We start from the raw sequence: 72,089 nt of genomic DNA on the forward strand, positions 1-72,089 counted from the left end.
AAATGCATTTTCATATTTTAAACTAGTTATTCTTATTTGAATAGTTAATTGGTTGATGAAAATGTATTTTTTAAGTTTTAAATTGTTTTTTTAAAATGTTATCATCATGATCTTGCAAAGCGAAAAACGAACCTATATAGAATTTCAATATTTACAACCTCGGAATGAGGGTTCATTATCCTTAAAAATACAGACAACGATTGCTTGAAAATAAAAAATTATTAACACTATATATTTTAATTTATACCGAGACCTGGAATTAGGTATATATTTGACTTGAGATTGTCAACTATTGATTGAATGGATTAAGGTATAAACAATTTCATTTATTTAGGGGTGTTTGGATAAATAATTTTTAGCTTATTAGCTTATTGTTTATTTGTTTATTGTGGTGGGAATAAATATTTTTTTTAAATGTGTTTGGATTAACTTATTGCAGTGGGAATAAGCAATAAGCAATAAGTATTTGAAGTGTTTGGCAAATAAAACGGTTTATATAAGTAAAATGATCAATAAGCAATAAACAATAAGCATCCCCCCCCCCCTCTCCCCCGTGCTTATTAAAATCAGTTTATTTACCTTATTCTTACCGCAATAAACTGATTTTTAAAAATTCTTATCAAAACACTTAAATTTGCTTATTGCGATGGGATTAAGCAATAAACAATAAACAAACTATTATTTATCAATAATCATAATTCATGTTTAATATTCACTAAAAGATCGCATTTAAAACTCATATTTCACGAAGACAAATGTAACAGCCCGGAATCTCCAGGTATTTATTTTGGACTTATTCATGGAATTGTGAGTGGACTCGCAGAGTTGGAGCCCAGACTCGCCGAGTAGGACCGCGGATTTGGGCACGGGTTCGCGTCCGGACTCGGCGAGTCCACGCTGTGTGATGAAACCCTAATTTCCAGGGTTTGAGGCCTATTTAAAGGGCCTTATGGCCGTCATTTGTTCTCACCCAACCCTTAGAGAGAAACCCTTGAGTGCTTGAACGTTTTGAGAGAGTAAGGAAGCATTCTTGACCTTGTGTGTGTCATTTAGCAAAGAAGGAGAAGATTCTAGGCAAGAGGAAGCAAAGGAGGTTGCTATTTCGTGGATTTGAAGCTTAGATCATCAATCTAGAGGTATGATTTCGGTTTATATTCTGTTTTGGTGAAGTATTATGGGATCTAGGGTTTCTTATGGACATTTATGGGATGATTTGATGCCCAATGGTTCCCTCCTTGTGTTGAGGTTTTGGATCTGGATCCATAGAGGTCCAGAGAGCCTCACTCATCAAGCTTTATGTATAGCAATGGAGTTTATGACCTTGTGTTGTAGTATTTAAGTCAAAAACATCATATATGGTCATATAGAGATTGTATGTGCATCAAGATTGTAACTTTACGTGCTAAATAAGCTTGGAAGGACTGGATCTGACCTTATGAGCAAGTTTAAGTCATTGCATGGCACGGACTCGCCGAGTCCGAAGAATAGACTCGGCGAGTCGTATGAATGTTGTCCGACCACACAGCGAGTGGTCTTGTCGAGTTGGGGAGGGTTGACTCAGTGATTCATGGGGAAATCAGAGTGGACAGGTGGACTGAGTCAAGCTGGACTCGCCGAGTTGTTCTTGAGACTCGGCGAGTTGAGTCGTGGTGGTCCCACAACTCATGCCAGGTGGAACTCGTCGAGTTAGAGAGAATGCTCGACGTGTCAAGGGAGGGTTTCGGGGAAATCAGTGTATACGCTCAGACTCGCCGAGTCGCCCTAATGCACTCGCCGAGTTCGGTTAAAGTTGACCGTTGACCAACGTTGACCTAAGTTGACTTGTTAAAGTGTAGTCAACCTTAGTAGGGAAAGTGTTAATTAGAGATGTATTGTGATTTAGGAGGACTTTAGCTCGGGGGATTGAGCACTAGTGATTTCAGGAATTCACGACTTACCGAGACGCAAGGTGAGTCTTCTCACTATACTTTACCTTGAGTAGGTAACCAGAGTTATGTGATAGAGTATTTGTATGCTATGTATGTGTTGTGTTGTACTGCATTATTTCTATGTGATTTATGTTGTGCATGTTTACAGAGTTAGAACCTGAGGGTTCACAGAGTTTGGGTGCACGGACCCACAGAGTTATAGCCTCGAGTGGCTAATATGTGTTTTATGTGGTATTTTGGGGAACTCACTAAGCTTTGTGCTTACAGTGTTTGATGTTATTGTTTCAGGTACTAGTGACGACCGCGGGAAGGCGCCGGTTTGATCCGTACACACACTTGGAGTTTATACATTTGGGATCTTGGGATTTTGTATTTACTTGAATTGGATAATTAACTATGGATGTTTTATGAATATTAAATGAATTGTGTTTTATGAAAATTTGAAAATTTTGTTTTGAAATTTACGGTGTTACAATTCGGTATCAGAGCCTTGGTTTGAGGGATTCGGGTACACCTTCGGGAGTATTTGAACTCAAACTGAGGATTTGGAAAATATTTTCAAAAGAAAATTTAACTTTTCTAAGAGTAAAAGATTTTTAAAGAAATTCAAGGAGAAACGTGTGTACGATCAGTCAGCACCCGAACGGTGATTTCCCAAAATACCCTTATATTATATGTTTATGATGTATTCTCTTGCTAGAGTAGGCTAGGTATTCTTATTAGGACTAGAGTGCCCTGATTTGTGATGCCTTAGCCTAGGGAGTTGTGAGTTGCTATGAGATGCTTGAGAGAGGATAGGTAGCAGCGAGGAGCTTATGAGAGATCTGTTAGAGAGTGATAGAGTACTTGGGATTTGGGATCCGAAGAAGAGGATTTGGGGTGTGTACTGAGACGGTGTGGACAGTAGTATTGGGCCCGTACTACTGAAAGCACCGGGGCGGTGCACGGTCTAAATAAGAATCTTCAGAATACCAAGAATCAAGGAGGGATGGGTTGTCGAGTGTGAGTATGCTCGAGCGGATTCTAATTTCTCGTATGTTGTATTTCAGAGGTTGATCATGGTGAGGACACGTCATATGCCGGAGGGTGTCGGGGCTAGTGATGAGGAGATCCGACAGATCATTCATGAGGAAGTGGCTGCGGTCATCAGGGCAGAGATACCAGAGATGTTCGGGTCTATTAAGACCGCACTGATCGAGACCTTCGACGAGCGTTATGCCGCTCTTTCTGAGGCTGCGGTTGCGGCGGCCACTGCAGCTGTTGTTGCTGCTAGGCCGCAGGGTGGTGACACGTTGCTATTCCGGGAGTTCAGCAACACGAAACCACCGGAGTTTGATGGGACCCAGGACCCGGTGGCGGCCATGAGATGGATTTATGATATAGAGGGGTGTTTCTTCACTTGCTCATCTCCTGAGCATTTGAGAGTACGGTTCGCGCTGAACCAGCTTCGCTTGGGAGCGAAGGACTGGTGGAAGTTTGTCACAACACACTTTTCACCTGCTGAGCTTGCGACAGTGACCTGGGAGAGGTTCACTGCCATGTTCCGAGATGAGTACGTTCCCCAGGTGGAGAGGGAACGTTTGGCTCAGGAGTTTCTAACCCTCAAGCAAGGCACTGAGTCTGTTACAATGATCACCAGGATGTTTCACGAGAGGGCGGTGTTCTACCCTGAGCACGTGTCCACTGAGCAGGCACGTATGAGTCGATATTTGAGTATTTTGAGATGGGACATTCGGGAGTTCGTGGCGAACTCCTCATACCGGACATTTTCCGAGCTTCAGGAAAATGCCCGGAAGAGGGAGATTGAGCTGGAGACCCAGGCTAGGGAGGAGGCTGAGTCTCATGTGAGGGATCGGCAACCGGTACATTTCCAGCCGGCAGCCAAGCGGGCCAAGCCCGCTGATCCCAAATCGGGGAGCCAGAAGGGCCGCACTTGTGGAAAGTGCGGAAAGGGTCATGATGGAGTGTGTAGAGTGGGATCTTGCTACAAATGTGGCAAGGAGGGGCGTATGGCCAAGGACTGCCCCAAGGGGTTTGCAGTATGTTTTCACTACAACCAAACCGGACACCGGAAGGCGGAGTGTCCGTAGTTACGGGGATCGGATCAGGGAGCACCTTAGGGATCTGCCCCTGCCGCCATCAGAGCTACCGGGAGTGGGCCAATGAAGGCCGAGGTGCCGAGGGCACGTGGAAGAGCATTTCAGTTGACCGCGGAGGAGGTCCGCGCAGCGCCCGACGTTGTGGCTGGTATGTATTCTTTCGTGTATTTATTTTAATGTTGAAATATTATGCTTATATCATGTTATGCGTAGGTACTTTTCTTGTGAATTATGTACCTGCCTTGGTATTATTTGACTCAGGTGCGAGTCGGTCCTTTGTATCTTTGGCCTTTAGTCAGCACATCAGTGTTAGTCGCGAGGCGCTGAGTCGGCCTCTGAGAGTTTCTATAGCTGACGAGAAGGCGATATATGCCACGGAGGTGATCCGTGGGTGCGTACTCGAGACTTTCGGTGTTGAGTTCCCGATTGATTTGGTTCCTATTGCCATGGGGGATGTTTGTGTCATCATGGACATGGACTGGTTGAGCAAGTTCGGTGCTATTATCGACTGCGAGCGGCAGCAAATGACCATACGAGACCCTAGTGGGGGAGTTCTTACAGTGTACGGCGAGGGTACCCGTTCAGGATCAGCATTTTGTTCGGCCGCTAGGGTGAGGCAGTGTTTACAACAGGGTTGTAAGGGTTTTGTGGCGTACGTGTCAGATATGCGGGTTGATTCCAGGAGGCCGAGGTCGGTGGAGGAGGTTCCTATAGTGCGTGAGTTTTCGGATGTCTTTCCAGAGGAGTTGCCGGGGTGCCTCCCGTGAGGCAAGTAGAGTTCGGTATTGATTTGGTCCCGGGGGCCGCGCCTATCGCTAAGGTGCCTTATCGTCTTGCGCCTCTAGAAATGCAAGAGCTATCCTCGCAACTTCAGGAGCTGCTGGGGAAGGGGTTTATTCGGCCGAGTAGCTCGCCGTGGGGAGCGCCCATTCTGTTTGTAAAGAAGAAGGATGGTTCACACCGGATGTGTATTGATTACCCGGAGTTGAACAAGCTGACGGTCAACAACCGTTACCCGTTGCCGAGGATCGACGATTTGTTCGACCAGTTGCAGGGAGCATCTTGGTTCTCCAAGATCGATTTGAGGTCCGGATACCATCAGGTGAGGGTACGAGATGAGGACGTCCAGAAGACAACGTTTAGGACGCGTTATGGGCATTATGAGTTGGCATTATGAGTTTGTGGTGATGCCTTTTGGGCTCACCAACGCTCCGATAGTATTCATGGATCTGATGAATCGGGTATGCAGGCCGATGTTGGATCGGTCGGTGATCGTATTTATTGATGACATTTTGGTATATTCGAGATCTAGGGAGCAGCATGAGGAGCATTTGAGGGAGATCCTCGGAGTTCTGAGATCGGAGAGACTTTATGCCAAATTCTCCAAGTGTGACTTTTGGTTGCGAGAGGTCCAGTTCCTTGGACATCTTGTTAACCAGGATGGGATATTGGTCGATCCGACCAAAGTGGAGGCAGTTATGAGTTGGGAAGTGCCGAGGTCACCCTCCGAGATCAGGAGTTTTCTAGGGTTGGCCGGTTATTATCGGAGATTTATCAGGGATTTCTCTAAGATCGCAGCGCCACTCACTAGGTTGACCCGGAAGGGTGTTGCTTTTTCATGGGGCCCCGAGCAACAGACCTCCTTTGAGACGCTTCGCCAAAGGTTATGCGAGGCCCCAGTGTTAGCCCTCCCGGAGGGAATGGAGGATTTTGTTGTATACTGCGATGCATCGATTTTGGGATTGGGAGCGGTACTGATGCAGAGAGGGCATGTGATAGCGTATGCATCGAGGCAGTTGAAGCCTCATGAGTCGAGGTATCCCAACCATGACCAGGAATTGGTGGCTGTGGTGTTCGCCCTCAAGATTTGGCGCCATTATTTGTATGGGGTTCGGTGTACGATATACACGGACCATAAGACTTTGAAGTATTTGATGGATCAGCCCAACCTAAATATGCGGCAGAGGAGGTGGTTGGATGTGGTTAAGGATTATGACTGTGAGATCCTGTACCATCCGGGCAAGGCTAATGTGGTAGCCGACGCCCTGAGTCACTGGGCGGAGAATGCCCCGTTGTGAGATGTATGTTTGCGTTTGACCGTGATGACTCCGGTGTTGGGTACCATTCGAAGAGCACAAGCTGAGGCAGCGAGGTCAGAAAATCAGAAGAGAGAGCGAGTTGTTGGGCTAGTATCGGAGTTTGTTACCGATGGTCGGGGGCTTATGACTTTTCAGGGGCGTATTTGGGTACCGTTCGTGGGAGGTGCGCGTGCCATTTTGATGGAAGAGGCTCATCAGTCGAAATTCTCGATCCATCGCAGGGCCACTAAGATGTATTTGGATTTGAGGAGGGAGTATTGGTGGCCCTGTATGAAGAGAGATGTTGCGTGGTTCATTGATAGGTGCTTAACCTGCCGTAAGGTTAAGGCCGAACATCAGAGGCCGCATGGTAAGTTGCAGCCATTGGAGGTTCCCGAATGGAAATGGGAACAGATCACCATGGATTTCATCACCAAATTGCCAAGGACTGCTCGGGGAGTTGATGCAATTTGGGTGATTGTGGATAGGTTGACGAAGAGCGCTCACTTCCTTGCCATCAGCGAGAGTTCTTCCGCAGAGAAGTTCGTAGAGATATATGTGAAGGAAGTGGTATCGCGGCATGGAGTGCCGATCTCGATAGTCTCCGACTGGGACGTGCGTTTCACTTCCAGGTTCTGGAAGATGTTCCATGAGGAGTTGGGTACTAGGCTACATTTTAGTACTGCATATCACCCCCAGACAGACGGACAGAGTGAGCGGACGATTCAGACCCTCGAGGACATGCTCTGAGCATGTGTATTGGATTTCGGGGGAAGTTGGGATACGTATCTGCCGTTGGCCGAGTTTTCTTACAACAACAGCCATCATTCGAGCATCGGTATGCCACCCTTTGAGCTGTTGTAAGGGAGGAAGTGTCGAACCCCCATTTGTTGGGGAGAAGTCGGACAACGTGTTATGGGCAACACGGAGATAATGCTTCAGACGACAGAGCAGATCCAGCAGGTCAGACAGAGGTTACTGACTGCTCAGAGTCGACAGAAGAGTTATGCAGATAGACGCCGGTCCGAACTTGAGATCCAGGTTGGTGATTTTGTACTCCTGAAGGTCTCTCCTTGGAAAGGAGTGATTCGATTCAGGAAGAGGGGCAAGTTGGGGCCCCGATACATCAGACCATTTCGGGTAGTCGCAAGGGTAGGCAGGGTAGCCTATCGCTTGGATTTGCCAGCAGAGTTGGGGCAGATTCACGACACTTTCCATGTGTCGCAATTGCAGAAGTGTATAGCCGATGAGTCGACAGTGGTTCCATTAGATGATATTCACGTAGATGCGAGCCTGAATTATGCTGAGAGACCAGTGGCCATCAGAGATCGGAAAATCAAAGTTCTGAGGAACAAGGAGGTACCTTTGGTCTTGGTCCAGTGGCAGCATCGGAAGGGGTCCAAGATGACGTGGGAACCGGAGCGTGAGATGCGAGAGCAGCATTTGGAATTATTTGCAGAGTGAGACTTCGAGGGCAAAGTCTAGTTCTAGTGGGGGAGAATTGTAACAGCCCGGAATCTCCAGGTATTTATTTTGGACTTATTTATGGAATGTGAGTGGACTCGGCGAGTTGGAGCCCAAACTCGCCGAGTAGGACCGCGGATTTGGGCACGGTTTCGCGTCCGGACTCGGCGAGTCCACGTTGTGTGATGAAATCCTAATTTCCGGGGTTTGAGGCCTATTTAAAGGGCCTTATGGCCGTCATTTGTGCTCACCCAACCCTTAGAGAGAAACCCTTGAGTGCTTGAACGTTTTGAGAGAGTAAGGAAGCATTCTTGACCTTGTGTGTGTCATTTAGCAAAGAAGGAGAAGATTCTAGGCAAGAGGAAGCAAAGGAGGTTGTTATTTCGTGGATTTGAAGCTTAGATCATCAATCTAGAGGTATGATTTCGGTTTATATTCTGTTTTGGTGAAGTATTATGGGATCTAGGGTTTCTTATGGACATTTATGGGATGATTTGATGCCCAATGGTTCCCTCCTTGTGTTGAGGTTTTGGATCTGGATCCATAGAGGTCCAGAGAGCCTCACTCATCAAGCTTTATGTATAGCAATGGAGTTTATGACCTTGTGTTGTAGTATTTGAGTAAAAAACATCATATATGGTCATATAGAGATTGTATGTGCATCAAGATTGTAACTTTACGTGCTAAATAAGCTAGGAAGGACTGGATCTATGGGTTAATGGACTGGATCTGACCTTATGAGCAAGTTTGAGTCATTGCATGGCATGGACTCGCCGAGTCCGAAGAATAGACTCGGCGAGTCGTATGAATGTTGTCCGACCACACAGCGAGTGGTCTTGCCGAGTTGGGGAGGGTTGACTCAGTGAGTCATGGGGAAATCAGAGTGGACAGGTGGACTGAGTCAAGCTGGACTCGCCGAGTTGTTCTTGAGACTCGGCGAGTTGAGTCGTGGTGGTCCCACAACTCATGCCAGGTGGAACTCGTCGAGTTAGAAAGAATGCTCGACGTGTCAAGGGAGGATTTTGGGGAAATCAGTGTATACGCTCAGACTCGCTGAGTCGCCTAATGCACTCGCCGAGTTCGGTCAAAGTTGACCGTTGACCGTTGACCAACGTTGACCTAAGTTGACTTGTTAAAGTGTAGTCAACCTTAGTAGTGAAAGTGTTAATTAGAGATGTACTGTGATTTAGGAGGACTTTAGCTCGGGGGATTGAGCACTAGTGATTTCAGGAATTCACGACTTACCGAGACGCGAGGTGAGTCTTCTCACTATACTTTACCTTGAGTAGGTAACCAGAGTTATGTGATAGAGTATTTGTATGCTATGTATGTGATGTGTTGTACTGCATTATTTCTATGTGATTTATGCTGTGAATGTTTACAGAGTTAGAACCTGAGGGTTCACAGAGTTTGGGTGCACGGACCCACAGAGTTATAGCCTCGAGTGGCTAATATGTGTTTTATGTGGTATTTTGGGGAACTCAATAAGCTTTGTGCTTACAGTGTTTGATGTTATTGTTTCAGGTACTAGTGACGACCGCGGGAAGGCGCTGGCTTGATCCGTACACACACTTGGAGTTTATACATTTGGGATCTTGGGATTTTGTATTTATTTGAATTGGATAATTAACTATGGATGTTTTATGAATATTAAATGAATTATGTTTTATGAAAATTTGAAAATTTTGTTTTGAAATTTACGGTGTTACAACAAATAAATGTTTTTCAAATAAAAAAAGAGATAACTTATATATATAATTTAACTGGGCTGAATAAATTGTGAAAAGATGTGACCACAGTTAACTTTTTTTTCCTTTTTCTTTTTACTTTTTTCTATACAATTTATCGCAAATTTATTAATATTCGTGAAAGCTATATTTTGTTTGAACTAAGGATACGTAAAAACCGCACCGCAACTAAAATTAATCGTAAAAATCGATAAACCGCAACCGCAATAAAAACCGACGGTGAGGTATTCTGTTTTTCAAAAACGGAGAAATTGCGGTGTGGTGCGGTTATTAGTTTTCAAAAACAGCAAAAAAACCGCACCGCACCACATATATTATATACAATTTTTTTAATTAATTATTAATATATTAAATATTAAAAATAAAACAGGTTTCATGGATAAAAAAAGGATAAAATTCTAGAAAAAAAACAATAATATTGGTTTTTTGTTATGTTTAACTTTCGAAAATGGTGAAATTTGACAATTTTAAGATATTTATTGTTAATTTCTAGTGATTTGAAATTTTAAAGATATTAGTTGCTTATAATTTAAGTTAATTGCCTTATATCTTATGATTTTTACTATTATTATAAGTAATATGTTTGAACTCTTAAAATCGTTTGAACTCTAAACTGTGGTTAAAAATCATATAAAATAACCACACAAAATACATGCGGTTAATAACCGAAACATAAAAAAAAGAGTAACCACACCGCAAAATAACCACACCAAGTGGTTTTTAAAATTGATTAACCACATTTGCGGTTAGTGGTGAGGTTTTGGTCAATAACCGCACCGAACCTCACCGTGCTCACCCCTAGTTTGAACATATCAATTGGGTAAGTTAGAACAACTAGGTAAGATGCTTGCACTTTATAATGAAAAGTATGGGTTCGCACCCCGCTAAACCTCGTTTTTATTAAGGAAAATGATTTACTAGGGTAATCATCTTTGTCGTTTTGTTCATATTTAGATAACTTCTTTAATTTTGTACACATTTGATCATTTAACTTATTATATGTGTTCACATATTGGCATTCGATAGCAGGTGATAATGATAATATGTGAACAAATTAACAAGTTAAATTGTTAAATATGTATAAAAAAAGAAAGTTTCCTAAATGTGAACAAAACAAAAAGTTAATTACTTTGATAAGTCATTTTCCCTACTTTTAATAGTGATTTTATTTTTTATATTTGTTTATATTATCTTTTTCCAAACATTATTTTTAAAATATCTATAACTTTCTAAATATTAATTAAATATTGATCAATTTAAAATTATACTTTTTAATTAATAAATATGTTTTTATTTTGTGAAATATTTTATATTGTCATTTATAATTTTTTTTTCTTTTGTTTTTAAGTATATACAATATTTTTAAAGTAAATAGTATCTAACAATAAAATTAAATAAATTAAATATGTAACAAAAGTGTGGAGGATCTTATAAAAAAATAAAAATAATATATTACTTAGCAAATAAAAAACAAATATATATATATATATATATATATATATATATATATATATATATATATATATATATATATATATATATATATATATATAATGTAAATTATTCTAACTTTTGAATTAGAAGTTTATAAACTTTTAATTTTTTTAATATAACGTTTTAAATTAGTATTTAACGAAATTTCTTAAAATTTTATGAAAAAAAATATTAAATTGTCATACAAAATTTGTGAAACACTTTAGAAATGTTGTAAAAAAGGTTTAGATATAAATGTACGAAAGTTATTAAAAAAAATGTATGAAAAGGTATTAAAAAAAAAAGGTTAAAAACTTTTAAGAAAAAATTAAAACATTTATAAAATATTTGATTGAAACCACTTCTATTAAAATTATATGAAAATATAAAAAAAGTTATAAACAAAGTTTAAAACATTATATTAGAAAAACTTATAAGAAAAAAATATCATAAAAATGTTGTATACAGGTGATAATGATAATATGTGAACACATTTAACAAATTAATGGTCAAATGTATTAAAAAAAAGTTATCTAAATGTAAACAAGACAAAAAAGGTAATTACCCTCTTACGTAATTTTCCCTTTTTATTATTAGAAAATTGAAAAGGAAACTTTGCAAAAAAAAATGATATAGAATTGTTAGCGAATACATCCTGATTAGCGAATCATTAGCGAGCAATATGTATTTTTCATCAGTAAAAACGAAAAACATAAATTTGAAAAAAAAAAAAACATGAGTATATTAAAAAACTCAAATCTTTTAGTTATAAATTTAAAATTAAGATAAATTTGCTAAAATGAAGGCTGAAATTATTAAGTCATATGCTTTATAATTTATAAGTGATAAGTTCATAACCCAACAAAGAAAATAATATGTCATTTCTTACTTTTCAAATTCTTAATTTCTTAAATTAGGTCTTTTTACCAAAAACGGTAACATATCATGTTTTAGATCGTCCGTGATTAGGGTTTGTGGGCTGCAACCCGAGCATGAGGAAGTCTCGGGGTTGCGACGAGTTTCTAGAAGCGTAGGGCATCTTGTCACCTTTCCGTGGATATGAGGTTCATGGAAACGGAGTTATATCGAGGAAGCAATGGAAGTTTGAAGTTTTGGCAGGATAAGTCCCTTATTTGTGAAAGGTGGCAGCTGAGTACGCTCGGCGTACGTGTGTGTACGCTTAGCGTCCTCATGTGCATGACTTTTAAACGGAGCCACATAGTACGCTGGGCGTACTAGGCACTAAATGAAAAACCCTAGTTGAGGGGTGTCTCTATATAAAGAATGAGATGGCCTTATTCCTAGCCACCATCCTCAGACAATAAACCCTCTCAACCCCTAATCCTCTTTATTGAGCTTGTGTGTGTCCATTTGAGAGCCTTAAGTGATTTTGTATGTTCTTGGAGTGAAGAAGAAGCTTTGGAGAAGAATGAGTGAGAGTCCAGGCCCTTAGATCTAAGCATATCTGTGTTGGGAGCTTCATATAGAGGTATAAAGCTTCAAGCTTTCTCACTCTTTTGTTTTGTGAATCATAGTAGAGTATTTTAGGGTTTTGTCCCAAAAGTTGGAGACTTTATGCGTTATTGAGCTCCAGAGACTATGATTAACCCCCTTTGAGTGTATTTAATGGTGTTGTGTCATAAAAACCAAGACTTGGATGTTGGGATCAAGCCATGCATGAGATATGAGCATTTTGATAGCTTATTTTATTTTCTTATTTTTATTAATTTATTTTAGATTGTTAGATCTTTTTATCAATATTGCATTGTATTTTATTTATTTTCTTTATCATGGATCATACTGGGGACTTTTTATTTTGCATGAGGTATTTTTTGGAGCTTGTTGCGGTTGTGGATTAGATTTGAATGGGCTTTGTGGGCTTCCGAGGCAATATTGGGCTTTGTGGATCCATTAAAGGAGATTTAGGCTTAAAAAGCTAAAGATTTGGATGAAGTGGGCTTGTGAAGATGGGTCATGGATTATTATTTTGGGCTTGGAGCATCCATATTTGAAGCTAAAAGATAATTGGTTAATTTGAATTATGTGGGATATGGAGGGGACCAAGGGAATCTTGGGTAGTGGAATGGTGTAGTGGAGGAAAAATGAGCCAATAACATTCCAACAATATTTGCGCAGGTGGATTCTCAATTACGTGGTACACGCACAACTGCCCAGTTTTGGGCATTTTGGTCATTTGGCTTACCATTTACCTTGGGGGTTGGATCTTTCAGCTATCACTTCGATTTTCCACCATTAGAGACCAGATGAGGCGATTTTGGGAGCTTGGATACACATTCTTCTTATCTTCCAAAGTAATTGTTAGTTTCTTGATGCAATTAGACTTTTGTGATTGTTATTCTATTGCCATGAGTGGCTAATTTCTCTATTTTGGTCAACCTTGGCTAAAACCTTTGAATGTTTGTGGGTTTTTGAAGGATTTATTCTTATTTATCATTTATCTTATGTCTACGATTCTAGTTCCTATTTCCTATGCTTGTTTAATGCTTTGATCATGAGCTTGGTACTTGAATAAGCAATTGTTGGTTTATTTCTTTGGTTTAGCATTGAATCATTAAATTTACTTAAAACAAGGGCTTTATGACGATAGAAGTCATCTGTAGCTTATGAATCATAAGTCCTTTATGGATGTGTAAACATTGACATCCTCTAGGAATTAAGGATTCCTTCATTCTTAAGGCTAATCAACTTCTTGGGTTCAATTGATTCAATTGGATCCTTGATTTTGATTAAGAAGGTGTGTTGTGGGCTTCCCTAACCTCCATACAACTTATGAGGAATCTTGGCATATCATGCTTCATGATTGCTATAACCAATTTGGGATGAATGATAAGCTTCATATTGAATCCTAATGATAAACACACAAATGTTCATTGTGTTGAATTGCCTTGGTTAACCAATTCTCTCCAATATTTGAGCCTCTATCACCTTGCTTAATTGTAAGTTTTCTAGTTATTCAAGTCTTTTAGTTTTCATTGTGTTGAATTGCCTTGGTTAACAAATGTTCTGGATGTTCTTATACTTTGGTAAAATATGGTTATATTTTAAAGTATATTTCTTGGTCAGAGTGTTTTATCCCAATGTATTTATAGGTTGTATATCTTTTATGAATTGATATACTGAGCTCACTATAAACAATACTCTGATACCAATCTGTCACACCCCAAAACCGGAACGGCGAAAACGTTCTAGGGTGGATGACGTCATGTCAAGTGTCACAACATATGCAATATAGTAATCAAAGTACAATAACCATTGCATTAATAGTAATAATTTTGACATAGGTTACATTTCTTGGCAACATCAAAGTAATACAGAGAATAATATAGATGCAACTTGGTACTAGGTTGACTTCACAAAAGCTCCCGGGATGTACCTGTCTATCGATGACCTAAGAATACAAGTTATTTTGAAAGCAAGTATCAACATTTTTATAATGTTGGTGAGTTCATAAGTATTTAATGACATTAGTATAAATACACAGTTTTATTCAAAATAACCTCATGAAAGATGTTGGTTTAGAATCTACAGAGTGTTAGAATCCTTTCCAGAAAATCCTATATTTTCTAAATAAAAGCAGTCTTCTACCAAGACCCAGTTGTTTTATATTTAAGGAGTAATTTTCCCAAAGTACTATTATTATCAACATAAACTTTTTTACTTTAAAGGAGTTGTGAGAAAATCCTTAAGTAAAATAATAAGGGAAAATCATATCTTTCCTCAGCAGAAACACTACTGTCTAAAAGAAGTAAAACCTAGACTCCAGGCGGAACGCCTCGCAAAGCTTAAAGGTAAATAAATCATAGACTCCAAGCGGGAAGCCTTGCAAAGTCTAAAAATAAGTAAAACATAGACTCCATAAGAGTATCGAATGAATGATACGCCAAGCTCAATCTAACACAAGGAAGTACAGACTCCAGACAATATCGAATGAACGATACAACTAGCAAAGTCTAAAATAAGAAAATACAGACTCCAGACAGTATTGAATGAACGATACAGCTAGCAAAGTCTAAAATAAGAAAATACAGACTCCAGACAGTATCGAATGAACGATACAGTTAGCAAAGTCTAAAACAAGGAAATACAGACTCTAGATAGTATCGAATGAACGATACAGCTAGCAAAGTCTAAAACAAGGAAATACAGTGATAATTCTTGTTACCTTAAAGCCATGAATTATAAGGTAAACATAAAGATGCTCATAACCATACTGATTGAAAATTGAATACCTGACGACCTGCAGTCGTCAGAATGAATGTGACATTTGTCACCCCTTGGCTTGGTCGGCCAGGACTGTAGCTAGCCGTCAGGGTGTGGGAGTGTCTGTCCCGTATAGATCTATACACACAATGCCCGCTCTCCCTCCAGGAGACTCTGGTTACCAACTTGACAACGGGGAAATCCGTGTCCAGAAGATGCATCTCGTAATTTCGAATTCTATTATAAGTATCAGAATAATGATATAGACACACAATGAACTGACTCCTTTGGAATTCTCCGTACTGGAAAGAGTAAATAGAATCTCCTAACTATTCCTATAATAGTTACTAATGATTCAAGTATATGATTGATGAATGGAAGGATGCCCTTGCTACCCAAGGGAAATGAACTGGTCGATGGAAACCTTTATGTCTATACATGTATACATGATATATAACTAATATCTAAACGACCTTCGGACGGATAACCGATACCCACCAGACCACATCCCAACAGGGAAAAGGAAATAGGGCGAACTAGCCGTTCTAAGTCCTTTAAACGTTATTTATATAACTATACAAATATAGGCATGCATTTAACGAAATAAAATCATAGAAGAAAACTTTGGTAAAATCTTTGGAAAATCTTTACAAATAAGAATTTATGACTTGATGTCATTCTATAAACAAGCTTTGAAAATCTTTGAAAAACCTTTAAAATAAACTTTGGAAAGCCTTTGAAAAACTTTTGGAAAACCTTTCAAATACTTTTGATAATCTAAACGATAAATTCATACTTTAATAAGATTTGAAAACGAGATTGGAAAACCTTTTGTTGGATGAAGCAGTTTAACATGTAAAAATCCATTTGCTATACAGTTATTAATCACATGTGATTTATCTAATAACTGTATAGTTCAACTTGTATCCCCCCCGGATCCCGCTTGGAGGTGATAAACTAGTTCTTGGACTCTTTTGCACCTAGATCTATGTGTGGTTGTTGTGGCTTTTTAGCCATAATGATATCTATTTGAGTTAGAAGCCAGATCTGAAGTTGCTACTTCGGATCTAAGCATATTATGGTCTTGAGAAGCATAAAGTATCTTCCCTTGAGTTGATTATGGAGCCTCTTTGCCTTAAACCCTAGTTTATGGTGTATTTTGCCTAGATCTCCTTCTCTACACGTAAAGTTTGCAAATTTACGTGATGAATAGGCTTGGGAAGGGTAGATCTACAGTTTGGATTCTATGTATGACTCAAAAGTCCTCTGCATGTAAGGAGATCTGAATAGACTCGGCGAGTCCTTTGAGTGGACTCGGCGAGTAGCATGAAGAGTAGGAGCAACTTGACGAGTGGGATGAACAGCTCGTCGAGTCAGATGAAGATTGCCTTGTACTCGGCGAGTCTATTCTTGGACTCGGCGAGTAAGGTCGCGAAACCCCAAACCCTTCAAGTTGAGACTCAAATCAGTGAGTTGAGTGGAGACTCGGTGAGTTGGACAGTATAGAACTCAGAAATCGGTAGACTCGGCGAGTCATGGACTGACTCGGCGAGTCGAGACGCGAAAGGAAGGGCTCTGAATATATGAACTCGGCGAGTAGGGTTAACCTGGGAGGTTGACCTTGACCAGGACTTTAACTTTAACCAGAGTTGACTTGGTTGTCTCTCGGGGGTCAGTTAGACTCAGTGTTGCTTTGATATTGGTAGTTCGGGGAGCAAGGGGAGCAGGAGTTCAGAGAGTTGCCGGGCAGCAACTAGTGAGATCATCAGCAAGTTCAGCCAGTGCAGGTGATTTTGCATTTGTGTGAATGGGTCTAAGGCCACAATGTTGTCCCATGTAGTTATGAGTAGAAGGCCCGGGGGTTAGCGGTAGGCACAGTATGCTAGTATGATATTCAGGACGAGGTCCATTAATAGCGGGCAGGTGCCCAAGGATTTGTTTATATGATAGTTTATACTTGTTGTCTGTGTGATACATGTATGTGCCTGGTAGGGAGGTGAGTGTGGGCGAGGTCCCGTATCTCACCAATAGCAGAGTGTGTATGGGGTTCCACATCTCATTAGTAGTAGAACAGGGGCGAGGACCAAGTTAGGGAAGGAGTGAGAGTGGGTTGGGCCCGTATCTCACTACCAGTAGGAGTGTGGACGGGGTTCCATGACTCATCAGTAGCAGGACAAGGGTGAGGCCTAGGATAGGCGAGGCCTTAGGACAAGATCAGTCGTATGAGTTTAGCTTATGTGTTGTGATATGTTTATGTGTTATTATTTGTTGGTGGGCGAGGCCCTGAGATATGTTTATGTGTTATTATTTGTTGGCGGGCGAGACCGTGTGACAGGCTAGGCCTAAGTGAAACAGATCTGTATCCAAGCGGGGCTCGAAGCCAGGCGGGGCCTAGAGCGGCGGGGCCCGAGGCAGGGGGCGAGGCCCAAGATAGCGGGCGTGACCCAGTATGTGCAGTATGTGATCATGCATTGTATGTGGTAGGGTGGGGAACTCACTAAGCTTCGTGCTTACGGTTTTTAGTTTTCGTTTCAGGTACTTCCGGTAGCGGAGGGAAGAGCTCGGGGTGATCACATGGCACACACAATTGATTATACAGACCATGAATGTTTTACTCTGATAACGAACATGTGTTTTGGAAATTAATACCCTGTTTATGTTTTGGATTGATGATTTTGCTTTAAGTAAAGTTTTATTAAAAGAAATTTTTGGTCTTGAATTTTGGGTCGTTACAAGTTGGTATCAGAGCCTTGGTTTGAGGGATTCGGACATGCTCTCGGGTGTGTCTGAACTCAAGCTGAGGAATTGGTATAGAAGTTTTCAAAAATGAAAAGACAGTTTTATAAAAAGAGAGTTTTGAGAAAGAAAATAGTTTTAGAAAAGCAAAAAGAATTCAGAAAGAAAAGAACTTTGAAAAGAGAAAAGAGGTGTGGTGCATGCAATCAACCAAGCTCAAGTAAGTACCCCAAAATACCCATACAAGTCTATGTTTTGATTATCAGTTAATGGAACAGCATGCTAGATTAGGGCTAAGGATCTAGGGAGGATGCCTTATGTGCCTGTTATATGTGCTTCGAGTTGCATAATGGTGCTGACTAGATAGTAGTAGGATAGCCTATTTAGGTTATGCCTGAGTTTATGAGTTTGTGTTGCATGCTAGTTCAGATTCTTGGTATGATATTATGATTGCTTGAGTATGTTATGATTAGATTTTTCCCTTTGTTTGAATGCTGCTTGCTTTGTGCATTGTGGGATTCTGAGTGATGGGAGTTAGCCATTAGGTGGATATGACACGTCACATGTGATCAGGGTTGAATAATCTCAGAGTGTTGGATTTAATCCTATTGCGCATCTCTTGTTTGAGTCCAACCGTTGTAGGGACGAGTCTTTTACTTGAAGGATTATCTGAGCCTCGTCACATGTGATGGTATCTAGGTGATGGCTAATTGGCATCACAAGCAGACCTTCAGTAGCTGAGGACTGGTTTGAGTTGAGTCAGAGGTTTCCCTAGGGTAAGCCTAGGATGAGATAGTATTGGGAGCAGTAGTAGTAGAAAAGGGACCTGGTGGAGTTGAAGCAGTTCTTGAGGAAAGTACAGATAGATGTGGAAGGTAGTATGGGCCCGTACTATTGAAAGCAGAGGATCCGTACTCGATTCGGGAAAGGCCGAGAAAAGATCGGGAACCTGGTAGTGCGTATGTTTGGTCTCGCAGCAGTGAGGAGTATTCTGATAGTGGTTATGTTATATGTTTCAGCATGGTGACGTTGCGAGAGACCAGTGGGCAGATCAAGCGCCGGAGAGGGATCAGGCTCGGGTGCAGGGGCCGAGCAGCTCGAGGAGCGGATGAGGGAGTTGATATCAGCTGAGGTTATGCGCAGTATTCTAGATCAGACTCTTGTGATCTTTGGCATGGTCAAGGAGGGTATATTGGAGATTTTGGATGAGAGGCTGGGAGCCTTCCGTACTGAGATGATGGCGTTGATGGGAGCGCGTACCTTGACATTTCGGGAGTTCAGGGATTGCGGGGCACCAGATTATCATGGGGCTAGGGACCCGATCGCTAGCAGCAGATGGTTGGCTGATGTTGCCAACGCGTTCCGTACGAGCCGGTGTCCTGAGGAGGACAAGGTCAGACTCACTTCCTATTTTCTGAAGGATAGAGCGAGGGATTGGTGGGAAGAGATTGGTCATGCTTTGGGTGATGATGCTGCGTTGGATGCGATGACTTGGGGCGATTTTTCAGCCAGGTTCAGGGCGGAGTTTTCGCCAATTATTGAGGTGCAACAGTTGGCACGGGAGTTTCAGGATTTGATGCAGACCACTGAGACTATGGCGGAGATCACCGCCAAGTTCAGGGAGAGGGCTCTTCTCGTACCGCAGTATGTCGTGGATGAGGAGATGAAGAAGGCCCGATATCACGAGATGTTGAGGGCTGACATCAGGGAGTTCGTGAGCAGGTCCGGCTATAAGATGATGGAAGATATGATTTCTCGGGCCAGGGAGAGGGAAGTTGATTTAGAGCAGATCCGGAAGAGGAAGCCGGATGAGGTTCAGGTAGCCACGAGTTCGGGCAAAAGGCCCAAGGGATCGGATTCAAGATCGAAGGATTATCAGGACCGCATCCGATGCGGGAAGTGTGGCAGGGCGCATGGGGGCGCGTGTAGGAGTGGTAGTGGTGGTGAGTCTGGCTGCTTCAAGTGCGGTCGGATTGGTCATTTTAGCAGGGATTGTACTGTTACCACCACTCAGGGATCAAACTTGATATGTTTTCACTGCAATTAGCAGGGCCACAAGAAGGTCCAGTGCCCCAGTTTCTTTTCTGCAGGACGGGTGATGGCACCTGCCCCTGCAACTTTGAGGATCACAGACGGCCGTCAGGGCTGTGCAGAGGCGCCTGCGGTAGGAGGCAGGGCTTTTCAGATGACTACCTTGGAGACGCGAGCAACACCGGACGTTGCAGGTATGCGATTTCCGTTTTCAGTTCTTTTATTTGTGCATGATTATATTGTTATGGTTCTGCATCATTATCAGTATGAGCATTTCATTTTTGAGCGGTTTGATTGTGATCGAGTATATGCCATCTGCATACCTTGGATATTTGGATAGTAGTTAGGGGATGGGTTCTATTGGAGAAGGTTACTTAGGGTGCAGTATCTGTAGCATGCCTTGGAGGGACTCGGTATGTCTCCCTAGTGCGGAGCTGTATAAGTTTTAGAAATGGACTGGTTAGATCCCTAGCTAGGGTAAGCTTGGGATTCCTCAGCATATTGATTATGGAATGGTAGCAAGGATTGGGATTTCTATTCATGGAGTAGCAAGGTGTAAGAAGGATCGAAGTGGGGGGAGAATCCTCCGAGTGTAGAAGGGTAAGAGCACGCAAATCCAAAACAAGTACACGATTTCTGAGAAGGAAAAGAGGTAGTTCAGAGTTTGATGGATTGAGTAGCTCAGGGTTGGGAGTTTGAGAAACTCCCTAGCAGTTCGTGCGCGTAATGGTGATGGTGAGTATGTGGTTTGGAATTCAGGTTGAAGGATCGCCTGTAGGACTCGTGTGAGTCGGAATGAAGATCCTGAGGACAGATGGCATGGGATGCTTTCGTGTTAGTAGACAGTGGTAGAGATAGCATGTAGAGCATGGAAGAGCGGCGGGAGAGCCTCATCCTTCTTCAGCAGCGATAAGTGGTGGAAAGTGTTGTAAGACTACGGGGCAACCGTAGCATTCACTAGCAGTTAGTGGTGGGAAGTGTTGTCAGAGTACGGGGCAGCCGTAGCATTCACTAGCAGACGACAATAAAAGGTGATGCAAGACTGCGGGTAAGTCGTAACATTCCATAGTAGCTTCGTTGGCGGAGTTGGGGCGAGGCCCTTATCTCCTAGCACTCAGATAGGGACCAGGAATGGGTAATGGATGAGAATGGTAAGGAGCTTTCCTGTATAGCCCTTGAGAGGTGAGACCTTGGGAGAGGCCGTTCTAGGATATAGTTGGGTGAGACCCGCGGGCGAGGCCCGTATGAGAGTAGCAGTGTAGGTGAGACCTGAGAGCAGGTTGCTCAGTAGTATGGTTGGGTGAGACCCGTGGGCGAGGCCTGTGCGAGAGTAGTTAGGCAAGTGAGACTAGAAGGATAGGGGCGGGTGAGACCCGTGGGCGAGGCCCGTGAGTTTTAGCAGCACAGGTGGGACCTGGTAGGGATCTTAGAGTCAAGATAGGGGATCGGGGATCCCAGGAAGTTGTAGTGCCTGCATGGTAGAATAGATTGAGCAGTTATAGGTGGTTGAAGTTTCTTCGAAAGTCGCTGGGAGCGATTAGTAGTTGTGTTGGGTCAGCGAGCAGTGGGAGCCGGTAATCCAAATATTGATAGGTTGGTAGGGACCAGGATGGTCTCAGTTCATCCGGAAGCTAGATAAGAAATAGCAAAATTTCCAGTCAGTAGCAGTGCGAGTATGCAGCGTATGGTGGAATTCAGTTAGTTGATCGTAGGGTGCTCGACACCAAATGATAGTAGAAAGAATTCCCATTGGATACTGGCGATAAGGACCCGTACTGGGAGTAGCGGGAGTAATAGATTTGGTGAAGAAAGGGTCTTCACGGTGGCAGAGGAAATAGATGGTTATGGAGCATTGCCTTGGGAAGGCAAGGAAATCGCGCAAGGAAAGAAGGGATGAACCCCTATGGGTTCAGTTGCATTACTCGGACAGTACAAGAAGGATTGTCAGTTGATTAATTTGGGTTTCCAGAATGTTCAGGGTCAGGGTTGACCCAAGATTATTAACCGCAAGGATTGACGTTAGTCTGAATGACTGAGCGGAAGGCCAGTGAAGGTAGGCAGCTGGTGTTAGAATAATTGGTGGGGTATTGAAGGCAGATCGCATGCGGTGGATCATATCAAACTTCGAGGATGAAGTTTAGTTTAAGTGGGGGAGAGTTGTAACACCCAAAGTCTGGAAGGCGAAGAAAGGAAAGAAAACCCTAATTTTAAAGGGAGACTCGGCGAGTCCAAGGAGCAACTCGGCGAGTCCAAGTGGGATCCGGGTCGAGGAGTAAGTGACCGACTCGGCGAGTCGGCCAAGGGGACTCAGCGAGACTGGTCTGTGCGAGGAAAACCCTAAATTCCGGACTTGGAGCCTATTTAAGCACCTCATTCTCCTCCTTAGGGTTCCTTTACTGCCTCTCTAACCCAGAACACGAAACCCTAGCCGCCATATCCATTGTTTGAGCCATTTGTTGCCTTGAAGGGTGCATTAAGGCTTGGAGAAGGAAGAAGGAACTTGGAGGTGCAAGAAAGGACTAGAGATTTGGGATTGTGAGAATATTTCTGAGCATTTAGAGGTAATAAAATAGTTCTTGGACTCTTTTGCACCTAGATCTATGTGTGGTTGTTGTGGCTTTTTAGCCATAATGATATCCATTTGAGTTAGAAGCCAGATCTGAAGTTGCTACTTCGGATCTAAGCATATTATGGTCTTGAGAAGCATAAAGTATCTGCCCTTGAGTTGATTATGGAGCCTCTTTGCCTTAAACCCTAGTTTATGGTGTATTTTGCCTAAATCTCCTTCTCTACACGTAAAGTTTGCAAATTTACGTGAGGAATATGTTGGGTTTTGAGCAATCTAACACTTCCTAAGTGTGCATGCAACCCTAATAAACCTTGGATCTATGTTTGTCTAAATACATGCAAAATATTAAATTTTCCAAGGTTTATAACCTATCTAACATGGCATGGGGAACATTTCAACATAAAAGAGTTACAAGATATTACATACCTTTTGATGAGTTTGGTTCTAAGGAGTTTGAGGGCCAAGCACCAATAGTGTGAATGCCTCAAATGGAATCACAAAACACCACAAACTCTTGGAAAACTTTGAGAGAGTATACACACTTGTATAATTTCGGCCACACACAAGCTTAAACACACTAGTTCACTAGTTACCATTTCATGCTCCATAAGCATGCTTATATAGTGTGCATGGTTAGGGTGAAACCCTAATAACCCATGTCTTTTCCTTTCCAAGGATCCATGGGTTAAAAGCTCCATGGATCATCCATGGACTTCCATATAAGCCTAGCCCATTAACAAATGAGTATTAGCCCACACTATATAAAACAAATAGCCCATAATCTAATTAGTCTTCCTTTTAATCTCTAAATTAACTCATAATTAATTTAAGACTAAAACTAATTAAATAACATAACTTCATATTAATATATTATAACTTATAATATATTAATAAACATATGTGTATAACTCTCATAAAATTATCCATAATAGTTTGGATGAGATGCAACCCAAATGGACCATGCTGGTCGGGTCAAGTATATACCAAATAAGTTATGGACTTAGACACCTTATCCAATAGACTCCCACTTGGATAAGTCTAATAACTGTATTTGCCTATATAACTTCAGGAACCAACAAGCAATCGTAGCTCTCGAAAACTCCGTCGAACTATGAAGCGCCATTTTAAGACAAGTGATCACATAATCCTCTGTTCTCATGATATCAGCCGGACAAACACATGGAACTATGTCTTGCTTATTGTCTAGCAGTTTTTTCTCGATTTTCCGATTTGTTTGATGAAGAACTTCACTGAACACATTGGTTTAGTTCTGACCGGGCCCGGTACATGGGTCAACACAAAATCATCGAGGGGCCCAGATATCGCTTCTATTTCTAGAAGGAACAGATAAACTTCGACTCATATGCTTGTTCTACTACTTGTTGAATTGTACACAAAGGCACGTTTTATAACATCAAGTTACTGATGCGTTTACGTGCAATCAATGCAAAACCAACTCATAGGAAACAACTCATATCTCTAGGTTTAAAGATTTATATGATGTTATCGTCTCACGATCACTCGAGATAAATTCCATGAAGTGATACAAGTGAGCGTGGGTTTATACCAATACTCATAACTTATGAGTACTCATGAATGTTGCAGCAACCATTGCCATGTCTAAACACCTTTAGCCATCTACAAACCCAATTCATGACAATCTTAATTCATACCTACTTTCGACGTATGATCGATTGTGGAGGTTTGAATAAATTAATTATTCTGGAAGTCAAAACATGCAAAACTGAAACAATAGTAAATAATTGATAATGATAGTAACACTTTACTCATAAATAAATCACAAATTTTATTCATCATCAAACGTCGATTACATTTTACAAGTTTCAGGAAAACTATCTAATCTGTAAAACTAATATCGTCCCTCAGCCCGATGCGTCTCGCATGCTGAAAATGCTTAACCCTCGTCAGTCCCTTCGTAAGGGGATCTGCAGGATTCTCATCCGACGATATCCTCCTTGCCACGAGGAGTCCTTCTTCAATCTTGTGTCTTATGAAGTGATATTTTCTGTCAATGTGTCGGGATCTGCCATGATCTCTTGGTTCCTTGGCTAAGGCAACTGCACTATTGTTGTCACAAAAAATCTCCATAGGTTCCTTAATGGCTGGTACAACTCCAAGGTCTCCGATGAAGTTCTTTAGCCATATCGCCTCCTTCGCTGCTTCACTCGCTGCTATATACTCTGATTCACAAGTCGAATCAGCCACCGTCTCCTGCTTGGAACTCTTCCAAGAGATTGCCCCTCCATTTAAGGTAAAGATCCAGCCCAATTGAGAGCGGATATTATCCCTATCAGTCTGAAAACTAGCATCACTATACCCTAATACTCTCAAGTCATCACTCCCACCAAGGGTAAGGGCCCAGTCCTTAGTCCTTCGCAGGTACTTGAGAATTTTCTTTACCGCGGTCCAATGAGCCTTGCCAGGGTTCCCCTGATACCTGCTGACCATGCTCAAAGCAAATGCCACATCAGGGCGGCTACAAGTCATAGCATACATGATCGAGCCAACAGCGGAAGCATACGGTAGTTGGCTCATCTCAGCTATCTCTGCCTCTGTACTCGGACTCTGAGTCTTACTCAGTTTGGTATTGCTTTGGATCAGTAAATCTCCTTTCTTGGAATTCTCCATGTTGAACCTTTTCAACACCTTATCCAAGTAGATACTCTGACTAAGTCCAATTAGTCTTTTACTCCTTTCTCTTAATATCCTTATCCCTAGGATATAGGCAGCCTCCCCTAGGTCCTTCATAGCAAAGCACTTCCCAAGCCAGGACTTAACCTCCTGCAATGTTGGGATGTCATTTCCTATAAGTAGTGGGATGTCATCCACATACAGTACCAAGAAGCTAACTATACTCCCACTAGCTATGACATACACGCAAGACTCATCTTCGCTTCTCGAGAAGCCAAACTCTTTTACCTTCTCATCAAAACAAAGATTCCAGCTACGAGATGCTTGTTTTAATCCATAAATGGATTTCTCAAGCTCGCATACTCCATTGGGGTACTCTGCACTGACAAACCCTCTGGCTGATTCATGTACACATCCTCAGCCAACTTTCCGTTAAGGAAAGCGGTTTTGACATCCATTTGCCATATTTCATAATCATGAAATGCTGCGATGGCTAGCATAACCCTAATAGACTTAATCTTTGCTACCGGCGAGAAGGTTTCATCATAATCAATACCTTGAGTTTGAGTAAAACCCTTCGCAACCAGTCGAGCCTTATAAGTATGCACTTTTCCTTCCATGTCTGTCTTCTTCTTGAAGATCCATTTGCACCCGACTGTTTTACGGCCTGGTACATTGTCAACCAAGTTCCAAACTTGATTGTCATACATGGACTGTATCTCATTGTCCATAGCCTCCTTCCATTTAGCAGACTCCGGGCCTGCCATGGCTTCCTTAACACTGCTGGGTTCATCCAAATTTACCAATGTACTATAACTGATAAACGTATCACCTTCCATAGTAATATGAAAGCCATAATAATACGAAGGTGTGTTTCTAACCCGTGTAGAACGCCTCGGAGGTACAGACTCATCAACTGGATCAACAGGAGTTTCCTCCTCAGGTTGATTGCTAGTGTCTGAGGTTCCTTCACTAATTGATTCTTGAATTTCTTCAAGATCAATTTGCCTCCCACTGTCTCCTTGGCTTATAAATTCTCTCTCACGAAAAACTCCTCTTCTTGCTACAAAGACCACATTCTCACTGGGTCTGTAGAAGAGGTAACCAAAGGATTTCTATGGGTAGCCGATGAAAATACACCTTTCACTTTGGGGTTCGAGCTTATCATGAGTCTCACGTCTCACGAAAGCCTCGCAACCCTAAATCTTGATGTGGTTCAAATTGGGAACCTTCCCAGTCTACATCTCATGAGGTGTTTTGGTAACCTTCTTTGTAGGGACTAGATTAAGGATATGGGCGCAGTCTCTAAGGCATACCCCCAAAAAGAGATTGGTAACGAAACTCGACTCATCATAGAGCGAACCATGTCCAACAAAGTTCGATTACGCCTCTCAGCTACACCATTCAGCTGTGGTGTCCTGGGAGGAGTCAATTGTGAGACAATCCCACACTCCTTAAGATAGTCAAGGAATTCGGTACTAAGATACTCACCACCTCGATCGGATCGAAGCATCTTAATGTTCGTGCCCAATTGATTTTCTACTTCCTGTTTGAATTCCTTAAACCTTTCAAAGGTTTCTGACTTATGTTTGATTAAGTAGACATACCCATATCTACTAAAATCATCAATAAAAGTCACATAATACCGATTAGCATCCCTTGTGGCGGTTTTGAATGGCCCACATACATCAGTATGTATTAGGTCCAACAAACCCTCACCCCTCTCACAAGTTCCAGTGAAGGGTGATTTTGTCATCTTTCCAAGTAGACAAGATTCACAACTATCATCCGATTTAAGGTCAAATGATTCCAAGACTCCATTCCTTTGGAGTTGGCCTATGAGTTTCTTGTTTACATGTCCTAGACGACAATGCCACAATGATGCTTTATCTAGGGTAGTAGAACAATCAATATACAACACATTATTTCCTAAGTTGTCTACAATCGACACAGTTTCATACACACCATCACAAGGTAATGCTTTAAAATAAAACACATTTTTAAAGAAAGCATTAATACCACCACATTCATTATCAAACGAAAAGGTAAAACCTTGTTTGTACAAAGCATGAAAAGAAATAATATTCCTCGCCATATCAGACGAGTACACACATTTATTCAAATCTAATTTTAACCCATTATTGAGCAACAAAGTATAAACTCCAATCTTGGAAACAGGTGAAGCCTTCCTATTCCCCATGATTAAGTTTATCTTCCTGTGCTCCACATCCTCACTTCTTCTTAGGCCCTGCAAATCAGAACATATGTGAATACCACATCCTGTATCAAGCACCCAAGAGTTAGAATATGTTGAGTAATTAGACAATATAGTGTAAATACCTGCATGGGTGGGTTTCACTTTCTCATCCTTTAGATCCTGCAAGTACTTAGGGCAGTTTCGCTTCCAGTGTGCCTTTTCATGGCAATAAAAGCATTCAGCATCCTTGGGAATGGCAGAAGGAGTGACAGAACCGCTCTTGGTCTTCGATGAGGAGTCTTCAAGAGACTTTCCCTTGGTACCCTTCGAAGGGTGCTTCCTCTTTTTCCCTTTTCCTTGCCCGATAGCTAAAACAGGGGTAGATGTTGGAGTAGAAGTAGGAGAGGTAACAACCGCCTTGCCCTTAAGACCGAATTCAGCGGTCTTCAAGAGTCCTTGAAGCTTGCTGAGGGTAACTTCCTCCTTGTTCATATGATATGTCATTCAAAAATGATCATAACAAGAAGGCAAGGAGTGCAAAATGATGTCAATTGCCAACTCCTCAGGGATGTTAACATTCAGCTTCAGCAAACGGCCCACATACCTTTGCATCTTTTGCATGTGGGCCGTAACGGATTCACCGTCCTTCATGCGGGTAGTTATTATGGAGGAGATTATTTCATACCGCTCCTGACGAGCACTCTGATGGTACCTTTCCATCAGGTCTTGGTGCATCTCAAAAGGGTAGAAATCTTCATACGATTTTTGGAGCTCGGCTGTCATCGTGGCCATCATGATACATGCCACTTTAGTAGCATCTCTCTCATGAGTCCTGAATTAAGCGATCTCCTCAGGAGTAGCAGTAGACTCATCAAGTTCTTTTAACTCCTTATCGAGGACATATTCCTTGTCCTCATAACGAGTAACCATCCTGATGTTCCTAATCCAATCCATGAAGTTGGAACCATCAAAGACGACCCTCCCACAAAGATTCATGAGAGAAAAAGAACCAGTTGGGTTAGAGCCTGAAGCATTAGTGTTGGAAGACATCTGAAAGAAGAGAGTAAGTTTAGATTAGATATATAGAATCCTTAATAAGACACCCAAATGTAATATTAAGGCTAGGATCCAATCACAATATATTACACTTAGAAGAGGGATGCCGTAATCTAAGTAATAATATATTTGATAGGTAGGTGAATGACGATTCACCAATTTCCACCACGAAAACGAAATGATTTATTAGGTTTAATTGGATTTGAAATTCCTAGATTCTTTTGAGATTCATTGAACTTTTCAATGGCATGTTTCAATCTCGATTGTGCCCTTCAAGTTTTGTGACTGGGATGCCGAGGATCACAAAACAAGGTGTGAATAACCATGCTAATTCACTTGGTACCCTTAATATTATCACCTAATCAATGTGCCGGTTAACCACACACGCTCCATTGATCTATGACAAACATTAAGTCACCCTTCGTGATCCTTACTAGTCCTAGTTAGTGTGCCGGTTAACCACACACGCTCCACCAACGACTTGGTAAGGTACAAAGTGTGAATTCCATGGACTAGCACCATGTTCACATTTTTCCTAAGGTAACTAAGATTGGGAATTAAAAGAGTTTAGTTACTTTATAATATTAATTATACTTTTAATGAGGATATAAAGTCATTGTCCTACCCGTTCGGCTAACGACCCTCCACCGATCAAGCAAGCGGTGGGTGAGAATGGACACCCATTAAGTCGCCATTTTATAGGCAACAACCTTATACCCACCTTATAGACCGACTTCGTGAATGAGGCCTACTAACGGTAAAACGACTTATTCTTATACATATATATAATAATTAACCATTAATGTTATAAATAGTATAAGGGTTGAATTTTAACTAATAAAACTTTACAAATTCCAAAACTTGAGGGAAAGTTTTGTAACTATGCAAAACTCTTCATTTCATAACTTATGAATTAAAGGTTCATAAAAATGAAGACTCTTCATTTTCATGTAACTTATGTGTTTTAAGTGTGTGTTAAATAAAGGTGACCTTTGGAAATCCATAACTTGAGGACAAATTATGGACTCCATTAAAACACATAAATGATCAATAATTAATTCTAAACAATTCAACAAATAATTCCTATCATTTTCTAAATTCATAAGAACATGGACATGATCATCAAAATTTCAAGAATTATATGAACACATAAAATCATGGAATTTTGATATATGCTATTGTAAATGGATTAGGAACAACCATTACACCAACTAAAATAAGTTTTAAAACACCAAAACAGTTTAGGGTAATGTTTCTAGTCCATTTCCAACAGCAGAAGTTGAAAATATGCACTCTTTCGATCCTACTCGTCGAGTGCATGAACCTACTCGACGAGTAGGTTGAAGTTTGCCTTGGACTCGTCGAGTCCCCCCCCATGGGCTTGGCGAGTCCATCATGCAGACAGCAACGGTTTCGAATTTTTTCACTATTTTGCATCAAGTATCAAACAAGCAAACCTGGCTCTGATACCACTGTTGGGTTTTGAGCAATCTAACACTTCCTAAGTGTGCATGCAACCCTAATAAACCTTGGATCTATGTTTGTCTAAATACATGCAAAATATTAAATTTTCCAAGGTTTATAACCTATCTAACATGGCATGGGGAACATTTCAACATAAAAGAGTTACAAGATATTACATACCTTTTGATGAGTTTGGTTCTAAGGAGTTTGAGGGCCAAGCACCAATAGTGTGAATGCCTCAAATGGAATCACAAAACACCACAAACTCTTGGAAAACTTTGAGAGAGTATACACACTTGTATAATTTCGGCCACACACAAGCTTAAACACACTAGTTCACTAGTTACCATTTCATGCTCCATAAGCATGCTTATATAGTGTGCATGGTTAGGGTGAAACCCTAATAACCCATGTCTTTTCCTTTCCAAGGATCCATGGGTTAAAAGCTCCATGGATCATCCATGGACTTCCATATAAGCCTAGCCCATTAACAAATGAGTATTAGCCCACACTATATAAAACAAATAGCCCGTAATCTAATTAGTCTTCCTTTTAATCTCTAAATTAACTCATAATTAATTTAAGACTAAAACTAATTAAATAACATAACTTCATATTAATATATTATAACTTACAATATATTAATAAACATATGTGTATAACTCTCATAAAATTATCCATAATAGTTTGGACGAGATGCAACCCAAATGGACCATACCGGTCGGGTCAAGTATATACCAAATAAGTTATGGACTTAGACACCTTATCCAACAGAATAGGCTTGGGAAGGGTAGATCTACAATTTGGAGTCCATGCATGACTCAAAAGTCCTCTGCGTGTAAGGAGATCTGAATGGACTCGGCGAGTAGCATGAAGAGTAGGAGCAACTCGACGAGTGGGATGAACAGATCGTCGAGTCAGATGAAGATTGCCTTGTACTCGACGAGTCAGGTCGTGAAACCCCAAACCCTTCAAGTTGAGACTCAAATCAGTGAGTCGAGTGGAGACTCGGTGAGTTGGACAGGTCAGGACTCAGAAATCGGTAGACTCAGCGAGTCGAGACGCGAAAGGAAGGACTCTGAATATATGAACTCGACGAGTCAGTAGGTTGACTCGGCGAGTAGGGTTAACCTAGGAGGTTGACCTTGACCAGGACTTTGACTTTAACTAGAGTTGACTTGGTTGTCTCTCGGGGGTCAGTTAGACTCAATGTTGCTTTGATATTGGTAGTTCGGGGAGCAAGGGGAGCAGGAGTTCAGAGAGTTGTCGGGAAGCAGCTAGTGAGATCATCAGCAAGTTCAGCTAGTGCAGGTGAGTTTCCCTTTGTGTGAATGGGTCTAAGGCCACAATGTCGGCCCATGTAGTTATGAGTAGAAGGCCCGGGGGTTAGCCCTAGGAACAGTATGCTAGTATGATATTCAGGATGAGGTCCATTAATAGCGGGCGGGTGCCCAAGGATTTGTTTATATGATAGTTTATACTTGTTGTCTGTGTGATACATGTATGTGCCTGGTAGGGAGGTGAGTGTGGGTGAGGTCCCGTATCTCACCAATAGCAGAGTGTGGATGGGGTTCCACATCTCATTAGTAGTAGAACAGGGGCGAGGCCCAAGTTAGGGAAGGAGTGAGAGTGGGCTGGGCCCGTATCTCACTACCAGTAGGAGTGTGGACGGGGTTCCATGACTCATCAGTAGCAGGACAAGGGCGAGGCCCAGGATAGGCGAGGCCTTAGGACAGGATCAGTCGTATGAGTTTAGCTTATGTGCTGTGATATGTTTATGTGTTATTATTTGTTGGCGGGCGAGGCCCTGAGATATGTTTATGTGTTATTATTTGTTGGCGGGCGAGGCCCTGTCATAGGCTAGGCCTAAGTGAAACAGATCTGTATCCAAGCGGGGCTCGAAGCCAGGCGGGGCCTGGAGCGGCGGGGCCATTGTAGCAGGCGAGGCCCGAGGCCCAAGATAGCGGGCGTGGCCCAGTATGTGCAGTATGTGATTATGCATGGTATGTGGTAGGGTGGGGAACTCACTAAGCTTCGTGCTTACGGTTTTTAGTTTTGGTTTCAGGTACTTCTGGTAGCGGAGGGAAGAGCTCGGGGTGATCGCATGGCACACACCATTGATTAGACAGCCTGAGAATGTTTTACTATGATAACGAACATGTGTTTTGGAAATTAATACTCTGTTTATGTTTTGGATTGATGATTTTTCTTTAAGTAAAGTTTTATTAAAATAAATTTTTGGTCTTGAATTTTGGGTCGTTACAAAACACCTTGTTTCAAGTGCTAGGAGTGCCACAGATTGCATATGAAGGGTGTATGGACTCACATTGGAGTTTACTCTTCAAGCTATGGCCCTTAGGGGTGTTTACAGTTTTCATACCATTTCCCCCATGAGTTTACGGCCGTAAACTCATGGAATGGTGCATTTGGGTGCTTTAAGGCTTCATGCTTCTCAAATAAAGGTCCTAGAGTTGATTCAAGGGCTATGGAAGTGATTGGGGATCAAAATGGACACTCTTTGGAGTTTAGGGTCCTTGGACCACTCCCTTGGGAGTTTACAACCGTAAACACATGAGTTTACGGTCGTAAACTCATGTTAGTTCATTTCTTTTGTGCTTTGGGGGTTCTAGGCTATGTAGGCAAGGTTCTAGTCACTTATACAAGCATTGGAAGGTGTTAAGAGCACTTAAAACCCCTTTAGAAGGTGTTTACGATTTTAGGAGATCCCCAAACTATAAACTCATGTTTACCCTCTTAAATTCATGTTTTGGGGTTCTTAGATCATTCATGGAAGCCCCAAGGCCATTAGCTAAGCATTGGAAAGGTTTAGGGAGGGTTTTTGGGCATCAAAACCCTCTTTCAAGGTGTTTACGGTTTTGGGATGTTCCCAAACCGTAAAATCTTGTTCTTGGGTTTTTTGGATGATTAAGCCACGAATTTGCAAGTGTGATAAGCTAAACAACAAGCTAGGAAGGTTAACTTACCGTTTTGAAGCTCGAAGGGGCGATTATTGACCAAAACCCGATTTGTAGAGAGAGAGAGAGAAAGTAGAGAGAGAAGGCTCCTAAGGTGTGAAAAAGGGTTGGAATGAAACCCACTCAACCCTTATATAGGGTTGAGTTTACAGCCTAGGTGGGGGTCCACCCAACACCAACCGCAAACGGGGTTTTTCGCGACTTCCGTTAAACACAACAAATATTAAATTATACCTCCTTATTTTTGTTTCGCTTGAAGAATATTATTTAAAATATTCTAACGTGCTTAAATCCGGCCAAAAATATTTTGGGATAAATTTGGCTAATTTTTGGCGTGCTTAATTATAGCGTTAAAACAAACGGAAAATTCGGGTTGTCACATCATCCCCCCGTTAGAGGGAATTTCGTCCCGAAATTAGAGTTTAGGCAAGGAAGTAGGCATGAACAATCGAGTGAAGAGATGAGGGTACTTCCTATTCGGTTAGTCCTTGCGCTCCCAAGTGAACTCTGGCCTTCGCTTAACGTGTCACAACTAGGAATTTTGATGCCTTGTAAACATTGAAAAATGATAACAAATGTGAACCAACAATGTGAAAACATGTAAGATGCTTATTCAATAACAACAAAATTTCAATCAAACACTTCATACAAGCACTACAAATAGCCAACAAATAATTGAAAACCCTAAAAATCCTTGTTTAAGTCCATTTTGGACCAGGATTTGCTTATTGGACCCAATGGACCAATAAGCTTCCAATTGGACTATCTTGGGCTTAGAACTCTTGAATGGGCTCTAATTGGACCCACTTTCATTTATTTTAGTATTTTGGGCCATATTGGGCCTAGAATGAAACAAAATATTTAAAGGGACCTTATTGGGCCATAACTAACCTAATTTAGCCCTAATAGGTCATAAAAATCATATTTATATTTATTTGGGCCAAAAATCACCCAACATAACCATAAAATTTGGGCTTAAGCATTTAAGGCCCAAATATTCTTTCTTCCCTCTCCATTCTCGACCCAAGCCCAATCCAAGAAGAGGAGTTGACTTATGATTGCCACCTCATTTTTACATGGAGTTTTTCCATGCATATAACCCATATCTCCATGCACCATCTCATCACTCTCTCTTCTCTTCCTCTCTCCTTTGCTCTCGGCCGAATCCAAACACACACACACACACACACACTTCACTCAAAATTCTTTCAAAGAAACTCTCTCTTTTTTTCTTCACCAAATTTTCAAGATTAGGAAGCTTTTCAAGGAGATTACCCCACAAATTCATCATCTAAGGTAAGATCATGCTTAAATCTATGATCTAACTCACTTCTTTTCATCAAAAATATCTCTTAATCCATTCAAGTTCACGATCTTGCATCTTAGAACCCACTAAGTTCGAGATCCATCCAAGGAACTTGCTAGGGCCGAAAATAGCACCAAACTTCTTCAAATCTTCTTCAAAACCGAAACCACAAGCAAATGTGAGCTTCATACCCCTTTCTTCTCGGTTTTTATGAGTTTTATGGGGGAGAATACAAGAAAATGTGTAGATCTATGTGTATATGTATGCTATGTGTGATTTGATTCATGTATGTGTGTGATATCATGTGTTTTGTGATGAATATGTTATCAAAAAGGGTGTAAATCCGAGATCTAAGAAATGAGAAAGGAAATAAACATAACTTAAGCTATTTTACACTAAGCAAGTCAAGAAAAATAGTTTATAAAGTTATGATGAACATACTTTAACACTAAACCGGAGGGTCCTCACCGAGACGCATGAGACTAGAGGGTCCATGCCTAGTCATAGCCATGAGAGGCTTATTATTTGTGCATGTGATATTTTGGGGAACTCACTAAACTTCGTGCTTACTGTGTTATGTGATTTGTGTTTCAGGTTTTTCTCAGGATCGTGGGAAGGCACCGACTTGATTGTACATACCAGAGCAAGAGTTATGTTTTGAGGATCCTGGATTATTAATCAAACAATTATGGAGTTGTGTTTTTGTAAATTAAATAAATGAGATTTTTGTGAATTGCGTTATGAGAATTATGTGATTTTAAATAAAAAATTTGTTTGAAAATTTACGGTGTTACAAAAACTCTACTTGGAAAGACATGTGTTACTTAGAAAGATGAAGAAATGATTTACATGTTATCTGTTTCTTGTAATCTTACTAGGAGGGGGTGTGAATATGGATTCTTTCTTATGTCGACTCTGTCTAAAGGAAGATGAAGATACGAATCACGTTTTTTTAGATGTGGTTATGCTAGTGTGGTGTGGAACTAGTTTGGTGTTTGGTTAGGTACAAGCAATATGGCCCCTCAAAATTTATCATCCTTGATTCGTCTTTTAAGTCTACAGATGTTGATAAAAAGAATTTTAAGTTGATTACTGCCCTTTCACACACGTTGTTGTGGTCTCTCTAAAAAGCCAGAATCGATAGAATTTTCAAGAAGGGAAAGGGCAACCCTATGACAACGGCGGATGATATTCAGATCTCTTCTTATAACCTGATTAATATAGACTTAGTTTAGATTCATTATGTTGATTCGATTGGTGTATCTCTCCTATATCTATTTGTACTATGTAATTTTTCTAGCATCTTGTTAGCTCATTTAATATATTTCCACCGTAAAAAAAAGTTAGAGAGAAAGAAAAACATGCATGTAAATAGAGCTTATATTTGTTTATATATTAAAAAATACATATTTTTTATTATAATTTTAAATGTCAAGTTTTTAAGTTTTATTCATGATTTTTTTCTTCTAATTTATGTTTTCATTTTTACTCCTGAAAAATATATAATGCTCGTGATGGGTTCGCTAATCGCTAACTTGGGGTGTAGAGATGTATACAAATGAATTTGATTCCAATTTTAAACAATCCATTTTTTGTTTTTTCATTTTTTTGTAAGCTTTAAGTTTTCTCGAGACAGTTAATCCAGTTTAAGGCCAGTTTTTTTATCATGTCAAATATTTTTGTACCAAAAAAATATATAATTTTTCGTAAACAACTTCTATACAATATTTAGTAATTACTATCACTGCTAGCAACTAGCAAGTAACAAAAATAAAAATAAAAACTTTATGTAATATTATATGTTTTACGAGAAAATAATTATGAAATACTATTTTAAATTAATCACTAGTAACTATATGGTGCAAAAAAGAGAGTCAAAAGTCAAGGCCCTCCATTTCTAAATTTTCCCTAAAAGTTAAGCCGCCTTAAATTTCTACAAGGATCGAGACCTTCCATGTCGATGAGACGATGAGAAGGCCGTTTTTCGTCCTCTAGTCTGCGACTAAGACCAACGATCACCACCACCCGACGATCGAGCTAAATCAAGAAGCAGCAGATAAGTGTTATTGCATTTTTCTAACCCTAATTCGTTCTTTCACAGAATTTTTTTTACACTATTTTAATTTCTATTGACAATTCAACGCCCTTCTGTAGTGGATTAAATCCTAGACCTTTGATAGACACTATTTTAATTTCTATAGACAAAATTCCAAATCCTAGTTCTTTAACAGACAAGGTCGTACCCTAAGTTCCTAAGTATTTTGTCTAAAGTATATATATGAAATACTAACATTTGTATTTGTACATAAACACACTTTCTTTATTAGTTTATATATATATATATATATATATATATATATATATATATATATATATATATATATATATATATATATATATATATATATATATATATATATATAGAATGAATGATTTAGAAAACAAAGTTAAAATTGATTATGTAGTAGATTTTGATTGGACTAAATGGAATATAGCCGTACGAATAATTGACTTTAAAAACAGACAAAGACTTCACAGTTATTGACAAATTGACTTCAACTATTTCGATCTATGCGTCGACTAGAATTAAGCACAATTTGATCTCAACTTGGTTCTAATTTAAAAAATTTAAAAAAAAAAAAAAAGAAACTTGTTTTTGGTTTGAGTTGATAATAAAAAGTAGGGACAATGACAAAGTAGCCATTCGATGTTTTGTATATTTGTCCATTCAGTTCTTTAAATTATTTTCGTGTCTTTTTAATGGAACAAAATTATTAGTGATCTATCTTTTTAGACCCTCTACCTTTCATGTTTCAGGTGGCTTTTAGTTAATTAAAAAAAATTACATCCACTTCTCTCTCTCTCTCTCTCTCTCTCTCTCTCTCTCTCTCTCTCAAGATGCACATGTGTAACCCCCCATCTCCCATCTCCAATGAATGCATATCTAAAACCTAAATGTACCCACTACACTGTCGGCCAATCAATATATGCGACAATTTATAGGTTAGCAATTGCATCAGAATATTTGGTGATCACCGGATCCGGGATCGAAGACATTAAAAATGCAAAGAAAGCATGAGTACCAAGAAACTCCTTTTCATTCTCCTCGTCATATTCACTATTGGTCCCCGAATTGACGGCGCATTCGCCATCTGAACGACCTCTCATCATGGGTATCATCGAGGGGAGACATGTGTCCTTGTTGCTTCCATAGCCATGGATGAGATTTTCAATGGTACCAATGTCAAACAGTTGCGATCAGTTCATTTGGATGATGTTCCTGCTAATTGAGCCAAGATAGATGTTTCTAAAGCGAAAACAAATGTGATTAATTATAACTATTGTTGCTTAAGTACTTTGAATTGTGGATACATAATGAGTGATTGTGATTTAGGGTGAAATAGGAGCTGATTTAGAGTGAAATAGGAGCGAAGCTCCGTGATGGGTACACGTTGCCATTAACGTAACAAAGATAGATGCGAAAACAAAAAGGTAAGGTCAAGGGAAGAAGGAGGATGTGAATGTGTTGACGGAAGAGAAGGTGTTCGAGAACCATAGGGAGGCTAGAGTGATTGAAGTGAAATATAAGAATGAACACACACACATACACACCATATCTACATCTTCACAAACACACACATACACACAAGGTTTCATCTGAAATACCTGATTTATAATCGATTCTTATTCGTGAATTGATTTGACCTTGATAATCTACAATGTCAAAAACAATGGATTGCAAAAGTTTTAATCGAAGTATCAAATTTGTTGAAATATTAGTTGAGTCTGGTCTGAAAATATTGTTTGGAATTGAAAACTTGGTGATTATCTAAAAATTGAAAGTGATTGTTGTAGTCGATAGCCTTGGAGTGAGTTTGGACTGATAATTCAATTCAATGATTTGCATTTAAAGGAAAAGTTAAATTGAAAAGTCAAAATTGATGTTCTTGATGCATATGAACCAAAAATAAAAAGTCAATTTCAATGTGGCAAAGGGGTAACTGGGTTACTCCTTCATTTTGTCCAAAGTAAACAAATTGACCCGACAAAAACAACTTTAATGATCTAGATTACACATAAAGTACTTAAGGGACTGTTAGGTGCATAAATTACACCTTTTCATAATCTAATTTCATGTCTATTTATAGCATTGCATTGCATTTTTAGTGTAATATTCATTCATTTTGCATTTAAGGACATTATCGAGGATCTATCGATATTTCACCATTTTTTGTGGATGTTTAAGGGTAATTTGAAGATTGGAGCATGCTTAGGATGGTCAAGGGAAGCTCTCGGTGAAATTTTGGAACTTTCGGAGCTAAATTGAAGAAATGAAGAAAATTGGAGATTAACTATTTTGCAGTTCATTACACGGCCCGCGCTTTGGCAAGACATGTGTTACACGGGCCGTGTTTTGGAAGTTTTTCAGCACATCAGGATCATTACACGGCCGTGTAATGGCAAGGCATGTGTTATACGGGCCGTGTAACATGATCTGATTGAAATTCAAATCTTTAACTTCCGATTTATCATGTTCTTCTAGCATATTAAAAGAGAACTTCGACTTGCAACTTCAAGGGGCGATTTTGGGGAGTTTATATCATCATCTAACACTTTGGAAACACTTTAATTTGCTTTTTGTAAGTTGATTTGAAGATCATACTTGTTAGATTTGTAGTTAACTTAGACATGTGTGGCTAATTTCATTATCATTTCCGAATCTGAATTCTTAATTATGTGTTGTTAGGTTGTAACTTGAACTTGATTTGTGTTTAACACCTAGTAATCTTTGATTTGATCTTAATCATGTGTTTGGTTTATTCTCTTTTTCACTTGATCAATGAATTAGGGATTTTATCAATCTAGTTAATCAAATTGTAAAATTCGTATATGTTTTATGATTTGATGTTAGTAACATACAGTTAATTGATTGTAATTAAATCAAAATGAGTGTAATCAAAGATTAAATGTTCATAATACCAAGCTTATGAGGTATACTGAATATTGTTGGTAATTTAAAGTCATTTAATGATTTGATGTAAGAGCTTATTTGAATCAAATCAATTAAATGAAGTTTTATTTGAAGAACATGTTTTGAATAAAATATTTTTTGTCAACTTGGATAATAGAGTTTATTAGTATCTAAATTACCAACCTAGATAGAACATAATCATATTCATTTGCATCTTTCAACATAATACATGTATGAGAATCAGAATCGGAAATGTATTTCTTTTACTAAATTTTGTTAACAATCTTGTTTATTTATGAAGTTTAAATCTAGTATATACACAATCCCCCATTTTAATATTATTTGTATATTGTGTGAAAATACGGCAAGATAAGAAGTCATGTATTCCTGTGGACCGACCCTGCTTACTCTATACTATCTTTAGTATAAGATATAGCAGTGATTTGAGCTTTAATAATATTATTTTATCCTATTATTTGTTGGTTTGACAGCCAAACAAATTGGCGCCGTTGCCGGGGATACGGTAGTACTAATTGTTTATGCCAAGATCTTTTCGCACATGTACACCTTTACCAGTTGATTTGGAGATAGAGAAATCTGCTAAACAAAGAAGGAAGCAAGACAGACTTTTAAAGAAACAACAACAATCCGGAGCTTCTTCATCAAATCCATCAACCCCATCTTCACCTTTACCCGAATCTGAAACCTTTATTCCTACTCCTACCATGGGAGACAACCATGGCTAAAATCCTCCATGTCCACCACCTGAACAAACCTTTAGACAATGGGTCACTCAAGATGTCACCCAACAACCTTTGTGCATAAATTACCCTGCATCAATCAAATTTGAACTCAAGTCTGGACTCATCCATTTGTTACCCTCATTGCGTGGTCTTGAGAATGAAGACCCACATAAATTCCTTAAGGAATTTCATGTTGTTTGTGTGGGTATGAAGCTGCATGAAGTTACAGAAGATTAAATCAAGTTAAGGGCATTCCCCTTTGCTTTACAAGATTCAACCAATGAGTGGTTATATGACTTACCACCAGGGTCAGTCACAACATGGAATGAATTTGCAAGGATGTTTCTGGATAAATATTTTCCAGAAATGAGAGCTTCAGCTTTACACAAAGAGATAATTGATATCAAGCAACAAAAGAGAGAAGCCTTGCATACTTATTGGGAACTTTTCAAGAAATTGTGCTCAAGATGTCCACAACATGGGATTACAGAATATCAGTTGTTGCAGTATTTTTGTGAATGAATGTCATCTTAGGATAGGAGATTACTCAATGCATCAAGTGGTGGATCTATAGCTGATAAGACTCCAACAGAAATCGGAGTTCTTATCAAGAACATGGCAGAAGAGTCCAAGCATACAGTCCAAGAAGAAGAATGGTACAGTGATGCACTAAGAGGAGTGAAAGAAATTTCTACCCTGAAAATTGAAAGTCAACTTTCTGAGTTGACTAAGGTAGTGATGATGCTTGCAAAAGACAAGGGTGTACAACCACCAATAGTTAGACCTTGTGGTATTTGTACACAAGGTGGACACCCTACTGATACGTGTCCCGTGTTACAAGAATATGTAGAGCCAGTTCAAGCTATGGGATTTTCAAGTCAACAACAAGGAAACTTCCAGCCAAGAAGCAATCCGAATTGGCATCAACCTAATGCCAATTTTTAGCCAAGACCACCACCTTATCAACCAAGACCCCCATTTCAAAATCAAATGCATCACCAACAAAGTTATCAACCACATTTCCAGCGAACTCAACCTCCTCATCAATCTCAATTCCAACCTCAAAACATGCATCAAGGAAGTAGTTCAAGCGGATCGGAATGTCTTTGGAAGACATTGTTAAAATTTTAGCCACAAGTACTCAAACATTTCAAAATGAAACCAAGGCGAGTATTAAGAATCTGGAGCAACAAATGACTCAACTCACCACTTCTGTGAGTAAATTGGAGTCACAAGGCAAACTACCCGTGCAAACCGAGAAGAATTCAAAACATAGTGCATGTGCCATCACTTTGAGGAATGACAAAGAATATGAAGGTCCTAAGATGGTTGAAGAAGAAGAAAAGATGGAGCTAGAGAAAGAATAAGAGAAGTCAAAAACACCTTCCAAGCAAGTTCCTATTGAAGAAAAAGTCACTCCTCCTCCATTTCCCTCAAGATGAAGCAAGTCAAAGCGTAAAAGGGAAGACAATGAAATCATGGAGATGTTCAAGAAGGTTGAGGTAAATATTCCTCTTATTGGTGCCATCAAACAAGTCCCTAGGTATGCTAAATTCCTTAAGGAATTATGTACATCCAAGAAAAAGTTGAAAGGGAATGAAACTGTTAAAGTAGGAGAAAATGTGTCTGCAGTGTTACAAAAAAGACTACCTCAAAAATGTAAGGATCCAAGTGTTTTCACGATTCCTTGCAAATTAGGTAATCTTCATGTTCCACGGGCTATGCTAGACCTTGGAGCTTCTACCAATGTTTTGCCATATTCCATTTTTAAAACTTTAAATATTGGCACATTGAAGAAGACCGGGGTAATCATTCAATTGGCTGATAGATCTTTAGTACATCCCAAAGGTGTGCTAAAAGATGTGTTAGTCCAAGTGAATGAATTAGTGTTTCCAGCAGATTTTTATGTCTTAGATATGGGAGATGATGACTCTCCAAGTTCAAGTTCCATACTTTTAAGTAGACCTTTCCTTAAAACTTCTAAAACAAAAATTGATGTCTACAACGAAACTTTAAGTATGGAATTTGATGGTGAAGTTATCAACTTCAATGTTCATGAAGCAAAAAAGGTTCCTTCTGATGTTCAATCTGTTAATCTTGTGAATATGATCCAGCCATTGGTTGAAAAGAGCTTAAACTTGATTAACCATGATTTTTATGGAGTTAGCCTTTTCACAAAAATTAGACATGCACAAAGCAAAAGAACTTGCAAAGGAGTGTGGTGTAAGCGAGGAGGTGCTGGAGATTTTGAAGTTCAATGATGATAAAAACATATGGATTGATGGAAGAGAAGTAGAATCACATACTACCAAAGCGAAATTCCTTCCACCGGTGGAACAACCACAAGATTCGGGAGCAAAAACTCCACCGGACCCTTTAAATAATATACATGGCGTCCAGGTTGATGTATTGGAGAGGCCCACATATTTAGAATGAAGCACACTCAGGGGCTAAGTCGAGCCAACGACTTAAAACAAGGGCGGCTAACCGGGAGACAACCCGAGGGTATTTTGGTCATATTTGTAAAATTTTCGTATGGACATTTTCTTTTAAGTTTTTGTGTTCCAAGGTTCTTAGAATAATTAGGGGAGTCTAAAAATATTTTTTATGAAGATTGGAAGTGAGTGAGTGCGGAAATAAGAAAAATCAAAGTGCATCTCTCAGAACATTACACGGGCCGTGTAATGCATGCCTTTGCAAAACATAACCGTGTAATGAAGCTTGATTCAGAATTTTTGGCGTTACATGGCCGTGTAACATTACTCTTGCCATTACACGGGCCGTGTAACGAGGCATGTACATAAAAAACGAGATTTCTGTAAGAATGTGCAGCTCCTTCCTTTCCTCATTCCAGTCGTGACTTCCCTTTTACTACCCTTCATCGCACACGACCGAACACACACACATACACCTAAAATCTTCGATTTTCCATGGATTTAAGCAAGCAAGGTATGATTTTTCATTCCCCTTTCTTCTTCCTTACACTCAAGCACCTTCAAAACACCATTTTAATGGTGATTTTCATATTTTTGGAAGAACCCTAGAAATTGGGGTCCGAAAATTTTGTTTTAATTTCTTCAAATTGTTTGTAGTATAAGCTTGGGGAAGCATTGTGGAAAAGATTACAAGTGAATTCAAGCACGAATTTCGTGTTTCATGCTCTAAATCGGGTATTCTCCTTCCAATTATTTGACTTTGTATTGTTAGTCAAAAAGCTTTAATCTGTGTGCTTTAACTGTCAAATTGGGTGTTAATTGTGTGTTGGTCATTTAAAGTGGTTATTCATTGTACTTAAACTCCATTCCCACCTCAAGATTCTCCTCAATAAATTGTCCCGCTCTCTTCCCAAGCATCGAGGACGATGCATATTTTTAAGCTTAGGGAGGGGTGTATCATAAATAATTAAAAAAATAATAATTAAATAAAATAAAAAAGTTGCATATTCATTCATTGCATGAGTAAAAAAAATAAAAATATAAATATAAAGAAAAATAAAAATGCAAAAATATTTTTCTTTTTCATTTAGGTTTTTAAGATCTTTTCATGAATTTTTCTTTCCTCTTTCATCTCATCTTTATAATGTCTTTAACTTTTTGTCATAATACATAGTCAAGTTCAAAGTTTTGTCTGCTTATACCCTTTATACATGTGGTGTCACTAATTTGTGAAACTTTAGAACTATTGAGAACACACTTATTTGCTATTCACTTAGTGGCGATGCATTGCGATATAATATGACAAGTATCTCCTCTTAAATAATTCGGGTCACACCAGGTGATAATCAAATGTAGGGCGTTTTGTTTTAAATACCCGTAAGTACGTTATTGTGTGAATCAGTAAGGCATAAGGAGGCGTAAAAGTTCATTTGGTTGTCTAGTTTTGTTTTTAGTTTATTTTGTTAATCGTTTGTATATATGCTTGTTTTATTTTATTTTATTTTGTAATATTTAGTTTATACAAATTGACTTTTTGTTGGATTATACATGATCTTCGCTTGATTCACAAAGATTGGTTCAAAAAAAAAAAATAATAAAAATAAATAAAAATAAAAAAATAGGATTTATGAAGCTTTTTCAATATTAGTCTTTTTGCATTATAAAGTCAAATCAATGTGTCCAAAGAATAGTTTTTAAAGTTGTTTATTATTTTCATTCTAGTTTTCTAGTCGTAAATATTATAAGTTTATCGTTATTTTAAACCAATTTGTTTTTCAAAGTCAAAAACCGCGAGATCATCAAAATAACGGATTTCAAAGTCAAATCTCAAGAAGTATTTATCATTTATACGAGTTCTTCAAAAGTCAATTTATCAAGTTATTAAAAAAAGGGAAGTTTTAGTTTATGTTTGTTTTTCATTTCTTTTGTAATATTTAAGTTGAGTCTTTGTACATATCCATGCTGCTTTCTAGTAAAAAAAAAAGAAAAAAAAAATAGAACCAAACCAAGCCTTTCCAGATTTTTCATGATGATATTTGCATAAGAAATTCGTTTGTGTTTGATTTTGTTGGCTTGTTTAGCATTAGAAGTTTATTTTGAAGCCAATAATTATGATTATATGGTTCTATTTTGTATATTTGTTGTTGTATATTTCTTTTGCGCTCCCGATATGGATATGGATTTATCTCCTATTATGGATTATCGAGAATTGACACGGATTTTGGAAGAATATATGAAGATTGTGAAACCACAAGCTATTATTGAAGAGCATGGGGAGAAAACTAAGAAGAATGGGATATGCCTTACCGACGTCGAGTGCCCTCCACCTTAAATAACGAGTGTAGATTCTTTGATAGGAGTGAGTTCACACATCTTGTGAAATGAGTGCATACACGAGTTGAGTGCTTCAGTGAGCACGCCCTATAGATTGAGATGCACCTACCTTGCCAGTAAAAGTTACTGGGAGATGCCTTATACTATGGTTCTATGCAATTAAACCAAGTGGTTGGCAAATCTTTGTGTTCCAAGTCTTCTACTGTCCCGATTTGGAATGCAGTACATTTGTATGTGTTTGGGGTATAGGTTGACAACTCTTTAATCATGATTATGTTGTCGGGATAAATAACTTAAGGCATTTTTTCTTTTTATTTCTATGTTTGCATTTATTCATTTGCATTTGCATTCATCTCCTCCAAGGTTAATTTTTGTTTTGTTTTCTTGAGGACAAGAAAAGGTTCAAGCTTGGGGAGATTTGTTAGGTGCATAAATTGCACCTTTTCATAATCTAATTTCATGTCTATTTATAGCATTGCATTGCATTGCATTTTTAGTGTAATATTCATTCATTTTGCATTTAAGGACATTATCGACGATCTATCGATATTTCATCATTTTTTGTGGATGTTTCAGGGTAATTTGAAGATTGGAGCATGCTTAGGATGGTCAAGGGAAGCTCTCAGTGAAATTTTGGAACTTTCGGAGCTAAATTGAAGAAATGAAGAAAATTGGAGATTAGCTATTTTGCAGTTCATTACACGGCCCGCGCTTTGGCAAGGCATGTGTTACACGGGCCATGTTTTGGAAGTTCTTCAGCACATCAGGATCATTACACGGCCGTGCAATGGCAAGGCATGTGTTACACGGGCCGTGTAACGTGATCTGATTGAAATTTAAATCTTTAACTTCCGATTTATCATGTTCTTCTAGCATATTAAAAGAGAACTTCGACTTGCAACTTCAAGGGGCGATTTTGGGGAGTTTATATCATCATCTAACACTTTGGAAACACTTTAATTTGCTTTTTGTAAGTTGATTTGAAGATCATACTTGTTAGATTTGTAGTTAACTTAGACATGTGTGGCTAATTTCTTTATCATTTCCGAATCTGAATTCTTAAGTATGTATTATTAGGTTGTAACTTGAACTTGATTTGTGTTTAACATCTGGTAATCTTTGATTTGATCTTATTCATGTGCTTGGTTTATTCTCTTTTTCACTTGATCAATGAATTAGGGATTTTATCAATCTAGTTAATCAAATTGTAAAATTCGTATATGTTTTATGATTTATGTTAGTAACATACACTTAATTGATTGTAATTAAATCAAAATGAGTGTAATCAAAGATTAAATGTTCATAATCCCAAGCTTATGAGGTATATTGAATATTGTTGGTAATTTAAAGTCATTTAATGATTTGATGTAAGAGCGTATTTGAATCAAATCAATTAAATGAAGTTTTATTTGAAGAACATGTTTTGAATAAAATATTTTTTGTCAACTTGGATAATAGAGTTTATTAGTATCTAAATTACCAACCTAGATAGAACATAATCATATTCATTTGCATCTTTCAACATAATACATGTATGAGAATTAGAATCGGAAATGTATTTCTTATACTAAATTTTGTTACCAATCTTGTTTAGTTGTGAAGTTTAAATCTAGTTTATACACAATCCCCCATTTTAATATTATTTGTATATTGTGTGAAAATATGGCAAGATAAGAAGTCATGTATTCCTGTGGACCGACCCTGCTTACTCTATACTATCTTTAGTATAAGATATATCAGTGATTTGAGCTTTATTAATATTATCTTATCCCATTATTTGTTGGTTTGACAACCAAACAGGGACTAAATGGACAAATGTGCAAAACATTGTAGGGCTAATATATCATTTTTCCTAAAAAATAATATAAAATCTAAACTTAAAATTCACTATATAATGAAGGTAGATACATCCACAACATGGTGATGTGAGATGTCGCCATGGTGGTGCGAGGAACACCACATCGTGTGATGTGCGATGATACGGTTCCCCCGTTGCGCCATGAGAATGCGTTGCACCCTTTCTTTTGCCTCCCCTCTAATGAATGTAAATATCACCATATTGAGAAATGGTCCCCAAAAATATCACCATATCTAACATTTATTTATTTTTTTATCTAAAAACATTTTAAGCGTAAAAGCATCACAAGGATAACTCTAAGGACCAAAATGAACCCAAAAACATTCCTTAGACTAGATCTAACACCTAGAGTCATCAAGTTAGAAACTTTATACCTCTAGAAGGTAGATCAAGATGTATAAAGCGTGGATCCAAAAGCTTTAAGCACTCCCACACTTCTCCAAGAAACTCATTCTTCTTCAATGAGCACCAAAATGCATGAAAACACTCCAAAAGCTCAAGAACCACACCAATGGACACTAGGGTTTCATTTCTAGTTCTTAAAGGGATGAAGACTGAAGATAATAGGGTTTGATGTTTAGTTAAGAAGCTTAAATATGGTCCAAGACCCTAAATTAGGGTTTGGGTCTGACTGGAGTATGCCATGCGTAATTCTGGTATGCCCATCATGCTCCAAAGAGCACCCACAACTTCCGTGCCTAGTACGCTCAACGCACTAGGCTTGGCCCTTAAACCTTCAAACTTCTGAATGCCATATTTTCTTCGTTCTAAGTCCGATTCCGATAATGCTAATATCCACAGAAAGGTAACGAGAAGCTCTACACTTCTATCAACTCACCCTTTGCCTTAAAATTTTCCGAACAAAAATCCAAAATTCCTAAAAGGTCTGAACTGCTAATTTACGGTTGCACTCTTGGGCTCCAAATAACAAACTAGACTCTTGGATCAACTAACTTACATTACCCACACCCAAATGGGTCTAAATCTCTCTTTCCTAAAGGCCCTAAGCCTTATGATAACCGATCTTCGGGTCACAACCCCAAATTAGGAAACGATTCGGAATAAGGTGTTACACGATGATGTTGCAGACAAAAAATAAAATATAATAAGAATTTATACCCACCAACATAGGACGTATTTGACATGGAGCGTTTGAGAGCTTCTAGCTTTTAATGTTTGACAAAACGTTTCATTTTGAAAAGAAAGTCTTGTTTGACAGTGTAAACTTCTAGCATTTAGTTTAAACAAAACGTTCTGAATCGAAATGCTACTTCATGCAGCGTTTAACAAAACGTTATAAGTTACAAGATATCCGCTAACAATCAATTTTACTGAACACGCCCAAAATATAAAAAGTTTATTATTCATATCCCTGCATAATATAATATCTAGGTCTCTACATAACCAAGTATTTTACATATAAGTATTTATATCATAAAATAAAAATTATATTATTTCTAGTGTAAGTACTCAAACTATGAAAGACTATTTCTGATTAAATAAAATAGTCTTCAAAAATATACATCCAAAAATAAATGCTTCCTTCTTTTAATTCTTCTCTGGAACTGAAATAAACTTCAACTGAACCTATAATATAATTTTCTATGTACCTTACAAACCATTTTTGTAATTTATTATATTAGTATCATTAACATAAATGACAATCTAAATAGTTGTGTATTAAGGCTATGTTTGACGTAGTAGCTGAAAAGTTGGTTGTTAGCTGAAAAGTTAGCTGATAAAAAATAACGTTTGGTAAAACTAGCTGAAAAGCTAGCTGAAATATATAAAATTACATAAAAGGACATGTAAGAATATGTGTTTCTATTATTAATTAAGGGGTGTATTTGAAATTTTTAAAAAAAACTCCTAAAAAGTTAGTCTAAGTAGCTTTTCAAAAAGCTAGCTTATAAACTACTTTTCAGCTTACCAAACACAACAACATAAAAAAGCTCAAAAAATAAGCTAATTTATCAGCTAGTTATGGCGCGCCAAACATAACCTAAGTGTCAAGTGCAAATATTTACTTATAACATACAGGAATAAATTACACGTAAAAGAGATATATTTCATTTGTTTTTAATTTCAAAAAGACAAAATCAACTTTAAATATAATCGAATAAACTTATTTATATCTGAATTAATCATATACTTATCTTGCAAATCATTTAATTTTGAAAAATACGTTATGAAGAAATTATATATGGGCCGGCCCAATATCATATCTGATCATATGAATTTTAGATCTAAAAAACTTACCGGAGATCGGACATTGGACATGGAGGCGTGTCGTTTTCCGGCCGCGGGTCCTCTCCGGTTCCCATTCGATCCTCTCTCTGAAAAATGGTCAATCGGAAGACCTTCAAATTTGCGATTTTGTTCTTCAGCATCTGCAGAACTGCGTCTCTTCGGGAATGGAGATAATCAGGGAACTCAGAATCGGATGTTTATACTCGGCCTGGGTTTCGTTGGGGAGTTTGTAGCTCAAGACCTCATGAATCAAGGATGGTAAATTAAGCATGATTTACAGAGTTTTTCCATTACTTTTAGTTGAAATGTTGTAATTTACTGATGATATGTGCATTCAACTGAGCAGGATTGTATCTGGAACTTGTACAAACGTTTCGAAGAAGGCGAGACTGGAGAAATTGGGATTCAACGTCCATCTTTTTGATGCTACTGAGCCTAAGTTAGTTTTCTTCTTCCTATATTCTCTTGCTTATTCATATATATATTTTTTTCAAATATAGATTCAAATCTGAAGTAAAAGAGTTCCCAAACCCAAACCATTGTCATAATCCCCTCAAACATGAAACAAATGCTATCTGTTTAATTGTCTGGTTTGAAACAATCTTTGAACCGGAGTTTATATGTTGTTCAGGCTTGAAGTGATAAACATCTTGAATCAACATACTCATCTCCTTATTTCCATACCTCCTATGAAAGATATCGGTGACCCGGTAAGTTTCATTTGTGTTGAAATCAACATTTTTACCACATGATTTGAGTAATGGTTGACTGTTTCTCTAATCTTATGCAGATGCTACAACATGCTGAACTTTTGAGAAAGAAGCTAAACAACCAACACCTTCAATGGCTGTGTTATCTTTCCACAACAAGTTTGCCTTCTTCATACTTTTTTCGAGCCTTTGATAAAAGCAAACAACAAGATGATATTGATATGTATCTTATGGAATGGTTTTGAGTTTTGACATGTAGGTGTTTATGGTGATTGTGGTGGTGCATGGGTGGATGAAAAGTAAGCTCATTTCAACACATACATACCACTTTTAATTTTTTTACTGTTACTACAAATTCTGATTTAGAATCTGAATCTCATTATTTTGTTTGTTTCAGCTATGAACCTAACCCTCAAAGTGAGTTAGCTAAACTAAGGTTAGCTGCTGAGGAAGGATGGTTAAGTTTAGGACATGATGTTGGGGTTGCATCACATATATTTCGACTTGGAGGCATCTATGGTCCTGGCAGAAGGTTAATTACTTCTGAATTCTGATAGATTTACTATTTTATAAATTCCTATTATTATTATTATTATTTAATTTATTATCTTTTGATTTAATGGGGTCTGTTTATACAGTGCTATAGATACGATTATTAAACAGGGGAGTTTATCAGATGTTCAGAGAGGAAGATCTTTGAAGAAATACACAGCACGTATTCATGTTTCTGATATCTGTAATGCTTTGAATGAAAGCATCCGCAAACCATATCCAGGGTATGGATTTTTTATTGGATTATTCATTTGTATTAATTCAACTTAAAACATGCTTATTATTGTCGTTGTCTTACTGTAAATTCAAAATTATGTTATTTTAGAAGAATTTACAACATTGTGGATGATGATCCTGCCCCACGAACACAAGTGTTTTCATTTGCTCATAAACTGATTAATGAGAAATGGGGTTCTGAAATCAAGAAAACGGATGAAAATGAATTGTTTAGTTTAAAGTTAAAGGGAGAGAAACGAGTAGTGAATACTCGAATGAAGAATGAACTTGGAGTGAGGTTGATTCATCCCAGTTATAAGTCTGGATTGCAGACCATTTGTGACCAGATGCATCATTTGTAACTATCTACTTATTTTCTTAATATTTTTGTATAGTTTTTTTTTTTAATACTATTGAGTTTCTTGTCTTTTTGTTCTTAAAAAGTTGTCATGTATAAGCAGGACTTCCCATTCAATTGTAAAAATGATTGTATAAAGCAACAAAAGCATTTTGTTAAATGTCTCTTGTACCTTTTTTTTCTAGAGTGTGATGATCTAAGTTGGACTGACTTAGTTTGCGAATAGTAATTTAAAAAATAATAATTCTATGACACAAAGCTTAGTCATGCAAATAAAATCTCTGTGTCTTCAAGAAAAAAAAGAGTTAACCTCTCAAAAAGACTTTATATTAAGTATGATAATTGTGTCGTGTTCGGGTTGGCGGGTTGTCGTGTTAAAATATACCAACCCAAACACAACTCATTTAATTATACAGGTTACGGGTTGGCGGGTTTGGAACATAAATCCATATATAACCTGTCAACCCATTTATTTATATGGGTTTACAGATTTGCGGATTTGTGGGTCAGATTTGGGTTCGTATGTTAATGAATCAGATTCCATAAATGAAATTGATAATTAAACATAAACAAATCTTTATGCAAACATATCCGAATTTTAGAAACTTAAGTCTTAAACATCCAAATGAAAATTATAAACATTTATGGAAACATGTTCAAACTAAGACATTAATACAAACATATATAAATTCAATCGCAGTTGACGACGCCATTCGATAATGATTCAATCGTTCATGTCATCGTTTTTATGGTATATTTAGATTATTTAAGGCAAATACCAAACGCGTTGCAATGCAAATCAACCCGTGGTTACCCATGGGTCAAATGGTCAATGATACTGGATATCCTATCCTAGTATAAAGTATAAAATGTATAGTGTATAATACTTAATACATTTAAAAATATATAATTTTTTTTATTAAAATTATAAACGGGTTGGCGGGTCAACCCGTATATTTTTTGAGAAACCATATATGACTAGTTTAATAAACCGGTTGACAGGTTGGCAGGTTGAAAAACACAAACCTAAACCCGTTTATTTTGTGTCGTATCGTGAGTCGTGTCGAGAATTATCAGACCTACTTTAAATAGTATAACGAAAGACGTACTCAAAGTCTTGCCTATAGTTAATTAGTTTATGTTGGATGTTATCTTTAAAAAAACATATTATTAATTGAAAAACAAAATGATTATATTATTGCATATAATGATATAACCCTTCTTTAAAAGAGAATCTAATATATAGTTAATTAGTTTATGTTGGATGTTATCTTTAAAAAAACATATTATTAATTGAAAAACAAAATGATTATATTATTGCATATAATGATATAACCCTTCTTTAAAAGAGAATCTAATATGTATGGAGAAATTTACTAAACTAACTAAAAACACTAATTATTTATCCATTTTTAGCTAAAAAAATACGAATTATCCTATATTAGCAACTAAAACCATATGTTTATTATCTTTCCAGACTCAAACAGATCTTTTTGATTGAATGGACCGGAAATATTGTTTGATATGCATAAAAAATGGCTCTTTCCCGGTAAAATATATCTTTCTCAAAAAGCTCAAAAAACATATCTTTCTAGCCGGAAAAACAGTTACGCCCCAAACTATGTCACTTTGTTTCTTGGATTATTAATTTTTTTAAATATATATTTTTTAATTTTTTTATTGGATTATTATATATTAATAAATATTATTTTTAATATATAATATTCATGTATTAATTAATATTATTTTATTGAATTATTAGTTTCTTTTACATAATTCTTTTTTATTTCTTTTTAATGGATTAATTCTTTTCATATGATTATTATATATTAAAAAAATTATATATATATATATATATATATATATATATATATATATATATATATATATATATATATATATCAATTACTTTATTGGATTATTATCTTTTTTTCATTAATTTTTTGAATTCATTTTTATTGGATTAATTCTTATTTTTTGCGACCACCGTCATTATCCTAATATATTTTTTAAAAATTCATCAATCCCACCACTATTAGACATAAACCGAGTCAAGAATAACATGTTGAGTTATAAAAGAAATTGCTAGAAAGAATATCAACGTAACATCAACTTGAAAAAAAAAAAAAAAACAACAACAACACAATCGACATTCTATTTAGATTTTTAAATGATTAGTGTGTAATTTTGATTTTGTATGATAATTTGTATGTTTTTATAATTATTCAGCAACTTCATCCATCGCGGTTAGAACATCAAGGTAATATTATCAATTTTCATCATTCAACATAGTCGATCAGATGTCCAATCAAAAAACATGGTTTCTTTCTCTGTTAGAAAACTTTCTCATACAACACTTTTCCAAATAACACTTACCAGACAAAAATTACAAAATAGGTAGAGAAACCTACGAATCAAACGTAGTTGACTATGATCAAAGCTAAAAAAACAAAAAAAAAAAAAAAAAAAAAAAAAAAAAAGACTAAAGGCCCATAGTATATAAAGTGTTAGTTTTAAGTTTAGCTCTTCAAGTAATTGGACTACTTTTTTCTCTCTCAAAGGAGCTTTCAAAGAACAAATATGTATGTTCCAATTAATTTTAATGTATTCTCGATTAGGACTAGAGTTTATATATCTATAATCTTTATTTATTTATTTATTTATTTATTATAAAAAATTAGAAAAAAAATTATGAAACCATTGGCTTCATATGAAATATACGGTGTACAATTAAACAATGCACAGCTTGTGCATCAAATGTTTGTACATCGTAGGTATCGTATGAACCTATGTTTTCGTTTTTTTATTCCGGTTTTCATTTTTTTTTTTTTACTTCTACCAAGTATATAATTGTATTATGATGGACATATGATGATTTTTTTTTCAAAAAAAGAAAAAAAGAAAAAGAAAAAAAACGGTAGGTTTCATAAGAACCTACGGTGTACAAGCAGTTAATGCACAATTTGTGCATCGACAACTTGCACACTATAGGTTTCTTGCCGAAAGAGTAGGCTTCGAGTAAAATACTCTTTGGGAAACCGTATGTTGTTGAGAGCAAACAGTAGGTATCTTAAAATCTACGGTTTTGATTTCAAAAATGAACTTTTTATACTAAAACCGAAAGAGTAGGTTTCAACCTGAAAGAGTAGTCGGATTAACAAACTTACGGTTTTAATGGCTAAAAGTGGATAACTCCTAATTTTTGGCTAAAAATATATAGGTAATTAGTGTTTTTAGCTAATTTTGTAATTTTCTCATATTAAATTGTGTCCATCCTACATCCATCATTATCAGTTTATCCTGATCATTATCGTTATTAATTTATCCTCATTAGTATCATTAGCATCAAATAGTTGGCTTTTGTATGAAATGTTTGACACGAGTAACTTGTTTTTGTGTGAGATTGTGAATCGGCGTCGCTTAGGGTGTCTGAATGGATTAATCTTTCGTTTCCATTAATTTAGAGTATGGATGATTTGTTTAATACGGCCGATAATGTCTCTTTGTCTCTCATGAAAAGGAAAGCTTTGGAAGTTATAGTCATGAAGATTATATGGGTGTTGTGGTGTTGTTACTTCTAGATTCCCGAAAAGTGTCATCTTTGAAAAAATCGTGGACTCTATTTTGATTTGTTTCAGAATATATAGGAATAAAAAAGTTAATATTGTTTGGACTTTGTGGTTGTAAAAATCGATTATGAAAGTTTTCTTGTGATTTTGTTTATTTGCTAGTTATTTTCTAGACCTTTAAAAATACGGTGACATAGAAAAAAAAAAAAAAAAAAAAAAAAGTAAAAAAGGAGTGCATGAACATGGATGGCTTTCATGCCATTATTCCTATCCCAAGTTTCTTTCCACCTTTTTCTCTTTGATAAACATGATATCTAAGGGGCTCTTTATTTTTTGTGTGAAGATCTGCGTAACCACTTTTGTCTGCGCAGATATATGCCCTCGCAGATTGTTTGTTTTTTGGAAGTGCGCAGATCAGAAAACGTCTGTGCGAGGTCTTCCTGGCGCAGACATGGGCCACTGTCTTCAAAGGTCTTGAGACCTCATTTTAACCTTAAAAAAAAAAAAAACATGGCCACCGTGCAGTTTTTTTTTTTCTTTCATTTTTTTGTTAAAAATACATTTTTAATGTTTATAACATGAAATTAAGTTTAAAAATTCAATTTATTTTAACGGCCCGCAGACGTTAAAAACAAACAGTCTTCTTATTGCAGACTGCAGACATTTGGTCCACCTCTTCTGCCGCAGAGGCTTGCAGATGTGGTCCGTAGACTGCAGACATTTTGACTTCAAAAAAACAAACAACACCTAAGTTTTACTTGACAAAAAGTTTTATTTTTTTGTATTTTATTTTTTTATTTTTTAGTCGAGTACTTCATTGTGTATATTTTGTCCAACTATTTTACTTATAAAATCGACATGATTTACAGTGAAAGATATGATTTGATTTGTTATTTTTCTATTTTTTTTTGGACTGTTCTTGACAAAAAGTTTTATTTTTTTTGTATTTTATTTTTTTTTTATTTTTTAGTCGAGTACTTCATTGTGTATATTTTGTCCAACTTTTTTACTTATAAAATCGACATGATTTACAGTGAAAGATATGATTTGATTTGTTATTTTTCTATTTTTTTTGGACTGTTCGTATACATATGAGTGAATATAACATATAAACATAACAAGTTAAATTTCAACTATTGACAACATATATGTTTGGTTTTTAAAACTTTCAAAATACAAAAGAATATTTCCTTCATATCTGAAAACATTTACAAATGATTCTAATAAATAATTATTCGTTCATATAAGACCATCCCCGAAGTTCAATGAAAATAGTTGAATCCACAATATAAAAGTTGAATGAAAAAGATTGAACAAAGTGTCAACTAAGTGAGAATATATATATATATATATATATATATATATATATATATATATATATATATATATATATATATATATATATATATATATATATATATATATATATATATATAGCCACATGTTATTTTTTGATTATTTTGAATTAATTTTTATTCTATATGTAATTTTGTGGTTTTCCTATTTTATTTAATTCAATATGGTATTTAAATTTAATAATAAATTTATATTAATTTCATTAATGGACTTTCCTTATAATTTCAAAATTTTAAAATAAAATCTCATTAAATTGCTTTGATTATTTTATCTAAATGATTTTTTAAATTTAAAAGAGAAAAAAAAAACTTTAATTTTAGTAATTCAATATTTTTTTTATTTTTCTTATAAATTTAAATTTCTCAAATGTTTATACATATTTAATTGTTTTAAATGCACCCATGTAATACATAGGGTTCACACCTAGTATATATATATATATATATATATATATATATATATATATATATATATATATATATATATAAAGGTTCAGTTTTATTTGAGACCATTCTAATTTTGTAAGACCGTGAGACCAAATCTAAAAATAATTTTAAAATGCAAAATAAATAGACAAATCCAAAAATTCTTTTTTTAAATATTATTTTCGGAACTTGAATTAACTAAAAATAAAAAAAATCATTTTTTTTTAAATACGTGAAATATTCTAATAGAATATTACACTGACATATTCTAAAAAATAATTTTAAAATGCAAAATAAATGGAAAAATCTAAAAATTCTTTTTTTAAATATTATTTTCGAAACTTGAATTAACTAAAAAAAATAAAAAATAAAACTCGTTTTTTTTCGAAAAATACGTGAAATATTCTAATAGAATATTACACTGTACATATTCTAAAAAATAATTTTAAAATGTAAAATAAATAGAAAAATCCAAAAATTCTTTTTTTAAATATTATTTTCGGAACTTGAATTAACTAAAAATAAAAAAATAAAAAATAAAAACAAATAAAAAGAATTAAAAAATGCATCTCACGGCTCATAAAATTAGACCGTCTCACATGAACTTAACCATATATATATATATATATATATATATATATATATATATATATATATATATATATATATATATATATATATATATATATATATGAATGAAAAACTCACCGTTTTACACTTAAATTGTTTATGATGAGGTCAATCCCCATTCAATTTCACCTTCTCTTTTATATTATATTCAATTAAATTTTATTGAACTCATATTTAACTCTCATTGAAATTTTGTTTTATAAGTATTTATACCAAACTAAATAAAACATTAAATTTATTTAAAATTCAAGAAAATAGTTTCACTTTTTTGAACCTGGGCGTCATAATGGCCACCTACATGGATGCAATGGTCACATACATACTCCATCATGGTGTCATTTTGTGATTTTGTCTCATTCACGTTTTTTTTTTCATTAAAATTGTTTTGTTGATCATATTTTATTACTTTAGTCTTATATCATATTTTATTATTTTAACATAGAAGACCAGAGTCGATAGGTCAAGATGATCATAGGTTTATGGTTATGTTTAAAATTTAAAAATGTATAAATATCTGGGTTTTTTTTAATACATTCTTGTGTTTTTCTATCATGTTTAACCATTTGACTATTTTTAATAAAGACTAATTCATTAAAAAAAACCTAAAAACTTTTTACTATTACTTTGGTTAACATAAAAGCAATTTATATAAAAAACATACAAGTCCACAATTTATTATATTTGACCCTTTAACTCTTAATTTTAGTTATTCTTATTATATTAAAATTAGTGTTATGATTTTCATTATCATCCTGATTACTATGATATATTACTTATTATTATTGTTAATATTGTTATTATAATTACTATTAGTATAATCATGATGCTCCGTAGTTAAGATTATTATTTTTATTATTACTGTTATAATGTTCAGGATCATACAAAATTTGGCATGATTTTATTGAGTTATTTGTTATGATTGTTTTAGATTTATTTTTGATATTATCATAAGAAAAAATCTTAACAAATTTAATATACTATTTAATACATTTCTCAAGAGTTTATCACATAGATTGTCATGCAAACGACACAATAGTGATTGTTCACAGGTTACACTCCTTTCAAAAATTACTGTACGCTATACCATGCATATAAAAGTATAAAACCTTCGTACCAAACAAATGCGTAAATATAATGTATTATTTTTTCACACAAATAAATCTTTAAAAGTGTTCTATATTTCTATAGTTATATGTTGAAAATTAATAAAAACTACACTGATGAGTATAAAATATAAAGATCACTTCATACTTTGAAATTATATGTATAAATAATAACAGAAAGATTGAAAAGAGTCCACATTTAAAAGTAAGGATATTAAGAACTTTAAAAGTAAATCTAACCAACTTCTCTATCCTTAATAGTATATAAATATAGGTAATTTGTCCATATTTATAAATGCAAAATTTTAGCTAGTAATATTAAAATTTAATAATAATAATAATAATAATAATAATAATAATAATAATAATAACAATAGCCATAATTATTATTAATAATAATAACCATAAAATATAATATAAATCATATAAAATTTAAATTATGAATTTTAATTATAAGTAAATAATAATATTTTAAATGGTTAAATATATATATATATATATATATATATTATTATTATTATTATTATTATTATTATTATTATTATTATTATTATTATTTTGTTATCAAAACAAAATAATTACAAATGATAATTTTTTAAATGCTGAAAGAAGTTATAACAGGCTATACGTTATAATCAAATAGTTAAATAAATATCAATATTATTATTATTTTCTTTTGTATTTTACTCTTAAAATAAATCAAGGGGCTGGATCGTAAATCCAGGTGTCATCATGGCATCATCCCTGCTACTACTACAAAGTCCAAAGAAGCCATATGCCTAGACACCACCGCTGCATCAACCGCTAGCATTCAGCCAAATATTTGATCAGGTTTCCATCTGGATCTGAATGCCGCTTTAATTACAGCACCTCACAACCCAACAACACCGATACAGACATGAAGTTTTTGTTGTGGAATGGTAACAGTAGGACTAGGAGTACTAATTCATTATCATACTGTGTTAAAGAGAATAAACAATGTATTGGGTGGTGGGTTGACAAGTATTTCAAAGATTGTCTATGCAATGTCAATGACGAAATTTCATTCGGATTCGGAATCATAAGCCTTGTCTGTTGGGGGGTGGCGGAAATCCCTCAGATCATCACCAACTTCCGTACTAAATCCAGCCATGGCGTCTCGCTCATTTTCCTCCTAACGTGGATCGCCGGGTAAGTGTTTGTGGTTATGTCTGTGAGAGTAGATTTCGTACTTCCCCATTTTTCATTTCCAACATTCGATTAAGCCATTTAACTCGTTTTTCATTTTAATGGCGCAGGGATATCTTTAATCTTGTGGGTTGTCTTCTCGAACCTGCAACAGTGAGTCTCTTCATCCATGTATAGATTCAGATTGCAGACATCTCTTTTCATTTCGTCTCATCTTAATTTCTCGTATCTTCCTTGTGGTGATGCAGTTACCTACACAGTACTACACTGCAATTGTACGTAATATGGCACTCTTTGATTTTTTTTCCCCTTCTTCTTTAATGCTTCTAGTTTAGTTCTTGTAAACATATTTCACAATGTCGAATTAGCATATCACGTTTAATTTGACCTAATTGTCTAAAACCGGAGCACAGCTTTACACAACAAGCACAGTGATCTTAGTGTTGCAAAGCTTGTACTATGATCACATCTATACATTGTTAAAGTCCCGGAAAGCTGATTCCATTGCTGCTAATCCAGAGGTAAACCTTCACTACTAGATACTGATTCTGCAATTAGGTTAAATTTTCAATATCGATGATGATTTTCAGGTGGAAGAAGCCAAGATACCTTTAATTACAAATTCTCAAAGTCATGCCATCAGAGCATCCCCATCTCAACGACGTGACTACTATTACATGTCTGTCTTTCTGCTAACATTTTATTACTCCTTTATGACCAAAATCCTCCAGTGCTAATCTGACGAAACTACTGCGAAATCTGTTTCCAGGTCAGCAAGATCATTGGCTGGAAGTTCAACTCCACCAAACAGAGGTTATTTGTGGACAACAAGAAGTGGTCCAGCCTCAGCTATGGCTATGGCTGCTGCTGATGAAGATGATGATCATCATTCTTCAGAAGATGAGTCATCTCTTGAAATACCTGCAAAGACTACTTCTCAACCTAGGCCGATACCCCGCTCTGTAACTCTTTCTTAAAGCTTGATTATTGTTGATTTCTAGTATCTGTTGATTGATTACTTGTTGCTAAAAAGCCTATATCGATCCATGATATATGAGCTGATCAGGGCTTTATGTCAGGTTGGTTATGGAGCATTTTTGGCTACTTCACTCAACTTTCCTTCACGCACAAAGGGTTTGATGCAAGTATATGCTCACAGGAAGCTTCTACAAGTATGAACACTGCTTATTTTACTTATGATTCTATATATATATAGGAATTTTGGTGGTGATGAAATTAGGGTTTCACACTGACAGGATGGTGGTGGAAGTGAGGCTGTGTATGGGCAATGGCTAGGATGGATGATGGCTGCTATATACATGGGTGGAAGGATCCCTCAAATCGCCTTAAATGTAACTCCTCATGCTTCTTCATCCAAATCATATTTTCATTGCAATATATGATCAAACTTCTAACACAATTGGTGTAATTAATTGTCCCCAGATCAAAAGACGCAGTGTTGAGGTAAATCTGTCATGATATTTTAATTTTAAAAAAGATAGCATCATGCAATATCTTGAAAAAAATATGTGTAATTGATACAATCAATACAGGGTTTGAATCCTCTCATGTTCATCTTTGCTCTCATTGCCAATGCAACTTATGTTGGAAGGTGTTGATTTCTGTCTAGATCCCTTATGTTATGCACACATACGTTATACATAAAATCTCAGAAGTTTTGTTGATGTGTAATTTATGATTTGAATGCAGCATTCTTGCAAGAAGTAGAGAGTGGGAGAAAATTAAAGCAAATATGCCTTGGTTGCTAGATGCTGCAGTCTGTGTGGCACTTGATGCTTTTGTATCCTTTAATTTTATGTTTTGATATTTTTTAGTTATTTAATTGTTGTGTTTGATTACCTTGACAAAGTTGGTTGTTACAACAGATCATAATGCAGTATGTGTACTACAGATACTTCATGAAGCCAGATCTGAACACTGATGATGAATGAATATGAATAGTGTTTACTGATCTACTCTACTTAGCTTGATAGGAAGCAAGCAAGAATTATTTGTATGAGGACATGATTGATGTTCACTGTAAAAACAAAGAATGCTTGTGTTGTTCGTTTTAGATGATTGTATGTTTGGGTATGTTGTATGTAAAACCCTGAATAGGTGGATTATGTGGAGTATATTTGCGACAGACTTTCTTGGATGTCACTAATTGGGTGTTATGGAGAAGTATTAGGTTTTATTTTGTTATTTGTGGACATTTCCATTTAACCATTTTGTTGATATAATGTGTTTCTTGTGTGACAAAAATCGAAACAAATTCCTGTATATCATTTAAGGATTTTAGGACCAAATCGCTGTTTGAGTGGAAAAAGAGATTGTTATTCACATGGAACTGTGACTAAGTAGCATCCAACTTTGGGACGATATTAACAAACATATAAACCATAAAATTTAATAAAAATATTAACAATAATTCATGTCAATTACAAACCATTTTGTCGCATGTTTTTACTTTAATAAACCATTTTGTCATACAAACTATTTTTTGGATCGACTTATTAATGATATGTAGTCTAAAACTTTGTCGTATGTTCTTATTTTAATAAATGATATGTAGTCTAAAACTTTGTCGTATGTTCTTATTTTAATAAAGAGTACATTACACCATTCATCCCTCATGCATGTGCTCAAAAGCACGTTTAGTCCCTATTTTTAAAAATTAACTCGGACCGTCCCTAGTTTTGTTTGTTCTTGCATGCCTAGTCCCTATTAGCATAAAATGACTATTTTGCCCTTAATAATTTGTTTTTAATTTATTTTAATTTATTTATCAGTTTAAATTAATACAAAAAATAAAAAATAAAAAAAATATTATGTCCAAACCCACCTACCCCTCCTTTCCCTTCCCCAGATTCTATCCTTCTCTCTCACCTATTCATCTTCCTCTCTAATGATCGGCGCCCCTGAAATACTCCGACGAGATCATGAAACCATCCACCCTCAATGGATGATGTAGAACAAAAGCAACAGTAGAGAGAGAAAGAAACTGGTGGCGGTTCAAATCTGTGTTTCAGATGGGAGTTCCATATCCAACAGAGATGGTGGTGTTTAGGGTGGTTTCCAGTAGAAAAATTATCCATCTTTCTCCTTTAAACCTACCAATCAGAGGGGGAAAGAAAGTGATGGAAACAAAAACGATGAGAGGAAGAAGAAGAGAAAGAGGAGATCAAGGAGATCGGTTTTCCGGAACTGAAATAAAATCCTCCATGTGTTGCCTCCAATCCACCACCGTCTTCCCCCGCAAGCCACTGACGTTGTAATCCATGGATTTGCACTTCGTGGATCTGCACTCCCCTAATATGAACGCTAGAGATCGTCTCTTCGAACTCTTCTAGGTGGTGGTGCAGGAGGCGTCTAGTGTAGAGATGAAGAAAGAGACATAGTGGTCTAGCGAAGTCTCGTCGGAGGTGGAGGGGACGACGACGTCTGGTTGGAGTTGAACAATGTCTTCCCCATTTTGATTTTGCCCTAATTATGGATTGTTTCCATAATAATTGGTTTTTTTTTTATATATTTTTGGGGTTTTCTGGTAGTGATGATTGAGCGGTGATAGGTGGTGTTCGAAGGGGGTGGGGTGAGCTGAGAGCAGATTTCTGGTGGTGGTTGTCTATGTTTCTGGTGGTGGTTGTGCAAGTTTTCGATGGTGCTGCAGATTTCCGATGAGGGTGGTGGTTTAGTGTTCTTCAAAAAAAGAGAAATAACATGTAAAAGTGTTAGGTGGACCCATAACTTTAATTTAAATATTTTTAAATAACTAAAAATAATCAAAACTATTAAAAATAAATGAAAAAGAAATTGCAAAGGGCATTTTGGTCATTTCAAGTCTAACAAGGGATGAAACATGCAAATTAAAACTAACGAGGGATTAAGCATGTACCTTTCTATGATATAAGGGATGGTCCGAGTTAATTTTTTAAAATAGAGACTAAACATGCTTTTGGACACATGTACGATGGATGAATGGTGTAATTTACCCTTTAATAAATAAGAATCTTTTTGTCATATGTCTTTTTCTCATTCATTTTGATACATTGATTTTTCTGTTTTTTTTTTCATTTATTTATTTATCACTTGTCATTAATTTGTGTTTTTCAGTTATTTACACAAATGCCACATGTTTAATATTGTTATATAATAAAAAAATGAGAAATTAAATATCCATATATTTTTTGTTCCTACAACTCTTCTTACCCATGTAAATGATGATATGTATCATATTAGTTACTAAAATATCATTAAATGAGCATTAAATCCTCATTCTAATAAAAGAATAGTTTTAATTTTCTTTTGACATGTGTCATCATATTAGACCTCCTAATTAATATATATATATATATATATATATATATATATATATATATATATATATATATATATTTGTCATGTGTCACCCTATTAAACTTATTAATTAATGCATGCCACTTGTCAACCTATTAATTCTCTATTTCAAATTTTAAAATTTTCACTTTAATTACAATAAATTAATAACAATTTAATAAAAATTAAAATAAAATTAATACAAATTATAAGGTGATATAATTCCACATATTTATTTAAATTAACGATTATAATTGATTAATAATTTGTGTTCTAACTATTAAAGTTTAATTAATTTTGTAGCCGTGATTTCACGGGTTATAAACTAGTGTTACATATATCACTATTTATTTGGGTAGAAGGATTTGTAGAAACAAAAAGTAGAAGAATATTTAATTTCTCTAGGAAAATATTCCTATATTTAAGCTTTGATCGACTAAAAGATACCACTTTTTAGAATGCATTTTAATTTGGCAGTTAATTCATTGAATTTGATTAACTATAAGTATAGAATATTATAGAATGTTTACTCTTATATTGATTTATTTTTAGTATCTCATCAAACATTAAATTTCATCATTATTTCAATCATGTAATTTATAATCTGTTTCAATTATATGAGATTTCCTCCATAATCCTCACATAGAAAAGGTTGTTTTTATATAAAATTTCATAAATAATATCTCATATGAGATTTCATTGAATTTCGTTTTTATTTCAATCATTGTTAAGATCAACCTCTCTAAAATTGGCATTAAGATACCAAGAACCACAAAGTAATTAAAGTCATTGTTATCTCCTTTCAATCAATTATTATTATTATTATTATTTTATAATTTACACATTGCTGTTGCATATTCTGTAAAGTTCAATTTATGTGAACGTAACAAAATAGAAATGAAGTTTATGTTACTTTTAACCAAACGTGATTGTTGTGGTGAAACAAAAACAAAAACTTTATATCGGTTAATACAAATTACATGATGAACTCAATAATTAGTCATATTCAAAGCATGAGAGGTACTCTGAAATCATATTTCGTGAAATCGAGTTTGATTTATTGTATTTACATTTTATGATTTTACTTTCTTTTTTTTTTCCTTTATTATTTTTTCTTGAATACATGATGAACTCATTCATAGTTATTGATTTTAAGGTTAGGACAGTAATGAACTAATGATGATATGTTGGTGTTGATGTTATATCTATCCATGATATGGTCTAAAACGGTACATAAATAAACCATTGTAGTTGGCAATTGGTTAAACTAATGTAGAGCATTGATGATCTTTACTTCATAGATAACAAAGAAAATTCTTGTTGGAAATGAAGTTCGACATCAACAATGTATGGATCAAAGTTTTCTTCAAACGGGAAGTTCAGAATTAGCGGAACAGGTTGAACATGTGAGGCAGGTTGAGTAGGTGGAACGAGATGATTAGGTGAAACAACTTTGAATGGATCCGAAACAATAGGGTTCGAAAGAAGTGGGTTGACAGAACCAATGAGAGCAAGAGGACTGCCAAAGAGTTCTCTTAAGAGCTAAGCAACATTGGACTCATGATCTTACAGTTCATCAAACAACTAATAGAGAGATGGTGGTGGTTGTCGAGACCAACAAAAATAAATACCCTCAATATTAAACACTAAAATGGTGTACAGTGGTAAGGGGATCGAATCCACGAGAATTTGTTCAATTAAAAAAAAAATAACTCTATGGAAATCTTGTCATACTAATACTTATGAAACTAAAATAAAATAAAATTTTGGGATTTTGGTCTTTTGAGATATTTAAAAGAAAACTAGAGTCAAACTTAGATTTAAAAACACAATTCAACAAAATTAAGGTTTAATATAAAATTAGTGAGGGAAAGAAGGTTGGCTTAACGTTTCATCACTTGAACACTTAGTAAATACATCACTAGAATCCAAAGTGCAATACTTGTCTTAAATATCTAATTTGGATATAGTAATCCAAAAAGCTTGAGATAACCTAGACTTTTTTTCGTTTTTAAAATAGCTAGAGAAGCTCATAACATAATTCCTTAGAGGGTGTTTGGCAAAGCTTATAAAAGTGGCTTTTTAACTTATTACTGATTCTACACCAGTATAAATCAAAAACAATGTTTGGGTAAAATATTTTTTATAAACAACTAATAACTTTTGAAAACCTCTAATAAATCATTTTTTGATAAGTAACTTACCCTTTACTTATCAAACTCCATATTATTTCACCATACAAAAAATTAACAAATATACCCTTAACCTTAAACCTTACATCGAACTTAAATAATCGTATGCCTCCAAACATATGTTGCTCTCGATTTGCTTCCTCAAGCTGTCCCCTGTGAAGCACCGCCGTTAGCCATCTCCTCCTTACCAGCCGGAGATCGTCACAACCAACAGCAGCACCAGCGACCTTCGACCCCACAGAGGTTTGTGTTTATGCATTCATTCCTTTACCCTTGTTGTCGATATTCCTTCTTTTCCCTTTGTTTTCTGCTGTATGATAGAATTGGAACTCAAAATTTTATGGCTTGTTTTTACTATTGTCGATTTTTTATGTGATTTCACTTCCTTTTGTTCTCCAGCACATACAATGTAATCAATCTTTTGACTTTTGAGTTAAAGGACAGAAGATATATATCAATGGATTAAAACATTTTACAAAAAAAAGAAGTTATTGAAAACCTTCTGTTAGAATCTGATGTATATTAAAGGACATTTTTTTTGAGCTGCTGTGTTTTATTTTTTGTGCTACCATTGCTACAAATTTGAATTGGAACTCAAATATATGATATGAATCCTGTGTTGCTATCGATTATTTTGATTTGTGTATGTGTTTGTGCTACAATTGTAACATCTAGTTCATGATACGCATTTAACTCAATTATTTTTTGATTTTGGAAGGGCTACTCGACGAGTTGGTGGCCCTAACTCGTCGAGTAGAGGACAGTATACGCGTGGGTCTTAAGTAACCTACTCGACGAGTCAGGAGCCTCGACTCGACGAGTAGGGCTGCCAGGGTGAAACCCAAACTTTTAGGGTTTGCACCCTATTTAAGAACCTTATTCGGCCTTCACCCCATTTTCCATCACCTCCACACCCTACTTTCGAAACCCTAATCAACCTTGTGTGTTCTTGAGCTATTTTCTTGCCATTTTGTGATTTGAAGCTAGAAGGAGGAAGGAAAGGCTAGAATATCCAAGGAGAAAGCAAAAGATCTTGAGCTTGGGTTGGATTTCAGACTTATTAGAGGTATAAAGCTTATACCTTGGATCCTTTTCACTTAGATCTTCATTTAAGCTTGCTTGTTGTCACTTTTGGCCATTTCCAAGGCCATTTCTGAGTTTTGGGCTCTTGATGAAGATAGGACTTCAGACGTGGGCTCTCTTGAGCTTTAGAAGCTCAAAGTTTCCATCTTTATTAAGCCATGTCCCTATTACATGCACTAGGTCTCCATTTTAGCTTAGTTTTGGTGTTTTAGCTTCATAACACCATGCATGCATGTAAAGCTAGCAACTTTACATGTTATGCTGGCCTAACAAATCCAGATCTGTGAGTTGTGGCATTAGAATCGATTATAATCGACATAATGAGTTTGGAGCTTGAGGGGACTTGGCGAGTTGATATCCATCACAATGGAGCTTGTTGAGAGATGCACTACAACAACTGTAACAGGAAGGGGCCTATCGCTCGTTTCTATAAGGCGCCAGCTCAACAGACCACCCAAGCCACTAATGTTGGGGTGATTCAGGCATGTTACAGATGTGGGGAGACGAGGCATTTAAAAAAGGAGTTCCAAAAGGCAAAGAACAAGAATGTCGGAGGTGTGGGAAGGATCTTGACAATAGGGCACGAGGAAGTGATGAAGGACCTCGCTGTGATTACCGGTACATTTCTCCTTAATAACTCATATGCGTCCATAACTTTTGATAGCAATGCGGAGAGGAGTTTCGTGAGCCATAAGTTTAAACAAATACTAAAAAAAACATCACTCGGAGAAATCTTCATAGTAGATATTGTTGGATTAGTGTCTAAGTCCATAACTATTTTGGTATGTACTTGACCCGATGGTGCATGGTCCTTTTGGGTTGCCTTCACCAAAGCAACTTGATTGGAGAAATGAATAAAGAGAGAAAGGATAATATGATTTATTAATATGTTATAGGAATAATTACTAAAGGAGAAATCATATTTGTTTAATTAATATTGGTCAATAATTAATTAAGAATTAGTTTTGTGATCAAATGTAATTAATTAAACTAGAGGGGCTGAATTGTAATTATGTGATAGTTACAAAATAAGGTAAGGATTATCTTATATATATGGTGAACGAATTTGAGGTGTAAATCCCTTAGAATTCGAGTATGATAAGGATTCAAGGATTATCTTATTGGTTGCTTAATGGATAATCAACTAGATAAGGATAATGACTGAAACCCTATCTCTACACCTATATAAACACCCCTAGGGCCATGAATTCGTGTATCCCTTCCCAAGAGGTCCTAGATACGAATTCTAACCTCTCACCTCTCTCCTTATACCTTCTCCACTTGCTTATGGTGTTTGTAAGCCATTAGAGGAGTGACACTTGTGACTCTAAGCATTCCAAAGTCAATACAAGGAGATTTGGGATTGTTATTGCTACATAACAATCAAGGTAACATTATAAACTCATTCTTATGTTAATATGATTATTTGAATGCTAGAATTAGGGTTTATAGTCTTGGATTCAAAGCATGTACAATAGAGAAACCTAGATCCAAGCATTAGGGTTTGTATGAGCACATAGGATGTCTTATGACCAAAACCCAACAGTGGTATCAGAGCCTTGATTGGTTTCAATTGTATTGATGCATATTTAATCGTAATAAGCACTGAAAATCGATTTTTTGAGTTTCTGAATGGTTGACTCGCCGAGTCACTTGGTGAACTCGCCGAGTCAGCTGTACTCGACGAGTCCAGGTCCAGACTCGACGAGTCAAAGGGTCTGACAGCTCAGATTCGCGATTTTCTTCCTGTTTTGGTTTTGGATAATTACCATAAACTTGCTTTTGTGATAAAATTCGAATTTTTTCATTATTATGTGATTATCCTTACCAAAATAGAAGATAATTGTCAAAATTTAGATAATCACTTGTTTTATTAGATAAAGTTTGATTATTTGTAATTTAGATTTGAATTATCTTGTGAAATAGTTTCAATTAATCCCTTTAGGTTTTATAGTTTAAATTTGAACCCCAAAAGTTTTGTTGTTTTGAAATTTAAATAGTTAAAACCCTAATGTTTTGAAAAAGGTTTCAAAACTTGCCCTCAAGTTTTGGAATTTAAAAGTTGATTAAAAGTTTAATTAGAAATGTTAAATTCTAAAACTCTAGTAATGTTTTGAAAAGTTCAAATCACACCCTTATGGTTTTATTAATTAGTTAAGGAGTATAATTAAAAGAGGTTTAATAAATCCATAAAAGTTTAGGTTAACCTTTTAATTGAATTAAAAGTGTAATTGTTAAAGTTAACCATATAGTATTTTAAAAGTATAAAGTACACCCTATACTATATATAACATTAAAAGTCTAACATTATATATGTATAAGTAAAAGTCAGTCTTACCGTTAGTAGGCCTCATTCACGAAGCTGGTCTATAAGGGGTGTTTAAGGAAATTGCCTATAAAATGGCGATTGAATGGGTATCCACTCTTACCCACCGCACTCTTGACTAGTGGAGGGTCGTTAGCCGAACGGGTAGGATAGGACGAAACCTTCCATTATAAGTATAATGAAATACAAAGTAACTAAATGTTTCGCAAATTCCCAATCTTAGTTACTTAGGCAAAAGTGAATTGATGCAATTCCATGAAATTACACTTTGTGCCCTTGCGAAGACGTTAGTGGAGCGTGTGTGGTTTACCGGCACACTAAATGGTTCTAAGCAAAGGTAGCAAAGGGTGACTCAATGTTTGTCATAGTTCGGTGGAGCGTGTGTGATTTACCGGCACATCAAATAGGTGATTGTAACATGTGAGGGCACCATGTAGTTTGCATGGTTATTCACACCCGCTTTGTGATCCTCGGCATCCCAGTCACAAACAAGAGGGGCATATCGAGATTTAAACATGCCATTGAAATGTTCAATGAATCTCAAAGGATCTAGGAGTTTTCATAGATTTAAAACTTAAATTTCTTTTTCATTTTTCATGGTGGAAATTAGTGAATCGTCATTCACTTACCTTCAAATGTTCTGCATTTGGGTTACGGCATCCCTCTCCCGAGTTGTAGGATATTGTGTTGGGTCCTAGCCTTGGAATTTCATTTGGGTGATTTACCAAGGACTCAATCAATCAACTAACTTGAATTCGTTTTTCTCCCGATGTCAAAGTTCGACAACTATGGTCTTCTCAAATCCCGTGGAACAAGCATTCCACATGAAGATGATATTCCACGATTCGATCGAGGAACAAGAAATCATGCTTCACTTCCTCCTCCTCCTCCAATTATTCTCCCTAACCCACAAGATTGTAAAATTGAAAAGTTCAATATCACTCAAGCCCTTTTGGCAAGTAAACATAAAGAAGGAAAGTCGGTGTGTGCACACGTCCTAGGGATGAAGTCGCACATTGATAGACTAAAAATGATAGGATCCATTGTCGGTGAAGAGATGGCTGTTGATTGGATTCTTCAATCACTTCCTAACTCATATAGTGAGTTCGTAAGAGAGTACTATATGATGAACCGCGACGTGACCCTTATAGATCTCACCTATATGCTTATTGCTGCTGAATCAGCAATGGTTTGGCGCAATAGAAAAGCAAAGTTGATTGGTGAATCTGCCTTCGACACCTCTGTGGATATAGACAATGGCAATGAAAGACATGCAATGATCGAAAAGTTTGATCATAAGAGAAAGGCGATGTCTGAAGTAGTTCCATGTGTTGTTCCAAAAAGAGTCAATTTGCTTTTATTGCCAAGAGAAGGGGCATTGGAGACGAAGCTGCCCTATTTACCTAAGAGATCTAAGAGATGGGAGAGTCGAAACGTATGGCTCTAATTTAGGTAAAATCCATTGACTAACTCTTTTAAGCTTCATTCTAGGTTCTGAATACATAATGTGATAAGATTACAATTGATGTTTAGAAGGATCAAAGAAAAGAAAAGAAGCTTAAGGGAAGAAGTGAGCAGAATCTAACCGTGAAGGAATGGATTTCGATTGCGTTTCTCGAAGATTAGATTCTTGAGCTACTACTTAGAGTTAGAATTAGATTGCTAAGAAAGATGTATTCGCATAAGTTATCTATGAGTTGCATTGTGAAGGACAAATTTTTCCGCAATAAAATAAATTTTGATTTTAAATTTTATTTATTTATCCTTACAATGGCGTGTATAAAAAAAAAATTGATGTTAAAATTATTAGCAATAATGGATTTGTTTCTTATTGTGTTATGGAAAGTCAAGAATTTACCAAATAGGGAGAGTTTCTCATCGCCCAAGTTTCAATTGGACAGAAACTTGGAATCATGCAACTTGGTTGCATGATGAATGAGAAATTTCATATTTGATAATTAGACTAATTCGTTGACAAAGTGTCAAGTGAAGGACTAGGAGATCGAGTACACAAAGTTGTGTGTTGATCAAGTTCACCATAAGAGTAACAAAGATATTCGTCATCATTTACTAAAGGTTTAGTAAATATGATTATACTTACAAGATTAAGTGTAATTTTGAATTGATTAAAGGGTTTAGATCAATAGCAAAACGAATAAGAAGAATCAAATAGGCAGAAAGATAAGAGTTTCTCCATTCTAAGAAGAAGGGAGAGTGGCTTTTATGCTTTATGATAGGTCTTAATGATTAAGAACCATATCTCAATTGATCCTCTAAGTGAGTCTTGGTACAATTGTATGTCCAAGAAGAGGAATCAAAGATTGATGAAATGGTCAAATCAAGAAGACAATCATACTTTGTTCCAATAACAAGTCTTAAAGTTAAGATTGTGACAATGAGTAAAAAGTATTAAAGGTTTATAACATTCATCAAATGTGGAAAGTTGTGATGTCTTGGATAAGACAAAGACCAACTATGACCAATTTATGAAGTGTTTTGATACAAGCTACACTAACTCTTGAAAATTTGGTTGTCAAGAAATGTTTATTGACAAAAGAATCTGATATGTCAAGGAGTCAGTGGGAGTCTTAATGGTCTCGAAAAGTTTCAAGAACAAATCAAATAAACCTTATCGATCATCACTAGCACACGAGTTGAGGTTTACAACCTATCGTAAAGACATTATTTTGTTTCTGTGCCAATCCAATCGAGTTAATTATGCATGTGAGTCCTATGAGTTCTCATTTGAATGCGTAAAAGGCAAGGACCTTGATCAATGAAAGGTACATTGATAGGAAAAAGGTAAGATGCTTAACTACTTGGAAGACGTGGTGGGCAGCTGTGCTACCATAAGGCAAGAAATCAAGATTAAGAAAGTTCGATCCATATGAGTTTGAATTTGTCGTAAACTTTGGTTTTAACAAATTCGCATGGATAGGAACACATACACCGTTTAAATCTAAGTGTCATAAGATTTCCTCCTTCATGAAAATGATTGTGAGAAAATGCTTTCACTAAGAAAGATTTTAAAAGATAGTGATTGTAAAATTGTATTCTCAAATTCGATCATGGTTACGGCATCCCTTTCCATAATTTGAATTGTGAGGTTTGGCAATTAGTCTTAATTGTTAAGACACACATATGAACTATCTAAGGCAAAAGTGTATAAGTTCAAGAAGCCTTGATAAAAGATTATCAAAGCACTAAGTATTAGAAACATGAACTTAAGAAATTCAATAAGTATTGTTTTTCTGAAAGTTAAGATGTTTACATGTCGAAGCTAGTGGGAGCATAAGTGTTATGTTTTATAATAATCATCATGATAGTGGGAGCATAAATGTTATGATTGTATGATTATTAAGGCACGTATTGCATAGTTGGCAATATTAATTATAGAAAACAAGAGTCATACTTTGCAAAGTTGTAAGAGTTGAAAGGTTGTTTTGCTATAATTAAGGGAGAGAATATTATGCTTCAT

At 36.4% G+C, this 72,089-nt stretch overlaps 3 protein-coding genes across 4 annotated transcripts; all 3 read left to right on the forward strand.

Annotated features, from left to right (window-relative positions):
* Positions 1-41,190: 41,190 nt before the first annotated feature.
* Positions 41,191-41,973, forward strand: LOC145030249 (uncharacterized). Its single transcript, XM_078978647.1, has one exon. It carries the CDS (start codon positions 41,191-41,193, stop codon positions 41,971-41,973), a length of 783 nt encoding a protein of 260 aa, XP_078834773.1.
* Positions 41,974-48,576: 6,603 nt separating this feature from the next.
* Positions 48,577-50,585, forward strand: LOC145032083 (NAD(P)-binding Rossmann-fold superfamily protein). Of its 2 annotated transcripts, none has more exons than XM_078980758.1 (8): positions 48,577-48,847; positions 48,936-49,028; positions 49,221-49,299; positions 49,380-49,458; positions 49,559-49,598; positions 49,697-49,831; positions 49,938-50,075; positions 50,177-50,585. In XM_078980758.1, the coding sequence occupies exons 1-8, from the start codon at positions 48,618-48,620 to the stop codon at positions 50,427-50,429; spliced, it is 1,047 nt and encodes a 348-aa protein (XP_078836884.1). In that variant the 5' UTR covers positions 48,577-48,617; the 3' UTR covers positions 50,430-50,585. The 2 variants fall into 2 exon arrangements, with proteins under 2 accessions (XP_078836884.1, XP_078836885.1); XM_078980759.1 differs by having other exon boundaries at positions 50,180-50,585.
* A 7,691-nt stretch (positions 50,586-58,276) lies between these two features.
* On the forward strand, positions 58,277-60,880 carry LOC145029212 (vacuolar lysine transporter YPQ1-like). Its single transcript, XM_078977815.1, has 12 exons — positions 58,277-58,678; positions 58,786-58,828; positions 58,924-58,950; positions 59,089-59,196; positions 59,266-59,354; positions 59,445-59,637; positions 59,755-59,847; positions 59,932-60,027; positions 60,119-60,139; positions 60,229-60,287; positions 60,386-60,476; positions 60,562-60,880. The coding sequence occupies exons 1-12, from the start codon at positions 58,407-58,409 to the stop codon at positions 60,625-60,627; spliced, it is 1,158 nt and encodes a 385-aa protein (XP_078833941.1). The 5' UTR covers positions 58,277-58,406; the 3' UTR covers positions 60,628-60,880.
* Positions 60,881-72,089: the final 11,209 nt, after the last annotated feature.

The sequence above is a fragment of the Lactuca saligna genome, chromosome 2 (genome assembly GCF_052625555.1).
Source record: "Lactuca saligna cultivar CGN05327 chromosome 2, ASM5262555v1, whole genome shotgun sequence".
NCBI classification, from domain to species: domain Eukaryota; kingdom Viridiplantae; phylum Streptophyta; class Magnoliopsida; order Asterales; family Asteraceae; genus Lactuca; species Lactuca saligna.

Coding starts and splice junctions, on each gene's coding strand:
- LOC145029212 (XM_078977815.1), top strand. CDS start 58,407: ATGAAGTTTTTGTTGTGGAATGGTAACAGTAGGACTAGGAGTACTAAT. Junction 60,028..60,118: donor TCCCTCAAATCGCCTTAAAT/GTAACTCCTCAT, acceptor AATTGTCCCCAG/ATCAAAAGACGCAGTGTTGA. Junction 60,477..60,561: donor GTGTGGCACTTGATGCTTTT/GTATCCTTTAAT, acceptor TTGTTACAACAG/ATCATAATGCAGTATGTGTA.
- LOC145032083 (XM_078980758.1), top strand. CDS start 48,618: ATGGAGGCGTGTCGTTTTCCGGCCGCGGGTCCTCTCCGGTTCCCATTC. Junction 49,599..49,696: donor GGTGCATGGGTGGATGAAAA/GTAAGCTCATTT, acceptor TGTTTGTTTCAG/CTATGAACCTAACCCTCAAA. Junction 49,832..49,937: donor ATCTATGGTCCTGGCAGAAG/GTTAATTACTTC, acceptor CTGTTTATACAG/TGCTATAGATACGATTATTA.
- LOC145030249 (XM_078978647.1), top strand. CDS start 41,191: ATGGAGATGTTCAAGAAGGTTGAGGTAAATATTCCTCTTATTGGTGCC.